At 44.8% G+C, this 60,948-nt stretch overlaps 5 protein-coding genes across 8 annotated transcripts in view; 3 read left to right on the top strand and 2 right to left on the bottom strand.

Moving 5' to 3' along the window:
* Positions 1-140, top strand: part of TP53I3 (tumor protein p53 inducible protein 3) — a 7,272-nt gene extending 7,132 nt beyond the window's left edge. Inside the window, 1 exon segment of the mRNA XM_029231361.1 lies at positions 1-140. This exon segment is cut by the window's left edge and continues 72 nt beyond it. Within this exon segment, the coding sequence (XP_029087194.1) occupies positions 1-111 (111 nt within the window). The 3' untranslated portion in view covers positions 112-140.
* A 540-nt stretch (positions 141-680) lies between these two features.
* Positions 681-8,591, top strand: SF3B6 (splicing factor 3b subunit 6). Its single transcript, XM_029232685.1, has 4 exons — positions 681-979; positions 3,571-3,689; positions 8,007-8,145; positions 8,320-8,591. The coding sequence occupies exons 1-4, from the start codon at positions 950-952 to the stop codon at positions 8,407-8,409; spliced, it is 378 nt and encodes a 125-aa protein (XP_029088518.1). The 5' UTR covers positions 681-949; the 3' UTR covers positions 8,410-8,591.
* Positions 8,592-12,075: 3,484 nt separating this feature from the next.
* On the bottom strand, positions 12,076-22,583 carry FKBP1B (FKBP prolyl isomerase 1B). Of its 2 annotated transcripts, XM_029232686.1 has the most exons (4): positions 22,410-22,583; positions 18,811-18,858; positions 13,745-13,857; positions 12,076-12,729 (listed from the first exon to the last, which is right to left on the bottom strand). In XM_029232686.1, exons 1-4 carry the CDS (start codon positions 22,444-22,446, stop codon positions 12,685-12,687), a joined length of 243 nt encoding a protein of 80 aa, XP_029088519.1. In that variant the 5' UTR covers positions 22,447-22,583; the 3' UTR covers positions 12,076-12,684. The 2 variants fall into 2 exon arrangements, with proteins under 2 accessions (XP_029088519.1, XP_029088520.1); XM_029232687.1 differs by lacking the exon at positions 18,811-18,858 and having other exon boundaries at positions 12,087-12,684; positions 22,410-22,446.
* Positions 22,584-24,181: 1,598 nt separating this feature from the next.
* Positions 24,182-42,080, top strand: WDCP (WD repeat and coiled coil containing). Of its 3 annotated transcripts, XM_029232748.1 has the most exons (5): positions 24,182-24,201; positions 31,518-33,330; positions 38,053-38,170; positions 39,966-40,052; positions 40,563-42,080. In XM_029232748.1, exons 2-5 carry the CDS (start codon positions 31,537-31,539, stop codon positions 40,661-40,663), a joined length of 2,100 nt encoding a protein of 699 aa, XP_029088581.1. In that variant the 5' UTR covers positions 24,182-24,201; positions 31,518-31,536; the 3' UTR covers positions 40,664-42,080. The 3 variants fall into 3 exon arrangements, 2 of the variants coding, with proteins under 2 accessions (XP_029088581.1, XP_029088582.1); XR_003795008.1 differs by lacking the exon at positions 40,563-42,080 and having other exon boundaries at positions 38,069-38,170; positions 39,966-40,072; XM_029232749.1 differs by lacking the exons at positions 39,966-40,052; positions 40,563-42,080 and having other exon boundaries at positions 38,069-38,255.
* A 4,795-nt stretch (positions 42,081-46,875) lies between these two features.
* On the bottom strand, positions 46,876-59,058 carry MFSD2B (major facilitator superfamily domain containing 2B). Its single transcript, XM_029231634.1, has 14 exons — positions 58,996-59,058; positions 57,373-57,498; positions 56,076-56,200; positions 55,388-55,511; positions 54,994-55,072; positions 54,774-54,904; positions 52,827-52,917; positions 52,589-52,710; positions 52,077-52,160; positions 51,692-51,772; positions 51,350-51,459; positions 50,851-50,994; positions 50,293-50,463; positions 46,876-49,472 (listed from the first exon to the last, which is right to left on the bottom strand). The coding sequence occupies exons 1-14, from the start codon at positions 59,056-59,058 to the stop codon at positions 49,448-49,450; spliced, it is 1,476 nt and encodes a 491-aa protein (XP_029087467.1). The 3' UTR covers positions 46,876-49,447.
* Positions 59,059-60,948: the final 1,890 nt, after the last annotated feature.

The following is a 60,948-nucleotide window of genomic DNA, read 5'->3' on the forward strand; positions in this document are numbered from 1 at the left end:
TTACTGCCGGTTCTGGACAGAGTCTACCCCATAACTGAAATCCAAGAAGCCCATGCGTACATGGAGACTAACAAGAATGTGGGCAAAATCGTCCTGGAGCTGCCCCAGTGAAGGAGGAGGGGCAGTACAGGACAAGGCTACCTCAGGTCTTCCAAGAGCAAACTTGGAGAAAATTCACAGTACTTAGGCGACCGGGTGCTACACCAGGCTCGCCTGTAATCCCCTATTCCTCTCCCAGCCTCAAATGATCAGTGCAAAGCCGGTCTAAGGAAATAAAGAGTGGACTTGAAGAGTGGCGCGTGGACTGTGTCCGTCAGGGTGGGGGTGAGGTGGGAGTCGGGACTGGCATCTCCGAGGAGATTACAGAAGAGGCCCGGTCAACTGATGCTGAACTTTGGGGGCTGAGCCAGCGCCAGGGGTTCTGGGTACGGAGTACAGCGTCGGCCACGACCCAATCAGCCAGAACCCTGCAGGCTCGTCTTAGTGCACTGTCAGGGGCCCAGGCACACCCACGCGTCCCCCGCACAGCAGCGCGCACCCCGCAGGCCCGGACCCCACTGTAGTCCCCGCCCTCTCCGGCAACTCACCCAGGCGCAGACCCATCTCTCACAGCTCTCCTCAGCCTCCACCCCCTTCTGCCAGCTTCCGCTGCTCTGGGCCTCCGCGACCGGAACACCGCCCCTTCTTAAGCCCAGGTCCCGCCTTTCAACCTTCCGGCCTCTTAAGTCTCTCAGACCCTTTTTGCCCTGGAGTCTTTTCCTGAGGGGAGACTACGTCAGCACGTTTCGGCGTGAGACGGTGGTATTCCGGTGTGTTAGAACAGCTTCCGGCGGAGTCTGGACGTTGATGTCTTGCGTCTGACGCCGTGTTGCACTCGAAGCTGAGAGAGCTCCTGAGGAGTGTGGAGGAATTCACGTATTTGCTGCGGTAACCTCATCAGCCTGCTAAGATGGCGATGCAAGCGGCCAAGAGAGCGAACGTGAGTGTCTGGGACTTCTGTCGAGGAGGGGGAGCACTTCGCTGCTGGGCTTTCTCATTGGCGTAATCAGAGCATTCTTGGCCTTCCTCCGTCCCCTAGGCGGGGAAGCCCAGAAGTTACTGACCTGTCAGGGGGGATTCCATCCTGGACCGGTCCTTAGGGATGTGCCCCTTGAGCCACACTTCCGCCCCTACCCCTTTTGAGAGTTCCTCTAAGTCTGTTATCCTAGTGTCAGTGATAGTGTTAACAGCCTGTGTTGCTTCACCTGCACCGAGGACCCGGCGTCAGGATCTTCTCCTCGGCCTAAAAGTCGGTAGCACAGATGAGTCCGCAATAAATAACTTATGCTTAACAGGCAGCTGGAACCTGGAAGTCTCCTCAGATCATAGAGCTTTTTGGATCCTTCATTAATGTTTTCAGTGATAATTTTGAGCACCTAGTATGTACCAGACTTGAGAGATAGGATACAATAAATCAGTCATATTTATTGAACACTTACTATGTGCCAGACACTAGTCTAGGTATCGGAGATACCTAGAATAAAACAGAAAGGCCTGCTGCTTACATTGTAATATTAGGGAGTCGCGGTGTTATGGAAACCTAAGAAAAATTATCTTAGGAGAAAGAGTAGTCAAATCTTAAGATGCTGAGAGGTACAGTAAGGTGAAGACAGTTAAATATAGTGAGATGAAGATTTTTGGTAACTTTGATGATAATCATTTCAGTGGATGAAATGTGGGATGCGGTGGGATGAAAAGAAGGTAGAAGTTGAGAAAATGGAGACAGCTCTTTCCACAAATTTTCTCGTAAATAGGGAGAAAAGAAATTGGATGATAGTTAACTTTTTTTAGGATGTGTGGTATAAGCTGTATTTGTATGCCAATGGGAATGATCCAGTAGAGCCGGAGAAACTGATGATGTAGGAGAAAGGTGGGTTAAGTTCAGGAGTAGTTTGGGGCAGGTGAGGGGTTGGCATAGCAATGAGAGGGAAAGTGGCTGGATATGCATGAATGCATATTGAATATAAGGTACTTACCATTTGGTCGCATCTATTTTCTCCAATAAACAAGAGCCAAGGTTATCACCTGGGATGAGCAGGGAAGAGAGGATACAGCTCAACTCGGATGTTAGAGGGAGTGGTGATGGTAAGGTTTGAGGAAAGAAGGGAAAATGTGATATAGTCTCTTGCAGAGTGAGAAAGCAGATTTACTGGAGATGTATATTGTGATTGTCTGACAGTGTTTATCATCTATTTGAACTTAACCTTAAATCTTAAAGTCTAAAACTTTATTGTACTTATTTGTTTACCATTTGTCACCATTTGAGGGCAGGGAATAAGTATCTTATTCTTCCATTTATACAACACTTAGGTTAATGCCTGAAGTAGTTGCCAGTTTAATAGTTATTGAGCAAATTAATGTCTAGTATGTAATTAAGTATGTTAATAAGAAGCACAGGAGTGAAATCTGGACCGGAGATACATATTTGAGAGTCATCGACTCAGTGTGGAAAACGTGTGTGGTTAAGAGAATGTAGAGTTAAGGGGAGTATACAGAGAGTCAAGAAAAGAAGTCTAAAGGTGAAACTCTGTGGAAGAGCCTATTTTAATGACAAAGAAGACTGAGAACAACTGGCCAGAGAGTTAGGAGGAATCCAAGGGAAGAGTGTCAAGAAAGGTCAAAAACGTAATAGTCAACAGTGTCAGAAGCCTCAGAGAAATTAAGTTGATGAGAATTGAATACTGTACTCCAAAAAAAATTTTTTTAATGCAAAAAAAAAAAGAACACTGCAAGTGAAAGGTCTTAGTGCATAAAAGCATTTTTCATCAGCGTGCTGGAGTAGGAGCTAGATTGTGGTAGGCTGATGAGTGTTAGGAACTAAAGAAGCAGTGAGTATAACCTGCCTCTTTTCATATGCTTGACTGAGAGAAAAGAAAAAAGAGCAAGATAGGATAGCAAATAGAGGGCTGATAAATTCAGGAAAGGCAGAAAACTTGTCTTTGTTCCTTCACTCTGTAATCCTAATACCTTGCCTTGCCTGGTGTATTAACGAAGGCACTTATTAAATATTTGAGTGAATGAAGAGGGATCCAAATAAGTGTTTTGTTTTGTGTAACAGTTGGGAGTACATAAGCAGCTGCTCACGTGAGTAATAAAAGAAGCCAATGGTGAGGGAAAGGCTGTAAATTCAAAAGAAAGAGATCATCGATAGAACAAGTTCCTGAGAAGACCCGAGAATGGTCATCAGTGCGAGTTTTATTATCCAGCAAACAGGAACAGTTCCCTTGTTCTGTCCCACACATGTCTGTGGCATTGAGGACTTTTAAATGAGGTTGGAGATCTTTATTTACCTGTAGTGACTGTAAACCTGGGTTTTGTAGTAGCCCCTTATTAGTTCCTACTAATAGTCCTCCCTAAAACCAATGCTTTTCCAAAGAGCGTGCCATTTTCAGTAATATCAGATTATAATTCTTATTCTTGGCTTATAAAAATTATGCATCATCTTTATTAGAATTTATTATGAGAATTTTAAAAAAAATGATAGCACTCCTGCCTCTGATTATAGTGACAACACTATATTTTTCATTTTAGATTCGACTTCCACCTGAAGTAAATCGAATTTTGTATATAAGAAATTTGCCCTACAAAATCACGGCTGAAGAAATGTATGATATATTTGGGAAATATGGACCTATTCGTCAAATCAGAGTGTGAGTCTTACTGAGACATTTGAAATGTCATTTAAAAGAAAATGATTGAAAAAAAAATGATTGTGTAATTTATAATCTCAAAATTATAGCTGACAGAGGGCCTAACCAAGAGCCTAGAGACCAAGGGAAAAGTACCTACAGAGACCCTGATGATCCAGCTCAGTGAGAGCCAGGAATGGTAGTTGTGAAATTATAGAGAGCATGAAGTAGTAATGAGTGGTTTGAGGGGAATGCGTGGGAAGAGAAAGAACCAACATTTATTACATACCTACTATTTGTTAAGAAGTACTCTACTGTGGTTTTTATATGCATTAACTCTAACTCTCTCAACACTCTTCACCATCTCCTTTACTGATTCCAGAATTTCTGAATAAGCTGTGCAAAGGGATATAAAAGTAACAGAAAAAGGCTTTTTTTTTCAACTATAGCTTTCTATTGAAGATTTAAAAGTATAGGGCAAAATAATTATAACATAAATCCATGTTTTAATTTAAAGATTGGGGTTCATACCTTCAAATGATGTTTAACATCTGCTATATGCCATTTGTAATAGGTGCTTTTGTTTGCATCACCAACACTACAGCCCTGTGTGGAGGTGAGAGTGTCTCTTTCACAGGTGAGACTAAGGCTTAGAGAGTAAAGTACCTTTCTAGCTTCACACAGCTATTTAGTGATAAAATCTTCTGATTCTAAATTGAATCTCTACACAGTACCACAGCTGCTGTCATTTTAACTAGTATACATAAGCCAATTACCTGAGTCCATCTAAGAGGATTTCTAAGCTTTTTATTTTTAATTGGAATATCCCTTTCTTAATACATTTTCTTTTATGACTTGAGAGTTCCTCCGTGGCTTTTAGAACTCTGAGATCTTGAGGACTCTCCTTTACAATGATCACTATCCCTCCAAAAAGTAAACCAAGAGCTAGAAATATATCATCATTGGTACTCAAACAGGGATGAAAATGAAGTGTTATAGAGCAGCTGTCCTTTTTAGGAACTCCCTTTGCATATTTGATAAAAGCTTTTGACGCTTTCTACAGAATACACACAACGTTTTGCAAGTGATTTCAGTGGGTACATGGACTCTAGGTTGAGAACTCCTGTTCTAGACATACAAGAATAGTGTACAGAAGAATCCCTGACTTGGGGCTCAGGAGACGAGATTCTACTGCAGGCCCTTTTACTAGCCATGTGACCCTAGACAAGTTGCCCAGCTTTTTCCTCACATGTAGGACAATTGGTCACCTTAATTGGCATGTAGTAGACTCTCAGTGCTTTGATTTTGATTATTAAAGCCATGAGTAAGGTAGGACAGGTGATGGAGCCTGATGTCACTATTTGACACATGAAGCAGCTAAAGCTCAGAGAGGTTAAGTTACATGATTAGGTTTTCTTGTTTTCACTTTAAGCTTTTACCACCAATCAAGAAAATAATGTTGACTCAGTGCTTAACATATAGTAGGTAGCAAGTACATGTTTTTAATTAAAATTACAATGTGGAGATCAAGATATTAGGTTGATAATTAGAGGCTGGGGCGCTTGAGATGGAGAGTCTTTTTTTTTTTTCACATCTTCATTGCAGTATAAATGCTTTACAATGTGCTAGTTTCTGCTGTACAATAAAAGTGAATCAGCTATATGTATACATATATCCCCATATCCCCTCCCTCTTTTTTTTTTTTTTTTTTTTTTGCGGTACGCAGGCCTCTCACTGCTGTGGCCTCTCCCGTTGCAGAGCACAGGCTCCAGACGCACAGGCTCAGCGGCCATGGCTCACGGGCCCAGCCGCTCTGCGGCGTGCGGGATTCCCCCCGGACCGGGGCACAAACCCGTGTCCCGCACATTGGCAGGCAGACTCCCAGCCACTGCGCCACCAGGGAAGCCCTCCCCTCCCTCTTGAACCTCCTTTCCACCCTCCCTATTCCACCCCTCTAGGTCGTCACAGAGCACCGAGCTGATCTCCCTGTGCTATGCAGCAGCTTCCCACTAGCCAGCCATTTTACATTTGGTAGTGTATATATGTCCATGCTACTCTCTCACTTCATCCCAGTTCCCCCCCACCCAGCCCCGTGCCCTCAAGTCTGTCCTCTACGTCTGCATCTCTATTCCTGCCCTGCCACTAGGTTCATCAGTACCGCTTTTTAAAATTGAGATGGAGAGTCTTTAAAATGGAATTAACGCCTCTCCCTATTCTACTTCCTAAGAAGGTGTAAGAGGAAAGAAGAGAGATGCTTTTGTTTTGTTTTGATTTGTTCTGTTAGCTTCCTGGAGAAAAGATGTGTGAGAGCACTAATAGGAGAAAGTAGATCTCCACCCTTCAAATGCTTATTAGCACTTGCTGAATGCATAGCACTGTGGGAGTAAAATCAAGTATAAGGTCATGTTTGCCCTTAAGGAACTTAAATTGTTGTTGAGTTTTTTATGGTTTTATTCTGAAGGAAAAATTAGGTAGACTTTTTGGGAAAATCTTTGGGACAGTGTTTTTTTTCCTTTGGGTAGTCCCAATTTTCATACCTAAAGCATTTTAGAAAATGGTTAAAAGTCAAAAGTCCAAAAGTTGTTAGATTATTTGCAGAAAGTAAAGAATATAAAATTTTTCATCAGGCCCATGTAACCTGACAAAGTGAGAGTGTTTGATGACACTGGCACCCTCCAACCACCCGGCGCCCTATACCTATCCCATCCCCTTTTACAGGAAGCACAAGCTCTGACCAGGGCCCAAGACTGTAGTCTCATCCTAGATCAAATCTAGGCAGGTGCCTCCCCTTCCCATGGGGCCCACTGCCTTTCCTTGAACCTCTGCAGGGACTGTGGCAGTTAATAAACCTTATTCTGCAGTTGCATTGGGTGGATAGAACACAGATGGAGGAAAGGGGATCCATCTTTAGCTTACTGGAGCATAAGCTGAATGGGACCTCTGCCAGCTGTCCCCACTCACAAGCACATGGCCATCTGCCACCTGCAGTTTGTTGCTCCTCACACTTCCCTAGCTCCTCCCCTAACGGAAGCTGGTGAGGTGAGGAGAGGAGGTGGCAAGGAACACCTACACAAGAAGCAGCCCCATATCCATGAGTGAGATCCAGCTTCCGCTTTCCACTTCCAGCCACCTTCCAGCATTCTGCTCTGGCTCACAGGTAACCCCACCAACAAGCACACTTCAAACCCAATCCCTCCAGAGACCCAGCCCTTTTCTCCAGCTACACAGGGCTGTGTAATGCATAAAAGTGCAGATATTATTAAAAATGAATGTGTGAAAGTTGGGAGTTGACTCTTGTTTTAAAAGGGCAATGAATCTTGGGGGAATTCCCTGGTGGTCCAGTGATTAGGACTCCGAGCTTCCGCTGCAGGGGGCACAGGTTCAATTCCTGGTTGGGGAACTAAGATGCCGCATGCCACATGGTGCAGCCAAATAAATAAATAAATACATAAGCAAGCAAGCGATGAATCTTCTAAGAAAAGTGTAAGAAACTACATTGGCTCTTTACATTGGAGGACATCCTTTCCTGGCCATAAAGGATGGTGGTTGCTGTTTTCCTGTGTATCATTTATAATTTTGCTATCTTCCTGGTAGGGGCTTCCTTCCAACCCCAGCTCCTTCTACAGACACAAAATGGTTTTATTTTTATGGATTTGGTAAACTTTAGTAAAATATTACCCAGAAACTTTTGTCCCCTACATTGATGGAGATTTTTTGTGGGTTTTTTTGTTTGTTGGGGGGGTGGTTTTGGCCGCACTGTGTGGTATGTGTCTTAGTTCCCTGACTAGGGATTGAACCCATGCCCTCTGCAGTGGAAGCTTGGAGTTTTAACCACTGGACTGCCAGGGAGATCCCGAGGTTGTCTTATTTTTAAGGACTGGAACTAAAATTAGAGTGAGGGAGAAAATCAGAATCTTTAGAAACAAGGGACTAGTGTGGTAAATAACTAAAGTATTGGTTCTGTTGCATAAATGCATAGTAAGAAAAACCCCATTCTAGACACTGCTGACTAATCACAACTATCACTCCTAAGGTAGCATACTTTCCAGTGTAAAACTGAAAATTGATTCTTAGTATGAGAAGTAGGAAAGACTAGAGCAGTGAACATGAAAACTGAAAGTTTCAAGCTAGTTCTTTGCTGCTATTGCTTTAGTAGCCATATTAGTATTCTTGATATAACAGTAAGTTTAACCTGAGCTATTTTACTTAAAATAAAAACAAAAATTACATGTTTTGAGAAATTATAGGCTTATCCAGCATACCTGTCCATAGTATGTATTTCCTTTAATGGTTTTCAGGTAAATGTGTATTTTAATTAAGTCCGATTCAACTCGGTAGGGGGAACACACCTGAAACTAGAGGAACAGCTTATGTGGTCTATGAAGACATCTTTGATGCCAAGAATGCGTGTGATCACCTGTCAGGATTCAATGTTTGCAACAGATACCTCGTGGTTTTGTACTATAATGCCAACAGGGTAAGTATGGCCATGGTTCTCATCACGTGGGGACCCCATGTAAGAGTTAGTAGAGAGCTGTACCAGCACTAGGGGAGATGTGTACCCTGAGTTCTTTTCTAGCTACTGCTATTGGTGAAATTCATTTGACTGTAGATTGGTAACTGTTAACTTTGGTGCTTACCACATTTTCAGGCATTTCAGAAGATGGACACAAAGAAGAAGGAAGAACAGTTGAAGCTTCTCAAGGAGAAATACGGCATCAACACAGATCCACCAAAGTAAATGTTTTCTGCATTTTCATTTTGGACTGTTTAAAACCCATGAATGACCACCACTACCCTTTTTTTTTTTTAACTAATAGTGAATGTTGTGATTTCTTATTTGAGATTCAAAAAGACCTCCTTGAAACTTTGATATATTTTAGAATATATTATGTTAATAAACTTGTAGCTTTTTGTAAAACATGTCAGTGTTTTATCTTAAAATTTCTCCTGTATTATACCAGAAAAAAAATAATAAAACAGCATTTGAACCATATCAAGAATTGTTCAGTGGTAGGTGGTCCTAGAGACTGAGTTTCTTGAGGATGGGGACCTTTTGATATTCTTAATGCCTCCAGTGACCAGTACAGTGCTTAGCCATCAAAGGAACTTGTTAAGAGTATTGTTATTTATTGAATGTCTATTAATAATGAAATCTCCATAACAACTTAGTGAAGGTGTAGTTATCTCCACTTCGCAGATCCAAAGCTTATCATGTTGAGTGAATGAATAAAATGCTTACATAAAAAGCTGCTTTTTACTTTTTTTTTTAAAATACTTTTTTGGCCGCACCTCATTTGGGATCTTAGTTCCCCAACCAGAGATCGATCCCGAGCCCCTTGCATTGGAAGCACCAAGTCTTAACCAGTGGACTGCCGGGGAAGTCCAAAAGCTGCTTTTTTACATCAGCTAGTTACTAGCCTCATGAGTACACTTGAATACTTGCTTTACAGTTAACAACGTACCTTTGTCAGTATGGGTACCCTTGTCCTTACAGGTTTATTCTAGAAATGGTCATTCAGATGACAGCACATGGTTAGAAATGTGAGAGCAAGCTGCTTGGGTAGTGCTATTTGTTGTTACACGTCTAAGATGTATTTATGTACTTTTCCCTTTAGTTAGTAAGTGTCTGTGTATATTTTGGACCTTAGCTCACAGTTTATCTTTGCCATAAATAAAATACTTAATGTTTATTCTTATAATCACAGACTCCCATGGCGTGGAAATAGTATGGTTATTACCACATTCATCATAGCTCAGCAGCTTGGAGGAGATAGCTATAATTTTCTTTTTACAGTTTAGGCATGGGCCAAATGGAAAAACATGGACTAATTGTTTTGTATATAACTGTAACCCAAAATCAATTTGAAGGGTACAAGCACTGAATCATTTAAATGGACAAAAGCCTATTCTACTTTTAAATGCATTTAGCTTTCAAATCTAACATTACTGTAAGAAAATGGGCTATTTTATATATACTTTTTGTACTGTCTTCTCAAAGCCTACTATTGAAAATGAAGAAATAATTGTCTTATTTATTAATTATGTCTGAGTGCTTTTTGAAAGCACTGTTAAAGAGTAGAAAAAGTCATTTCTATAAGGGCAGGAAGATGACAAAGGAGCCACAGCTGTAATTTTCTTGTGAATGTTTTTATGAGTTTCTTACTAATTTTTGTAATTCACAGTGTGCTTTTAGGTATTTACAAATAGAAAAAGAATTTTCTAAAAGACTTTTGTAAGGGGACGACAAATTAGACTTACAGTGTGACTTGTCTAAATGGCAGACTGACTTGCCCCTAGTATAAGTTGTTTTAAATTAATAAAAGGGGAAATTCCTTCTACTGACAGTTACGGCAGGTCTGTCATTTTGATTAATATATCTGTTAGTTGAATTTCATGACCTGAAGTTAAGAGTTTAAAAAAATGCCCTCTAATTGTTTGGAAATTTTTTAGCCTGTTCCAGTTATGTTACAAGAACTTTAATTCAGTGGACAAATACTGAGCCTCTGCTCTATGCCATGTCTGTGTGTAGTAAAATGCTGAGGACATAGCTACAATCGGTCCTCTGCACCAGACATTGAAGGCGCAGTTTTAAGAGTGTCAGTAAAGCAGGGCCTGTGAAGCCTAGCATCATATCCTCTCCAGGTGCTAGCCAGTAGGTATTTGCTTTTCCCCCCCACCTCTTCTTAGAGCCTCCTGTTACCACATTGGCTATAAATACTCTAGACTGAGATCTTTTATGTGACTCCATAATGGGCACCTGAAATGGTCCTTGGTGCTATTTTTAGTTATCCTATTGGTGTCACAGCAGAAAACGTGACTGTCTTTTATACAGGCTGAGTTCTGAGAAATTATAGACATTTGTATCATTGAGGAAAGCTAGGAACCAAGACATTCTGAAGGAAACCCCCCAGAAAGGAATGAGTGCAGCACCTTTTGACTGGTCTGGTCCCACTGCAGAGGTGAGCACAGGGACTGGTGATTAGAAGCAAAGCAGCCCCTTTCTCATTTCATTTTCTGCATCTTAAAGCACTGCATCTTCATTAACTCCTCAGTCCTCAGCAGGGGAATACAGCCAGGACTTCTTGGAGACAAAAGGGATACATAAAATAATCAAGATGTTGTGTCCCCATATCACATGTGTCGTCATGTGACGTGTTATCAATGAGTCTATGAAGGAAACTAACTACCTGTTACCTGCCCCTCCCTCAGTCTTGAAACAATTCCAAGACATCGCTGACAGAATAACTCTGACTATGGACAAAAGCTTTTCTCACCCATGCCAACTAAAAGAAAAATCTCTTAGCTACATTGCCACAGGCTCCCCTGACGTACACTAACGCATATCAATAAGCAGGCTGGTTGTAAAACCTAACTGGAAAGTCCTGTAAGTTATAATAAATGTAGATTAAAATAAGCAGCATATGTGGAAACAAGTTCAAAATCATACATTCTTCTCAGAAGTAATTCCCCACTGTAAAGTTAGAGCAAATCTACATGAAAATAAGCACACATTTATTTTCAAAAGTAACTTCCTAATGTGAGTTAGTGTGTGGCTCTGAGGCCTAACACACCCTCATTTCTTTACGTGCACAAAATGCACTTTTCCAAGAAGGGAGCTCATCCTTCTAAGTCCAAATGTAGATTTCATGATTGATCACCTAAAGTTTCAAATCCCACATTTGATTGCTAAACTGTGGGTTTTGAGCACAATGTATTCCTTTAGTTACTCAGAGGGGAATTCTGAGCCTGTGAGGTGAGTGGCAGGTCATAACCTACCTTGTGGGGCTGCTTAGAGGATTGGTGGTAATTTTATTTTAAAATTAGAAAAAATTAAAAATAGAACAAGGCCCAGCAAGTACAATAGGTACGTCGGAGCTACAAGTATCCGCTGCTTTTCGAAAGTTTGCTTCACGCTAATTCACTTTTAGGAAAGACCTACAGGAGTACCTGTTTTTGCTGCACGAAAGAAATCCAGAAAGGATTTTTGCTTTTATGAAAAAAGGAGAAAAGCAAAAATAGCGTTCAGAGCCATTATAGAGGCAGTATGAACCCTGAGGAGTGAAAGTGACACCACCAAGCTCCTTCCCCAAGAACTAGGCATCTCGGCATCAAGCTGTCATAGCATTGAACTGTGTCTGTGAGCATCTGTGCTTTTATCTCGATTTACTTCATGCATCCGTAAGCAAGATGTGCCCTCAGGTAATTGCTTCTTCGCTTTATACCATTTCAGCTTACAAAAGGCTTCATAGGAATGCTCTACTTTCTACTTTCAGATAGTGGGGGAAAACTGTTCTGTATTTATTATCACTCTCCTAGCTCCTTCTCCTTTCCACTCTTTTCCCAAGGGCAACTGACTTATGTGGTCCTTAAAGCACTTTCTACCTTCAATAAGGATGGACAGGAATTTGTCAAGCACAGAGCCTTTATTTTTCATATCATTTCCAAAAAGGACATCGTTTAAGTCAGCAGAATTTCTGAGAGAGAAAGTGACAGCAAAGGCAACTGGCTCAAGTCCCTCTGTGTACACCATGTACATTTCATGTCTGAGCACCTTGTGTGTCTGGCTTAAGTAAAGGTAAGGCAGTGTAGATTGTGCGAACAAGAAATCTGTTCTGTGATCAGGAATGGCTACTACATGCATCACGCAAAATGCACAACCTGAAACATTTCAATCTGCAACTGAAGTTTCCTCAAGCAAAGATGCGTGTGAACAATGACGGAACACATACAGAGCAACTTGGGCAGAGAGAATGGATAATGCCTTGGGGCAGTGAGGTTAGCGCACTGATCAAGAGCCCCAAGCAGGAGGAGCCGTCCCAGTGGCAGAGCAGGCTAGGAGGGTGAGCAGCAGCCATCTCCAGCCACCTTCAGTTCCTTCCTGCCTTCACTCTAAGTTGAGCAGCTCCACGTCAAAGATGAGGGTGGCATTGGGAGGGATGACACCGGGGTGGCCCGTGGCTCCATACGCCACATCAGGGGTGCAGGTCAGCTTCGCCCTCTGCCCCAAGCTCATCTAGCAGGGATGGGGGCAGATGGGGAGAGGAGAAAGAGGACCCAGCTTGATTTAAAAGAAAAAGGTAAGATAACTATGGCATTTTCCCAAACCATCCTCATGGTAACTCTGAAGATCTGAGATAAGTTTTATACGTGGCACATTGAAGTGATGCTAAGAGTTGTAACAAATGCAGATTGTGCCTCAGACTAACAGAGACTTGACTGTGGGAAAATAACTTCTACAAAGTGGTCTCAAATTCATTCATCCAACAAACACTGCTGGTTATTCAATTAGTGAATGGCCCAACACTTCTATTTGTTCATAATTTTTCCTTCTTCTTCCAAAGAAGCCTAAAGAGGTGTATAAAGAGCACATGTACATGTACATGCTCAAGTAGGTGATAGAAACAGTTCATTAGAGAGATTTAGAGATTAGAGGCCACAGCAAGGAGCATCACATGACTTCACAGAGCAAAGAAGAAGAGTTTGAACCAGGGCTCATCACAGCAGTCCTCAAGAACTTGTCTGGCATTAGTGGGATAACTGGTGAAATTTGAATAATCGATTTTTAAATTTTGAATAACCAACTCAAAAATTTGAATAGATTGGTTAATAGTATTGTATCAATGTTAATGTCCTGGTTTTCATCACTGTACTATGGTTATGTAAAACATTAACATTTGGGGAAGCTGGGTAAAGAGTATATGGGAACTCTACCTGCAATGTTTTTGCAAGTCTGAAATTGGGGTTTTTTTTTTTAAGTTTTAAAAAAAATCACCTTGGCCTCCCCCACCCCAATTCTTCTGCTGCCTCAGTCCCAAACAGCTGGTAGCTCACAGGCTTGCTCAGAACTAGCTGGGGAGATGTGCTTGGGATGAGAGCCCCCAGTGACAGAAAGGAGTCATGCTGGCAACTAAGGGTGGGGACACAAAGCCACAACTGAAACTAGGTGGCATCACCATGCCCTGACAGTGGAGTCAAAGCAGTAGTGGTCTGTGATAGGGTGAGGGTGGAGGGCAGAGTGCTGAGCCCAGACCCCCAGCTCCTCAAATCCCCCTTAACAAGGATCCTCATCCTACCTGGGCTGCGCCCTCTTCAAAACCCTTGATGACTTCCTGTTTGCCAATTCTGAACTTGAAAGGTTTGTTTCTGTCTCTGGATGAATCGAATTTCTTCCCATTTTGGAGCATTCCTGTGAAAGCAAGGATAGGGTGGAAAATAACTGTGGTCATGAGCTAACTCCCAGTTCAGGTTCAACATGTCTAAAATGGAATTCCTATTCTGTACAAACCTTCTGTCTTTCAGTCCTCCCCATCCATCCTGTTGGCCAAGCAAGAAACCTGGATACTTCCACATACAGCCTATCACCAAGTCCTGCATATCTTTGGAGTCCAGCTATTTTCTCCATTTCTATTACCACCACCCTGTGTCCTCATCAAGCCACCATCATATCTCACCTGTGTACAGGAACCAACTCTAACTGGCCTTTTTGCTCTGTTCTTACTCCTCCATTCCATTCTCCATACTGTACCCAGAATGATTTTTTTTTTTAAACACATACCTGATCCTATTACTCCCTTGCTTAAAATACTTCAGTAACTCCCCAGAGGCAGAATCCAAATGCCTACATTGTATCCAGGCACTTTAAGATCTAGCTACTGTTTGCCTGATAACCTTCTCTCTGCCCTCCCCTTCCTTCCCTTCCCTGCCCTATTCAGGTTATACCTTTCTCAAGTACTTCTGCACATTGCAACTTTTATCATGGAGCTGCCTCAACCTGAAGGTCTGTTTTCCCAGGCATTTCATCCTCAGGTTGAGTCCGCACCTGGTCTGCCCAAGGTTCCCCCAACATGCAAAACCCAAAGGTCATATCATCCTTTACTACAGTGAACTGTAACTGTAAAGTGACCCAGACAGGGACCTCCCTGGTGGTCCAATGGTCAAGAATCCACCTTCCAATGCAGGGGACACGGGTTCGATCCCTGGCTGGGGAACTAAGATCCCACATGCTGCGGGGCAACTAAGCCCATGCACCACAACAAGAGAGCCCGCATGCCGCAACTACAGAGCCCGTGCGCTCTGGAGCCTGCGCGCCACAACTAGAGAGCCCATGAGCTGCAACTACTGAGCCTGCGTGCTCTAGAGCCTGTGCGCACCACAACTAGAGAGAAGCCTGTGCGCCGCAATGAAAGATCCCGCATGCCGCAACTAAGACCCGACACAACCAAAACTAAATAAGTAAATAAAATTTTTTTTTAAAAAGTGACCCAGTCAGTGGTGGCCTCCAGACCTCATACAAAAGAGATATGTGAACCCAGAACACCCCGAGTGTTGTCTTAGCAGTTTGGAGCACCCCTCAGCCTCCAGCTGCAAATACCTTGTCATCCCTGATGTACATGTGTTGTCTCAGTCCAGCTGCCTAAGACCCAAGAGCTGCTTTTCTATTTTCTGTTCTTACTGGTGTCTCTAGTTCAAAGGTCAGACATTCTGTAAATGATGCTATTCCATGACTTCTTGTGGCCCCTGGACCACAACAGAAGGCAGTTTGGGACCAGAGAAAGGCCTAGCCTGTAAGTTCAGAGACTGGATTCTGACTTCACTCGGACACTAACTCATTGTGTGAAGTGAGGCAAATTACTTCCTCTCTCATGGCCTCAGATTTGCCATGTTTAACATGAAAGGTCTGGGCCTGCTCAGTATCTGAGCATCTGTGATTCCACTTCCTAATTTCTACAACATAAATGTATACAAGAGACATTCTTATTTACCTATTTTCTAGGCAGAATAAATTGTGCTCTTGCCCTGGGTACTAAATCAGGCAAAGAAGAAAACCCTATCGCTACACAGAGATGCAAACAGATGGATCCTTCTGTATCAAATATAGGAGATCAAATACAAACTCATGCATACACACACGTTGCTAAGATATTCAGAGATGTGCATGCATGCTCACATGCATATATGCATAGACCCTCAGAAGAAAACCCCGATGGCCAGATGCTAGGAAAATATTTAGATACACAGATATAATACATTCACACAGACACATACTTGTACAATACACATATGGATAGGTGCACACACACATTCACACACTCCATTTAAAGACTGATTTGCTCACTCCCCAATTTCTTCAGGTTTCATATGACTTAATCCACTTCAGACCATATACTGTTATCTACTGCTGCAGGTTCATCCAAAACCATGCAGTCCAGAAGCAGACCCACAGATACATGGTGACCTGATTTGACAAAGGTGCCACTGAATGCAATGGATAAAGGATGATTTTTTTTTTTTAATGTTGCTGGATTGACTGTATATGCATATGGGGGAAAATGAAACATCAAAGTGAACCCCTATTTCACCCACACATAAAAATCAATTCCAGGGGCTTCCCTGGTGGCACAGTGGTTGGGAGTCCGCCTGCCGATGCAGGGGACACGGGTTCGTGCCCCGGTCCGGGAGGATCCCGCATGCCACGGAGCGGCTGGGTCCGTGGGCCATGGCCGCTGGGCCTGTGCGTCCAGAGCCTGTGCTCCGCAATGGGAGAGGCCGCAGCGGTGAGAGGCCCACGTACCGCAAAAAAAAAAAAAGAAAAAAAATCAATTCCAGATGAATCACAGACCTAAATATGAAAGATAAAATAATAAAGCTTCTATAAAATAATAAATAGAAGAACATCTTCATGACCTAGGGATAGACAAAGATTTCTGAACTGTACTAACTATAAAGGAAAGACTGATGATATGTAGGACTTCATTAAAATTAAGAATTCTGTTCAAAAGATGCTAATAAAGGAGTAACAAGGCAAGCCATAGCATGGGAGATGTCTGGAATAGGTGTAACCAACAAGGGACTCATATCCAGGATACAGATGGACTCCTACAAATCAATAAGAAAAAGAGAGACCACCAAATTTATTTTTTAAGTGGACAAAATTTGGGCGAACTAACAAGAATATCCAAATGGTCAGGAAGACGTGAAAAGGTACTCAGCTTCATTAATCATCAGGGCTGTGCAAGTCAAAACCACCAGGACAGGCCAAAACCAAAACAAAAACCTGACAACACCAAGTGTTGATGAGGATGTAGAACTGGAATGCTCAGACATTGCTGGTATCAGTGGAAACTGGCACAACTACTTTGGAAAGCTGTTTGGCAGGATCTGCTACATCTGACCATAGGTATAACCCTGTACCCCGGCAATCCTGCTTCTGCATATATATAGCCAAACAGAATGTCGACACGTGCACCAAAAAACATCACAATTCATAATAGCTAAAAACGAACAACAATCTAAATGTTCATCTACTGTAGAAACGATAAATTGCAATATATTCATACAATGACCTGTACAGGAATAAAAAAGAGCAAACTACTCTGGATAAATCTCACAGACATAAAAAGTGAAAAAAGTGACATAATGAGTGAAATAAGCTAAACACAAAAGAGTACATACTCTACAATTCCATTTATATGAAGTTCAAAAACAGGTGAAATCAATCCACAGGGACAAAAAGTTAGAATGCTGTTTACCTTTAGGGAGGTGTAATGACTGTGAAGAGGCAAGAGGGAGAGTCCTGGGGGTGCTGGAAATGTCTGTTGATCTGGGGGGTGGTTACATAAGTGTGATCACTTTAGAAAAATTTCATCGAGCTGTACATCTTAGAGTTATATTCTCTACTGTATTTATATATAATAAAAAAGTTTACCAAAAAGTCCCATACAGTCTCCTGCTGGGTTTGATGAGACAATCCCCCCCCAGACCAGAGCCACTCATGGCTGATGTTAGTATTTAATGCACATTGCCTCCTGTCTGTATGTATTGTGAAAGGTCTTTGCAAAAGGATGTTGTGGTTTGAGTAACTTGACAAGGACTGGTCTGTCTGCAACATGTAGAACAGATAAATCAATTACACAGGTCAGAGGCCCCAGAAGACTCATGGTAATTAGGCCACATCACCAGGAGATAAAACACAGCTCCAGCCCACTGACGTCAGCGACCGACAACACAGCTGTTGAGAAATACCCACACTGTCTGCCTAGAATCAACCTGGCACTTCACACTGGCCCAGAGAACTGCTAAAAATGGCCCCATCTGACTATGTCCTAGGAATTAAACTGGCCTTGCTGTCTGCTAAGTGGCTGTCACCAAGTTTGCCACGTTGGGAAGCAGGTCACAAGGCAGAGCACTCAACCCCCAGAACAAACATCTGCTTGTAACCTTCCCGCCAGTGGTCCTCAGGATCTCAGCCCACCTGGCCTTCCAGTGCAGATCATCCAAGAGGGCTCAGCAGAGGCGGGGCCTGCTCTGGCCGCACATCACCCTGACACAGCCACTGCCACCCGTGCCTCACACTGCGTCAGAGCCTCCAGTTGACTTCCTGTCCTCCCCCACCCCCACCCCCCAGCCCAATGAAGGTAGGGATCCTCTTGTTTCATTTTTGTGCCCCTACTGCTCAGCACAGCATCTCACACGCAGTAGGTGATCAATAACAGTAGGCTGAATTGAATAGTCTGTTTCTGAAAAAAGAAAGGGAATTCTCAGGAAGCTGACCTCCTCTGCTCTAATAACACTGTAGGATGAAAAGGGAGTCTGCAGGGAGGGTCAGGGCTCTCAGAGCTGTAAGAGGAATTTCCAAGTATCAGACAGCAGCAGGAGGGCCAGGACTCCACCCTGCCTGCAACAGACAGAAGGGGAATGGAGGTGGTATAAGAGGGCAGGGGTGGGCTTCCCTGGTGGTGCAGTGGTTGAGAGTCTGCCTGCCGATGCAGGGGACACGGGTTCGTGCCCCGGTCCGGGAAGATCCCACGTGCCGCAGAGCGGCTGGGCCCATGAGCCATGGCCGCTGAGCCTGCGCGTCCGGAGCCTGTGCTCCGCAACGGGAGAGGCCACAACAGTGAGAGGCCCGCGTACCGCAAAAAAAAAAAAAAAAAAGAGAGCAGGGGTTAACCTTGCAAGCCCCCTTTCTCATTCCCTCAAGGCTGGCTGGGAGGAGTTGGGGATAGCTGGTCAGAGGGAGACTTGGCTGCCTTGGGCTCTGGGCCTGGTCTGGGGGAGCTGATACCTCTGGAGAGGAGTATCAGAGGAGAGACCTGCCTGGGGAGGGGCAGGTCTGGATGAGGGCTCAGGGAGTGAAGCCTACCTGTGTAGTGCACCACACACGTCTGGCCCTTCTTGGGGAATGTCCTTCCTGCAAGGAGACATGAGAATAGATGAATGAACAGCACATTGGAGAAAGCCGCCTGGGACATTTCAGGTGTGATTGTGACCAAGAGCTCTGGCCCACATTCCCCTCCATACCATGGAGATGCCCATGGTTCCAGTTCTGGCTCTGTGCTTTGTACGAACCAGATTAGTCACTTTACTTCTCTGGCCTTGATTTGAACTTTATTTCCTTGGGTTCCACAACTCCACTCTCTCCTGGTCCTTTTCCTTTCTTTGATTGCTCTTTTTACTTTCCTTTGTCCATTCCACGAACCTTTCTGACAGCCTACTCTCTGCCAGGCCTGGACTAGATTCCAGAGACACAGAGCAATCTATGAACTCACAATGAGGTTAGGGAAACAGACACATAAATAATAGATTATAATGCAGGGTGATGACTGTACACAAGGATGAATAAACACAATCATTCACAACTATTTACTGAATACCTGCTGTGTGCAAGGCCTGGGCCTGATCTCGGGATACACCAGTGAATTATACAGACAAGATTCCTACTCTTTTGGAGTTTACATTCTAATGGAGGGAGACAAACAATACTCAGATAGACAAGACAATATAGATTGTGATAAGTTCTCTAAATAAACACAATGATAAATTACAGAGAGATACAGTGGGACAGGCCATTTTAGAATAGGTGGTCCAGGACAGCCTTTCAGAGAAGATGACATTTCAGCTGAGACTTGAAGGATGAGCAATACGCTGGGAAAAGCACTGCAGGAAGAGGGAGCAGCAAGTGCACAAACTGTGAGGCAGAAAAGGATCAGTGCATTTACGAAACAGTAAGGAGCCTAGACGACTGCAAAGAAGGGAAGGAGGTGGAGACAAGTGGGAAAGAGCCAGATCACACAGGGCCTTGCAGAGCCGGATTTAATTCTAAGTGCAGCAGGAAGGCACTGGAGGTTTTAAGCAAGAGAATGACATAATCTGAATTAAGATTTTATAAGATCATTCTGGCTGCTGTGTGTAGGATGGACAGTTAGGCGCCTGTTGCAATAATCCAGACAGAAAATCAATGATGGCTTGAATTAAAGTGGTTGGCAGCAGAGAAGAGAGTAAAATAGATTGGAAATATACTTTGGAATTGGAGCTGACAGGGCATGCTAATGGCATGGAGATGGGGTCCAGGATGAGAGAGAAGGAGAAAACAACCACGATGCTTGGGTTTTAGGTTTGGAGGAGATGATTTAGGATGGAGGAGCTGATTCCTGAGATGGGGAAGGCTGATGAGGAACAGATTTGTGCAGGTGGCAATCTTAAGATGCCTCTTAGACATGTGAATTTGTACTACAAGTAGACAGATGGAGAGTCTGCACTGGAGGTATAAATTTGAGTGGGATTTAAAGCCTTGTGAGGGCTAACAGCTGAGCCAACATTTAGATGGGGGCCCTTGGGAGGGAGCACCTGACTCACTGAGCAGCAGGGAAAGTATCAGAGAGGAGATAATGGTTAAACTGGGTCTTAAAAGATGAGTAGTTTACCAAGGAAGTAAGGGAGATAATTTGGGAAGAGTGAACCACATGTTCAAAGGCTTCAAATTGAGCAGTAGTGGGAGCCCGTCTGGTTCCCTGCTGTGTAATCCTAGGGTCTAGCAACAGTATATGCTCAATAAATATTTGCAGAATGACTGGTATATTTAACAACTGGCAGACAGCTCGATAAAGCCGGAGGAAAAGTTGGTGGTGGGGGTAGGTACTGGTAGTAAGAGATGAGGCTCTAGCATGGAAGGTAACAGGAGGCTCTATCACTGTCTGCCTGGAGAAAAAGTAAGATTAATTAAAACGTTTTATGCCCAGGGAGGGGCATGGTCAAATATGCATTTTAAAGAGTGCTCAGGCTGTGGTGGGGAAAATGGTGGGTGGGGTGGGAGGCCAGATGGAAGGCCAGGAGGTGAGAATGGAGGTGGGGAGACCAGTTTAGAGACTGTGCATAAATCCAGGTGAGAGATGATGTTGGCCTGAACTAGGGCAGGGGCTGAGGAGATGGAGCCTTAGAGATATTCAGCAGAAGAACTTGGCAGGATTTGGTGTGGGCTCCACCAAGGCAGGCATCCCCAGCACTGCAGCGTAGTCATTGAAATATTAATTGGTACATTGCCCCCTCTGGGTTATAGCATGGTAGCTGGCCCTTTTGTGCTTTCTTGACTCAGGGGTTTAGATTGAGCTAAAAGCAGAAGGCCAAAGTTCCTCCAGGCTTTCCCTAAAAATCTGATCCCCCTTCAAGAGAAAATGCCCCTTGTCTAGCCAGGGAGGGAGGATAAGGAGAGAAAACTCTAAAGGCTTCTTTGAACCAGGGAAAGGAGAAGAGGCCTGGAGGCCACTGGCAGAACTCTATGGCAGTGCCCCGGGGGATAAAAAGGCCTCAGGGAGATGCTTCCTGGGGCACAGCACCATGGTTCCCAGCATGGAAAAAGAAGCCTGCAGCCCATGGGTGATCCAAGGTTGTGGCTGGGACTTCTAGGGACCACTGCTTTTCAATAAGGAGGGTGGCCAAGAACCAAGAGTCCCTCCAATTTCCCGGGGGTGGGGGAGTGTCAATAATGTCTGACATGCAGTTTGCCTGTCAAATCCTGCAGAAATGAGGGCTCCAGTCTGAATTAAGGTTGGTTTAAGAAATAAAGAAATAGCTACTCCTGGCACATCCAAACTCAATTACAGAAGGGTGATGCCTGTAATGTCTGGCTTGGGAAAGTGACTGGTGCCAATCCTGAGGCAGGAAACAAGGGAACACGGAGGAGTGCTAGGGAGTGGGGGAGACCAGGAGCATGAGTCCTGTTTTGGACTTGCTGACTTTGAGGGATCCGTGGGATGTGCAGATAGAGGCTGAGCAGCAGCTGGATAAATGGACCACCTGGAACTCAGATTGGAGGCCTGGGCTGGAGGCTTAAGTTTGGAGACCATCGGTTTGCAGCCCATAATGAAAGCCATGGGAGTGGACAGGATGGCCGGAGAGACTGAGTGGGACAGGGAGGATAAAGCAAGATGCAGAAGCAGTGGAAGAAGCGCTCCATCATTCCCAGACTGGGTCGGTCCCTACAGCGTCTCAACGCCCAGATCGCAGGGGGCCGCCCAACCAGAGGCCGGGAGGCGGGCGCGTTAGAAGGGGGCTGCCCCGAGCAGAAGAGACCCCAAAGCATGTCCTTTCCCGTGTTTCCAGAGCTCAACCAGCAGGGCAGGGAAAGTGGAGCTAAAAAACGGCCCTAGGAAATCAGGAGTAGCGGATAATCGAGCGGTTCCAGTCGCGGGCAGCGGCAGCCCGAGGCCCCCGGGGCGGTGGCGGGCCGCAGACCCCAGCCTCCCAGCCGCCGCCTTCGTTCCTCTAGGTGAGCAGGCGCGTAAGGGGATGGCGAAGGATGTGTGCTAGACATCCAACAGTCCCATCTAGGGTCTTCTCCCGCCTCCCCCATCCTAGGCCAGCTCTCCCTGTTCAGCACCCTCCGCGCCACCTTGGAATCGGACCCCCGCCCGCCGGGCTCCGCCCCGAGACCCCTCCTCCTCCCCCGGCTCCGCCACCCGGTACCGTCTCCCGGGGAGATGGTCTCGATCTCCACGCCCATCGCGGTCCCACTGGCCCCGCCTCCGAGGGTCCCCGCTGTTTCCCCGACCCCGGCTCCGGCCCTGGCCCGCTGGCGCTCCGGCTCGCCACCCCGCCGCCACTGCAGAGTCGGAGGAGGTGCGGCTGGAGTCGGGACCTGCGCGGGGAGGGGCCACCGGGAAGGGGGCGGCGGGGCGGAGCGGCGCGGAAAGGTGGGGTCGACCGGGGCGGGGCTCGGGGGAAGGGACCCTGACGCGGCTGCTCGGGAGCTTGACCAGGCTGTTGCGGGAGGCATGCAGACACTCGTGCGCATCCACCCACCCATCTATCCATCCATTCATCCATCCATCCGTTCAACACATATTTATCTTGCACCTACTCTGTGTTAAGCTGGGGTGAGGAGGGCCGGTCAACTCGGTCTCACAGACTTGGGGGAGAAGGCCGGCAACTAAACCAACACTTTCATTAACTGCGTTCACTGCCATAGCGTTCAGAGCGTCATGGAAGCACCAGAGAGGTACCCACCCCAGCTAGGCTGTCCGAATCTGCAGGGGCAAGCTGAGGGGCGGGGGCGGGGGGTGGAGGAGAAGCCAGTAATTACTGACTCTACCCCAACCCCCCTTAACCACTGTTCTCCATCCTGCGTAGTTCTGACATACGCACAGGTGGACTCCCACCTTTCAAGGCAGAGAACTGTGCCCTGGGGATACCGGCTGAATTAAGACAGAATTGCTGTCCTAGAGGAACTGAATCTGTGATGGGCAGGGACACAAACAGTTACGGCATGGAGTGATTTAAGTTGTGGGATAAATGAATGAATGAATGAGTTCTACCAGACCCTTCACCTCCACCCAAAGGAGACATAAGAATCTGGAAAGGTATTTTTTGGAGAAGGTAACATTTGTTTGAAAAATGAATGGGACTTTCTCTCTCTTTTTCTCATTCTTCATGCATTGTTGCAAAAATTGATATGAAGGTATGATTCTTCCAGCTATGGTGCTGGAAGATAGGCATGGGGAGAAAAGCCTGAGCAAAGAAGAGTGGGCCCTAGAGGTGTTCTCCTTGTCTCCCAGATGGTCGGGGCAGAAACTTCAGGTTATCAGCATCGCTGAAGGAGGGTTGGCTGTGTGTTCAAGAAACATGATGCTCAACTGTACTGTGAGGGTCAGGATCTGAAATTCCCCATGGGCGGCCCCAAGGCGTGGCCCAGAGTCTCCCAGGGGTATAGCCGGTCTTAAGCCTAGTGAAGCACTAGCTTCTTGAACTGTGGCCATGGTCAGGCACTTTGGGGGTAAGTGTAGAATAACGGTTTGTAATTAGCACAGGTCCATGGAACGGCTTCAGTATTTTGTGTACGGAAAAGAACATTTTTCTGAGGAGATTTTATCTTATTTTAGAGGTCCTCGACTCCTTCCCCCAACAACCCCCGCACCCCTAAAAAGGTTAAGAAGCCGTGTTGACTTTAGGGCTCCCGGACTCCTTCTTAGACTAAGAGAACCGATGAGAAATGGGGGAAGGCGCTATACCTTTCAAGGGAGAAATTGTAGCAGGCTTACCTTCGGTGGCGTTTCACGGGGAATACAACTCCCAGAGGTCCGTGCGGCAAAGCCCGAGCTTATTGGCCAATGGGAAAGACCGTCTCATAACGGGACACAAGCAATAGCCAATAGGCAAGGGTCATTGCCGGGCTTGCCCAGCCACCGCTCACCTATCAGGGGCCTGGGAGCCGATGCTTCCGGTCCCCGCTCAGGGCTTCGGATCCGCGGTCTGTGAGCAGGTACGGCCCAGGGGAGACTGATTTTCGGTGGGGCAGTGAGACCAAAGGTATTTTTGTCTCCACTGCTTCCCGGCCTGGCTGTTGTGGGGAGGCTGTAGGTGGGCGGGGAGAGAGGTGGAAGGACAGGCACTTTGGGGGAGGGGGGAGAAGAGGAAGTGTCACATGTGCGGAGAGGATGGAGAGAATGGTGGGGGGCCGCGTGCGAGGGCTGGCGGATGCGGACGAGCAGCGGGTGGGTTTAAACCAGAGAGTATATTCCCTGTAACTCACGAGTGAAACTTCTGGGAATATATCCTAAGGAAGCCATTCAAAATGAAAAACATGCTTTATGCATAAACACCTTTATCCCAGCGTTATTTATAAAAGGATAAAGTTGGCTCTAACCAGGTATCTCACCAGTAAGGAAAAATTACGGAACTTCCCCAACAGTAAGGAAAAGTGAATATTAAGTGGCTTCTAAAAATAATTTATAAAGTCTTTAAATAACATGGGGAAATCCTAATATATAATGTAAAGTGAAAAGATCGTGATTTGTAATTGTACAGTATGATTGAAAAAGTTCAACCCAAACTGCATAGAAAAATATCTGGAGGGATGTATCATAATTTTCTTTGGATGAATGTTTTTTTGTGTGTGAATTTACCTTTTGACCTTTTTAAAAAATTTTTATTGGAGTGTACTTGATTTAAAATGTTGTGTTAGTTTCTGCTGTACAGCAAGATGCATGTTATACACATAACATGTATCCGCTCTTTTTTTAGATTCTTTTCCCATATAGGTCATTACAGAGTACTGAGCAGAGTTCCCTGTGCTATACAGTAAATCCTTATTAGTTATCTATTTTATACATGGTAGTGTGTATATGTCAATCCCAATCTCCCAATTTATCCCTTCCCCTCCCCCCTTTCCTCCCTGGTAACCATGTTTGTTTTCTACATCTGTGACTCTATTTCTGTTTTGTAAATAAGTTCATTTGTACCATTTTTTAAGATCCAACATATAAGCAATATCATATGGGGATTTGTCTTTCTCTGTCTGACTTACTTCACTCAGTATGACAGTCTCTAGGTCCTTTTGACCTTTCTTGTATGTTAATTTAAAACAATAATAAGGGCTTCCCTGATGGCGCAGTGGTTAAGAATCCACCTGCCAACGCAGGGGACACAGGTTCGATCCCTGGTCCGGGAAGATCCCACATGCTGCGGAGCAACTAAGCCCGTGCACCACAACTACTGAGCCTGCGGTTTAGAGACTGCAAGCCACAACTACTGAAGCCTGCGCGCCTAGAGCCCGTGCTCCGCAACAAGAGAAGCTACCACAATGAGAAGCCCGCACATCACAACAAAGAGTAGCCCCTGCTAGCCGCAACTAAAGAAAGCCTGTGTACAGCAACGAATACACAATGCAGCCAAATAAATAAATAAAACAAAAAAAATAAGTGTAAAGAACTTGGAATTATTTTATAGTGAAAACACAATAAATTTAGAAAAACAAGTTGGGGAGTATGTAACTGTTTAAACCTACTGGAAGTGCTCCATTTCACCTGAGCCCCTTGATTCTCACTATAAGTTGTCTTTAAAGAAGATTAAAAACAGAAGAATTAAATGGCCATAGACTGAGCACCAGATCCTCGTTCTGACCACCTCTCCCCTGAATTAATATAGTCAGATTTTCTCTTCCTAAAACAACCAGGGCTCCTGATTTGAGAAATCTTATAGTCTGAGGGTTGAGAGACCAACAGGTATACAGTTAGCTTCAGGCAAATTGTAAATATTTTAAAGCATACAAAATAATTGGGGAGCACCAGAAGGTCATTTCACCCTTTGTCCTCTTGGCTCTCTGATCTTTTAACTACCAACTCTATAACAGTGACTCCCAAATCCTTACCTCTGACTGCCTGAGGTGCAGTGCTACCCTATAAACATCTTAAATGAAGCACATCTAATACTAAGCTTATCACACACTACACACTGTTCTTACCTTTAAAGCATTCTCTGTCTTCTTTATCTCTGATTAATGGTTCAGCAATTTCCCAAGCTAAAAATTTGCATGTTATCTTTAATTCTCCTTTCTTCCTCACCACTTACCCTACTTGATATCAATTTTATCTGCCTTAGAAATATCGCTTGAATCTGGCCCTCTTTCTCTACTGAGGTAGCTACAAACTTGGCTCACTTTCTCATCCTGACATTCAAACTATTCCATGGCCCATTATTAACCTTGTCAGCTTCCTAGTTTCTCAGGTCCATTCTGCACATTGTTGCATGAATGTGTGCTGGTTCCTCTAAATTCCAAATTATTCAGCAGGGCCTTTATGATCAGGGAGATAAGGTTGGAAAGGTATAGCAATATAAGATAATTAAAGGCCTTCAATGCTTTGCTTAAACATTTTGGAAGAACTTTTATATACACAGACTGTGGAGACTCATCAAAGGTACTTGAGCACAAATGCAAAATTACCAGAGCTGTGACTTTTCTCAAGATAATTCTACCCAACACACAGAGTCCAGGCTCTGTGGGAAAGAAGAGACTGAAATGAAGAGGACTTCTTGTCCTACCCTACTACAAAGGAAGAGGTGGTCAGGACCCTGACTAATAATGGGAGTAGAAGGGATTGGAAGAGATTTTTGTAATTATCATTGGGTTTTTGAGGAAATTTTTCATAATTTTTATTTTTTAATTTAATTTTATTGAAGTATATTTGATTTACAATGTTGTGTTAGTTTCAGGTGTACAGCACAGTGATTCAGTGTATATATATATATATATTATATATATATATATATTTTTTTTCAGATTCTTTTCCTTTATAGGTTATTACAGAATATATAGTTCCCTGTGCTACACAGTAGGTCCTTGTTGGTTATCTATTTTATTGGGTTGGCCAAAACGTTCGGGTTTTTCCATAACATCTTTTTTTTTTCTTGGCTGTGTAGGTTCTTTGTTGCTGCGCGTGGGCTTTCTCTAGTTGTGGCGAGTGGGGGCTACTCTTCGTTGCGGTGCGCGGGTTTCTCATTGTGGTGGCTTCTCTTGTTGCGGAGCACGGGCTCTAGGCGTGCGGGGCTTAAGTAGTTGTGGCACGTGTTCTCAGGAGTTTTGGCTCGCGGGCTTTAGAGCGCAGGCTTAGTAGTTGTGGCGCACGGGCACAGTTGCTCCGCGGCATGTGGGACCTTCCCGGACCAGGGGTTGAACCCGTGTCCCCTACATGGGCAGGTGGATTCTTAACCACTGCGCCACCAGGGAATCCCTTCCATAACATCTTACATCAATATATATAGTATATATAGTAGTATATATATGTTAATCCCAACCTCCTAATTTAAACCCCACCCCACACTCCACACCCCATCCTTTCCCCTTTGGTAACCATAAGTTTCTGTATCTGTGGGTCTATTTCTGTTTTGTAGATAAATTCATTTCTATCTTTTTTTTTTTAGATTCCACATATAAGTGATATCATATATTTGTCATTTTCTGTCTCGCTTACCTTACTTAGTATGATAATCTCTAGGTCCATCCATATTGTTGCAGAGGCATTATTTCATTCTTTTTTATGGCTAATACTCCATTGTATATATGTACCACATCTTTATCCATTCATCTGTCGGGCATTTACGTTGCTTCCACATCTTGGCTATTGTAAATAGTGCTGCAGTGAACATTGAGTTGCATGTATCCTTTTGAACTAGAGTTTTCTTTGGATATATGCCCAGGAGTGGGATTGCAGGATCATATGGTAACTCTATTTTTAGTTTTTTACCAAATTTCTTCTTGTTAGTAAAGATGAAAATATTAAAATTAATTCTTCTAAAACATCTCAGTAACTTTATTGTCAAGTTTGTTTTTCCTTTATTTACAAGTCCTTATGCTGTGCTAACCCTAGCCATACACATCCTCAATGACATTAGACTGACTTGGGTGGCCTAAAACATATCATATAAATTGCTTTTGATGTAACTGGCCCGTTAGGAATTTTCTCTTCCAGGAAAATGTATCATGCATTATTTATCAATGAAAGTCTTTTTTTTTTTAAGTGCATAAGTAGGTATTAGGGAAAAACATATATTATACAAGACCAATGGGTTTGAGATGGCAGTTTTCTTCATTAGTAATGTCAGAAGACATATTTTTCCATTTAGCAAGCCACTGTAGAACCACTTAACCTGACCTCATATGTAAGAAGTATAACAGAAAAAAAAAAAAAAAAGTATAACAGACCATTCCCTCTTAGTAAAAGATTCTAAGAGTAGGGATGAAGCTAGCAAAGAGGAATGAGAAAAAATTTGCAGATAAGTTAAAAGCAAATCCTCCAGTTTGGTGAAGAATACATTTCTTTGGATTTAGGGTCTGAAGGCAGCTTCTCAAGTTCTGTCTTTGACATTTACTAAGTACAATAAAACAAGGTTGAAAAATGTCCATCGGATTCAGTGACGTGGATAGCAGTGGTGGGTTGGTGAGAGTTGTTTTGGAGAAGAGTTGGGAATGGAGTCAATTTGGGGTGGGTTAAGAAGAGAATGAGTGGTGAAGAAATGGACACTGCAAGTTTAGACAATTCTTTGATAACTAATAAGATTAAACATCATTTAGAATATGTTTATTGATCATCATAATTGTTTTGTAAATTGCCTGTTGATATTCTTTGGCCACTTAAAATTTTGTCGTTTTAACTGGCTTAAAAGAACTTTTTACTTATTTATTTATTTATTTATTTTTGGCTGCATTGGGTCTTCATTGCTGTGCAGGGGCTTTCCCTAATTGCAGCGAGCAAGGGCTACTCTTTGTTGCTGTGCGTGGGCATCTCATTGTGGTGACTTCTCTTGTTGCAGAGCACAGGCTCTAGGCACGCAAGCTTCAGTAGTTGTGGCACGTGGTCTCAGTAGTTGTGGCTCGCGGGCTGTAGAGCACAGGCTTAGTAGTTGTGAGGCACGGGCTTAGTTGCTCCCCAGCGTGTGGGATCTTCCCGGACCAGGGCTCGAACCCACGGCCCCTGTACTGGCAGGCAGATTCTTAACCACTTTGCCACCAGGGAAGTCCCAAGAACTTTTTGTAAATTAAGTATTTTGTACATTTGAATCTTTAGTTTGTTTTTTCAATTAGAAAAGGGCTATTTGAATATATACTTATTATAAAAACAGTCTTTCCAAAAAATACAGAAATAAGTAAAGAGGGTCCCACCTTCTCTCTTCTGCCACCTCACTCCATCTCAGTATGTACTGTGAACAGTTTGGTATGTGTTATTTCTGATCTTTTCCTGCATCTTTATGTAAATATATACAAACACATGTATATGGACATATAGAGGTGGATTTTTTTTTCATAAATAGTAGCTTACTAAACATGTTATCTTGTGAATTTCACTGCTTTTTTGGGGGAGGGATTTTTCCATATCACTACTCATGGAGCTTCCTTATTTTATGTATTTCCATGTTGATGTACATTTAGGTTTTTCTGTTACAAAAAATGATATAGTAAATCCTTATACACATACATATACATGTTTGAGTATTTCTATAGTAGTGTAAAAAGTCTTTCTTTTAAATCTCTTAATTTTTGTTTTGCACATTTGGATCTTTAATCTATCTGGAAGGTGTTTTGTTATAAGATATGAAGGGCAAGTTTCTTAACTTTTTAGAGCTTCAGATCTGTTGTCTCTCACCTAAGAATAACAGTGCTACCCTCACAGGACTGTTACAAGGGTTGTATCGGATTCTAGGTGACCAGCACCATGTGTGGCACATACTGGACATGTTTATTCCCTTCCTTTCCTTCTAATTTGCCCAGCAAATTCAGGTAGTATCTGGGTGTGTTTATAGAATATGGTCTGTTTTTTCATATTCAGTAACAATGTCATCCTGATTTCCTCAGTTTTGACATGTCTCACATTTCACAGAAAGGCTAACCCCAAAATTTTACCATCGAAATTGATGGAAGTTAGTAAGGCTCTACCATATTTTAAACTGGTGACAAACGGGAGTTTAAGTGTTGCCTTTTGCTTTCCCTTCAGTGTTAGGAAGGAAATGAAATAAAGCATACTGACAAGAGTCAGATGTAAGCAATCTAAAAGAAAAATATACATGAAATAAAGTTATTTGAAAGCCTTAAAAATGAGGGTCTTTTAAAATATCTTGGATCCTTAATTGCAATAAAAATTATTACTCTTTCAAATAATATGATGCATTTTGTAATTAGGTTTTGACATTTAACTTTACAAGATTTTAATCTTTATGCACACTTATGATCTTATTATATATGTAATTGTTACATACTCTGTTTACAGAAGGACTAGAGGCAGCCATCTATAGTATTGATCCACTCCGTGATGAGTTGACTCATTTCTGGCCTTATGTGCATCTTGCATATTTTATTGGCTCTTTCTAATTCATCATAGTATCATAGTGAGGCTACAGTAAAAAACTGTGATTACAGTAACTTAAAGAGACACAGGGTTAGTAAGCATTTTTTGTTTACCTGATTTCCTATGAGTGGCTCAGAATTTTGAACCAAAAACTGCTACCATAAGCGTTACTATTTTGCCTGTATTGCTGATTTTTAGTATCCCAGTTCTGTGATCAAGGAAGTTTGAACTAGAGGTGCCCCAAATATACGTTTGGCTGCATAAATCACCAACTGTTAAAAACCAGTATGGCTTCCCTTGTGGCACAGTGGTTGAGAATCCACCTGCTGATGCAGGGGACACAGGTTCGATCCCTCATCCGGGAAGATCCCACATGCCACGGAGCAGCTAAGCGCATGTGCCACAACTACTGAACCTGTGCTCTAGAGCCCGCAAGCCACAACTACTGAGCCCACATGCCACAACTACTGAAGCCCATGCACCTAGAGCCCGTGCTCCACAGCAAGAAAAGCCACCACAATGAGAAGAAGCCTGTGCACTGCAATGAGGGGCGGCCCCCGCTCGCCACAGCTAGAGAGGGCCCACGCGCAGCAACAAAGACCCAATGCAGCCTAAATAAATAAAATGAATTTTAAAAAATTAAAAAAACAAACCAGTATTCTACAGAGGCAGTCATAGAATGAACCTGTGGAACAATAACAAAATCTGAAATTTCATCCCCATTATTAAAATTTTACTAAAACATTTTATTCATTAGGTTTCAAAAGTTTGACCTTATTTTGCAGGAAAAATAATTTCTCAGCACTGCCAGGCAGTCTTTTAATCTGTCAAATTCCTCCCATCCTTTTATCCTCTCACAATAATGACCTGTGAAAGGGCTAAGCCAGTTGTCTTGTAGAATGTACTACATCCTGAATTTGTCTGACTGTATTCTTATGGTATAACTTCCTAATTATTTCAGATAACCTTTATCAGAAAGGATGGAGTTGGGAAGAGGAAAACTTCTCAGGACTGGACTGAATGCGTTGTATCAAGCAATACACCCAATTCACGGCCTTGCCTGGACTGATGGGAATCAGGTAGTCCTGACCGATTTACACCTTCACGGTGGAGAGGCCAAGTTTGGGGACTCAGCGGTCATTGGACAATTTGAACATGTGTATGGGGTGTCCTGGGCCCCACCTGGTACAGCTGACACACCTGCTCTGCTCGCTGTGCAGCACAAGAAGCATGTCATTGTGTGGCAGCTGTGTCCTAGCACTACGGAGACAAGCAAATGGCTGATGTCTCAGACCTGTGAGATTAGACAGTCACTCCCTGTCCTTCCCCAGGGCTGTGTGTGGCACCCAAAAAGTGCTGTCCTGACTGTGTTGACTGCACAGGATGTCTCCGTTTTCCATAATGTTCACTGGGACAGTTCCCAGGTCAAAGTGGACATCAGCACCCAAGGCCTCATTCACTGTGCATGTTGGACCCAGGATGGCCAGAGGCTGGTGGTGGCAGTAGGCAGCAGCGTGCATTCTTATATTTGGGACAGTGCTCAGAAGACTCTTCACAGGTGCTCCTTCTGCCCAGTGTTTGATGTGGCCAGCTACGTGCGCTCAATCGGAGCCACTGTGGACTCACAGGTCGCTATAGCCACTGAGCTTCCACTAGATAAGATTTGTGGCTTAAATGCATCTGGAACCTTTGATGTTCCCCCTAGTAGTGAAGGCACTTGTCTATATACTTTACCAGTTATTGACGAAGTTTCCTCTGAAACAAATTCTGAAACACCAGTTTCTCCCTTTTCTTCATCCTTTTCTGATCCTCTGGATCTAACTCATATACACTTTGATAGATCTAAATCTGAGGCTAGTTCTCTTATTTGTCTAAGAAAAAAGGACTACTTGACAGGAACTGGCCTGGATTCTTCACACTTGGTCCTCTTGACCTTTGAGAAGGAGGTTACCCAGAACAGAAAAGTCACCATCCCGGGCATTCTGGTTCCTGATCTAATGGCGTTTAATCTTAAAGCACAGGTAGTCGCAGTGGCTTCCAATACGTGTAATATAATTTTTATCTATTCTGTCATTCCATCATTTATGCCAAACATCCAGCAAATTCAGTTAGAGAGTAATGAAAGACCAAAAGGCATATGTTTCTTGACAGATAAATTATTGTTAATTTTGATAGGAAAACAGAAATCCACTGATTCGGCATTTCTTCTTTCTTCAAAGTCTGATCAGTATATGATTCGTTTGATTGTTAGAGAAGTTATGTTGGAAGAAGACTCTCCAGTGACACTGAGTGAAAACCAGAGTGGTCACTCTGCTTTCAGTACTCTGTTAAATAAAGCAAATAGAAAAAAGCTAATTGAAAGTCTTTCCCCAGATTTTTGTCACCAAAACGGAGGGCTCTTGTTAACAGCTAATAGCAGCAGTCAAAGTGGAAGGCCTGGAAGAACCCTTATTCAAGAAATCAGAAGTCCTCCATCCAGTATCTGTGATGGCTCCACAGCCCTAGAAACTCTAGATGCCGGGCCTGTTAACCAGTCGGTAACACTGCCCGGACCCAGCGGCACACCAGACCACAGCAGTACCGCAGGATCTCCTAACTTACAAGTGGAAAAGGAAAATTATCAGCTATCTAAGATACTGGAAATTTTATCTAGGAACCTGATTGAAGTGCAGCAGCGTCTTTCTGAACTCACAGACTTTCTACATAATGGAAAGAAATCCTCTCCAGTGTACCCACTCTCTCAGGATGTGCCTTATGTTCACATCACTTGCCAGGTAACTTCTCCTTTGAGGAGCTACCACTGGCTCCTGCAGCCAGTAGGTACTGCAAGAGAAATTTATTAATGAGGAAGTAGTATTCTAGTTGAACTTCACTGATCTGGACATGTTATATTCAGGCAAGTTGTTATACCTTTCCAGGTTGGTTGGATGGGCACACATACCAGTATACACCGTGATTTTATCATGTGCGTGGTGTGAAAACATGAATGATTGCGCTCATTCTGGCACGCTATGTTTAGAAAAAAATTTTTTTAATTCATGCTGTTTCATTGCGAAAACCTTTTCCTTATGCAATTGCAGACACTCTTCTATTTATAAGAGAGCTTATAATAGCATAACAGCATAAGATTATAACAGCATCTTATAATATGCTGTTAAAAGAGAGGTTATAGTCATTAAAAATTTTTAATGCATCTGTTTATGCCTGTATACGCCAACATAAAATATTATATAGTGGGATCATACCATATCCGTTATTATCATGAACACTTTCCTTTCCCGTCACACTTGGCCCTGCTCCTCCTCCCTGTAACCCACTTTAACTAGCAGCTTAATGTGGATCCTTTCATATTTTACTTCACGCTCATATAATCTTACACAGGTCTTTGTATACGTAGGTATATAGGTGCGGGGGGTGTTGGTGGTGACTTTGTCATTGTTTTACAAAAATGGGGTCGTATGGTGCATTCTTTACTTCATGCTGGGAGTATGCTGTTTATTCAGCCTTTCCCTTGCTGATGGACATTCACTTTGTTTTCAGTTCTTAGGCACTCCAAATGGTGCTGCAATAGTATTCTCATATGTATCTATTTGTATTCATACTTTTATTTCTGTTGGCTTGGTTCCCAGAAGTGGAAGTGCAAGTTTGAAGAGTATATATATACACACATATATATATGCTTCTACTTTTAATAGAGTTGACAGATTGCCTTTCAAAGATTTTTTACTAAACAGTGCATCATCACATGTCCATCAGCGACCAATGAGACTGTCCTTTTCCTCACTTCCTTACCAATCTGATGAGTGCAAAGTGGTATTTCACTTTTATTAATTTGTATTTCCTTTACTATTAGTGAATTTGAGTATGTTGTCATGTTTTTTGGCCAACTGAATGTGAATTGCATTTTGCTCATTTTTTCCTATTGAGTTATCAGTTTAAAAGAGTTTTTTTTATATTATAGAAATTGATATATATGTAATAGTCTAGATTTTCTTGAATTATTTTACTATATTGTTTTTACATTATTTTTTTATTTTTTATTTTTTTGCGGTACATGGGCCTCTCACTGCTGTGGCCTCTCCCGTTGCAGAGCACAGCCTCCGGACGCACAGGCTCAGTGGCCATGGCTCACGGGCCTAGCCGCTCCGCGGCATGTGGGATCTTCCCGGACCGGGGCACAAACCCGTGTCCCCTGCATCGGCAGGCGGACTCTCAACCACTGCGCCACCAGGGGAGCCCTAAAATTTTTTTAGTATAAAAAATTTCAAACACATAAAATATATTTTTAATTATGAAAAAATTGTAAACATATAGAAAGAATACCTAATGAAACCCTATCTATATCTATCACCTGGTTTAATGGTTGTTAACATTTTACCATAATTGCTTCCTTTTTTTGTTTCCTAAAATATTTTTCTAAGTAGAGGCATCATGGTGTTTCACCTATAAGTATTTTGGGATGTTGTTCTAAAGTGTAAGCACATTTTCTTTAATTATCACTGTACCATTACCATACTTGATAACATTAACATTACTTAATATCATCTAATACCTACTTCTTATTCAAATTCCTAAATTGTCCCCCAAACCGGTTAAATCTCAAATAAATCAGTTAAAAATCAGTTAAGTCACTGATATAAAAAAATTTTTTAAATTAATTTCACAAGCACATTAGTGATCTTAGTTATATTATGTACCAAAGCTAATTGAAACAAATATTTATAAACATTTAACATCCCAATCCTAGATTTTTGAAGAGGATTTTTCCCACATTGTCTTCAGCCAAAATATTTAAATGGCTTTATTAACTACATGAAGTTTTCAGTGTATTTTCAATAAACAGATTTTTTATTTTTAAAAATTATAGTACTTTATAAGTGTGAAATCTAGTTTGGATTTTTTTTTCCTTCCATGACTTTTCAAATATTTTTTCTTTTTTCCCTTTTTATTTCTCTTTTTGAATAGGCAGTTCATTTACTTGCTTTAAAAAACAAAACATTCTTGCAATAGAAAGGTATATACTGAGAAGTCTTAGTTTCACCCCATCCTTGTTCAGCTTGTTCCCTTCACCTCATATAGGTAACCATTTTTATTTTTATTACTTTATTCAGATATTAGCAGATCTTACTATTTATTTTTATTTTTCCTTTTGTTACACAAAAGGTAAGGTACTATATACAATGTTCTGCATCTTTTTCCATTTAGTTACATAGTTTCAAGAACTCTGTCAGCACACAGCTTTTTAAATTTTTTTAACAGATGCACAGTATTTTTTTTCCTAATTACAAAAGTAATGTATGCTCATTGAAGAAAAAATTTAACCAATATAAGCATATTTAAGTATATTTAATGTTTATTGGTTTTTTAATATAAGCATATTTAATGTTTGTTTATTGGGTTTTTTGGCCACCCTGTGTGGCTTGTGGGATCTTAGTTCCCCAACCAGGGATCGAACCTGGGCTTTCAGCAGTGAAAGCGCAGAGTCCTAATCACTGGACCACAGGGAATTCCCAAGAATATTTAATGTTGAAAGTAAAAATTCTTCATAACCAAACCCGTAGAGAAAACCACAGGTATAGTTAGTAATGGAAGTATTTATTCCATTTTTTTCTATGCATTTACTAAAACCTTTGTCGATCTAAAAGATATAATGTCTAATTGTTTGATTTTATTTTTCTTTAAATAGATTATTTATTTATTTTTGGCTGCGTTGGGTCTTCATTACTGCACACAGGCTTTCTCTTGTTGCGGCGAGCAGGGGCTACTCTTTGTTGCGGTGCTCGGGCTTCTCATTGTGGCGGCTTCTCGTTGCAGAACACGGGCTCTAGGTGCACAGGCTTCAGTAGTTGTGGCATGCGAGCTCAGTAGTTGTGGCGCACGGGCTTAGTTGCTCCGCGGCATGTGGGATCTTCTCGGACCAGGGCTTAAGCCCGTGTCGCCTGCATTGGCAGGTGGATTCTTAACTACTGCACCACCAGGGAAGTCCCTAAATAGATTATTTTATCAAACAATATATACTTTTTTACAAATATTTATATTTGTAAATGCATTTTTTTAAGTAAAAAGAAATGTGTTTTTTGCCTTTCAATTCTTCCTTTTCTCCGTTTATAATGAGCTAGTTCAGCCAAGCTGTTATCAGTAAGTACTTCTGGAGGTAGAATTTTGGGGACTTGACTTTCTGCATTACAAATTTCTGTTTTCTTTATGTTGAGCATATATTTCTTTTTTAATGAGAAAAGAAAAACAAAAGCAATGAAGAGTTTTTCCCCCTATAATATCAGAAGCGACATTTCATAAGAGTTAAGATGAATGATTAGTTGCTTATGGCCCTTACAGTTTATTCATGTGCTATCTTTTAAAATGTTATTACATAGTAGACATACATCTTTTGAGCTGTTCATCGTATCAAAAATGGAGTACAGTTTACCTTTTATTGTTGAAATTATTTTTCTTAGTAGTCAGAAATGAGTAGTGATAACTTTAACAAGAAAATAAGTTAGACACATAACTTATAAAACTTTAAGAAATGCTTACATGAAGATATTGTCTCATAATATAGAATTAGAAGTTACATTTTTTATTCTATGTGCTATGAATATACCTTTGGACTTGATGTGTCTTAAAATAGAGCTATAATTGTTCTATATTTTCTTTCTGTATGGATATTTGCAAACATTTTCAAAGATGCATTAATTTTTAATATAACTTTTTAAAATTTAAAAATCACTGTTATTTATACTTTTTCTAAGCTAAGTGAATTTTTACCACAGTTTGTTTATTTTACTTATGCAAATCCTCTGCTACTCCACGACTTAGGGCAGTCTTTCTTGGCATTTTTTCCCCAATAAAGAAAACGTAAAACTTCTTAGTTATACAGGCATACCTAGTCTTATTGCACTTCAGAGAGATTGTGTTTTTTACAGATTGAAGGTTTGTGGCAACCCTACATTGTCAGATGATAGCATTTTTTAGCAATAAAGCATTTTTAAGTTAAGGTATGTACATTATTTTATTAGACATATGCATCTGCACACTTAAATGGACTATAGAATATGCATTAGGAAACCAAAAACTTTCATGTGGCTCACTTTATTGTGATACTAGCTTTATTGCAGTGGTCTGGAACCACACCTGCGGTATCTCCAAGGTACACCTGTTTCTACAACAGCCAAGCAGTTGTTCCTCACCATCAGATTTTATCTCTCAGGCTGCCATCCATCATCCTATAGTGTTACTAGTCACGTCCTAGGAAAGCCAGTTCCTAGCAATAAGGACATAACGCTGGGGAAGAACAGAGCAAAAGGAAATTAGGGGTTGTGTTTTGTCTGATTCTTTAGTTGTGTTAAATGATGCAGCAAAAAGCTCCTTATTTTTAAAGCTGAAGTTTAGTTGATAGCGGTAATAGGAATTTTTAAAACTACACATTCTATTCTTAGGAAATGTTAACTCCGTTGCTTCTGTAATCAGTTTAACAACTTTTATTTTTATATTTGAAGAAATCTTATTTTTTAGGTCCTGTTGTAGAAAAAAGAGCTGTGCTTCTCTGCAACGGCAAGCTAAGACTCAGTACAGTCCAGCAGACTTTTGGCCTCTCTCTTATTGAAATGCTACATGGTAGGTAAAATTCAGAAATTGACTCTACCTGACACCCCCTCCCTCTATTATGTAACTTTCACTGGTGAGGAAAATGAAGTGTACCAACCATTCAGTGATTCACTAGATAGTTAAAAAGTATTATTAATTGCCTATTGTATGCCCAGGCCTATTATAGGTGCCAAAATACATGGAAAATATGGGTTCTACCCTTAAGGAACTTACAACCTAGCTGGAAAACCTAAATGTACACATGAAAAAACCAAATAGAGTTATGAAGCAATATATAACAGCTGCAAGGAAATAACATAAAAACCTCATATATACTTGTTGCACTAAAACATAAAGATCATAGCGTTGCAGAATATTTCTTTTGTGTGTGTGGGTGGGTGTTTTATATATACATTTTTTTTTTAATATTCTTTTCCACTATGGTTTATCACAGGACACTGAATATAGTTCTCTGTGCTATACAGTAGACCTTGTTGTTTTCTTTTTTCTTTTTGGCCATGCAGCTTGTAGGATCTCAGTTCCCCGACCAGGGACTGAACCCTGGCCATGGCAGTGAAAGCCCAGAATTCTAGCCACTAGGCCACCAGGGAACTCCCACGGAATCTTTCTTAAAGGAATTGTCATTTTAATATGCAGCAGACTTGTGGACATGAAGGGTACTCCTAGGTGGCAAGGGACTGAGTCATGCCTGTGTTCCATCCAATGGAGAGCATGGCAGTTTTCTTATGCCTGAGTCTTCAGGACACCCACTACACTGAACATAGAATTTTGTTTCATCTTTTCCCCCTTAACATTGTAGCATCAGCATTTTTCTATTTTGACACATGCATTTATGATACGACTTCATAACTGTTATTTTTACCGGGTTAATAGTCTATCCTGGGCGTACCATATATTTTTTTCCTTCCAGTTTTATTGAGATATAATTGACATACAGCACTGTATAAATTTAAAGTGTATAACATAATGATTTGACTTAAATGCATCATGAAATGATTATCACCGTAAGTTATTGAACATCCATCATCTCATATAGATAGAAAAAACTTTTTTTCCTTGTGATGAGGATTTACTCTTTTAATACCATATTTTACTTGGCCATGTTTTCTTTGACACTTAGGTGGTTTCCAATTTTTCATTATCATAAATAACCATAATAAAAACCTCTCTGCATATTTTACATGTTTTTGGAAAGTGTAGATTTTTAAAATTACAGGGTCAACAGGTGAGACACAGTAGACTCGAAAGAACCAGAGAAAGTCCAGGTATGTATTATGCTAGTGGCCCTAGGTTACCCCAGAACAAACTATTTAGGATTATCTGGGCCATTCTAGTCTACCTCTAGTCAGCTCAGCCTCCTTGGGTGTCTAGAGGCTGGTACGGATCTCAAGAATATAGAAGTTTCCTCCAAAGAGTAGCTGTTCCCAACTTCACATAGTGTCTGGAGAAGCTGCTTAACAGCATGTATTGGTATACAAGTTAGGAACACCATACGCCCCTAACACCTGTGTGCACACATGCACACACAAGCTCAACTGCATAGCACTGAGTGATTAATGCCTAACCTGGGTGAAAATACATGTCCCTTAGCTATGCCTGTCATCAACATCCCCTTGCTGCCATGTAACCTGACCTTAAGTGTACACCGGATCCCTCCATCTCCCCATTCTCTGTAATGTCTTGTGATGGTCAGGTTCATCAACTACTACATTCTTTTCCTCAGGAAAGTCATATTTGTCATATTTTTCTTTATAGAATAAGACAGGATATTCTAAATTGCCTATGTGTTTATTTTACTTTGCAGACTCCCACTGGATCCTTCTCTGTGCTGATAGCGAAGGCTTCATCCCCTTAACTTTCACAGCCACACAGGAAATAGTCATAAGAGATGGTAGGTCAAATGACTTTAGGGGCCCTGTCTCTTGAAGTCTTTTAGAGACATACTGCCCAAAGCGTAGATGCCACCGGCTGTTCTAACCATTTTGGCAGTGTAGTCTGATACTTGTTTGTAGAATATTTGCTGCACAGCCTTTCAGATGAGGTTTTTACAAGCAAGATCTGTTTTCCGACGCTCCCCAGCTAGGATTTGTACTGTCGCTGGGAGGTGAAGAACTTGCCATGGCTAGCTCGGCCACCTCTCCCCGCAGGCTGACATTGCCTACTCTCAGCAGAGCCCAGTCTTTGGTAGATGGCTCAGAAAGTGGTTATTTATGTATTCATTACTGTGTGGTTTTGTCTAAGGGCAGAATTCCCGGTGCAAAGCGATTTTATGGTGCCATGTGGATTGTGTTTTATGGTTTCTCTGAGGTTTTTTTGTCCCTTACCCAAAACAGTGTTAAAGCCCTTAGAAGCACTTAAAAGGTACCTCAGCATTGTTATAAATCTTTTTCTTGGCTTAAAGTTGAGGGTGAGGAGTGCTGGAGAACATCTGCTGCAGCCTATCTTTTTACGCCAAACGAGCAGGAATCGGCAGAGCTCAAAGGAAGACAAAAAATCGATTGACTTCTGCTCCCAGGGCTACCTAGAACAGAAAGTAGTTCTCATGTTGGCTGGACCTCCCAGGATATAAACCTAGCCCTCTCGCTTCCCTAGAAAATTCTGGCTGACATAGTTCCAGGTACTCCTAAAAACTGTCCCTGGGCAAATTTCAAATGAAATTTCAAGTGCTTTGACTCCCTCTGGACCCCACTTGAGCGTGTCCTGATGTTACTAGTATAATGCTAAACATAGGTGAGGCCTACAGCATGATTTGTGCTGTTGCCACTCATGATTTCCTCCCTGATAGGTTACCCACCCCCCATTGTTGGGATCATAAAAATGTCCTATTTTTTTCCCAGTAATCAACTCCCTTAAATTGTCACTTTAATTTTGATATTTTTCTTCCCCTCACCCCCCGGATTCAAGTCTTAGAGACCAGCATAGAATCTGCGAGAGAAAGTATTTCAAAAAGCTGGAGGTTTCACTGAATCTGAGATAGTTTATTATAATTATGGGCTAAAGCACCAGCTTAGCATAGTGGAAAGAGCCCTGATTCCAGCTTCAGATAGATTCACCTTTTCTCACTGCCTTCAGACAGTCATAAGCTTCAGTCACTGCAGCATAACGAACAGATCAGTGTGTAGCTGGTCAGAGCACATCTGCAGATAAATTGTTTCAGCCATAGGAGCTCAGATGCATAAGAGCTCAAGTGCATCTTTTTCACCCTTTCTTTTAAAATCATCTGGAAAGAAATATTTTGTACCCTTGAGGACTCCTGTTGGTCTGTTACAGTTTATGAAGGTGGAGCTGGGATAGGGAAGAAGCGAGGGCCCACTTTGTGATTGAAATGCATTAGAGGAGCTGCTGGGATAATGGAAGTGGAGCCCCTGGAATCAGTTGCCTGAGAGCATTGGCTGAGGACAGTCTGAGGCCTGCTTCCATTTTTAAAGAAAGTGTCCAGGTGGGGTGAAAGCACAGAACTGTGAAGCCTCAAGAGGGCGTCTGGGGTACCCCATAGTAAGATCAGTGTAGGTCCCGCACTCAAGGTGTATGTTATACTCACTTCGCTGGTCAGAATCCTGTGAATGAGTCTTCAATAAAATCACTAATGGTTGTTGTGGCTTTTGTGAATGTTTTGATGGTGTTTGCTTTGTGATTGTTGCTGGTATAAAGGAATGTTCTTGATTTTACATATGTGTATGTTGTCTTTGTATTTCTTCTGGTGGACAGTCGAGAACATAAATTTTTTCTTTCCGGCAAATCTGATTCCATGACAACTCTCAAACATAAGATGTTTCCTTGGCCTTTACTATTTATAATCATTGGAATCATAGAAGATAATCCAGTATTTGTTGGTTTTGGGAGAGAGGGAAACAGGGAGAGAAGAGCTAAATTCTTTAAATTATTGTTTAATGTTACATTGAGAATATTTTGCATAAAGACATTGTTTATAAGTCCTATTTTGGGCCCACATTTTAAAAAATCTTGTACGGTATTATTTGATAAATGCAATAGATGTAAGGTGTAGGAAGGCTTAATAATAAAGTGAACCACCTACCACCTAATTTAAGAACCAGAACGTTACTAGGAACCATTCAAACTCCCTGTGTATCCCTCCTGGATCCTTCTCCATAGAGGTGACTCCACCCGAGAGGTGACTGATCTCTAGTTGTTGTAAATTATCATTTCTTCATTTCTTTTCTTTTTATTCTTAATTTTATTTTATTTTATTTTGGCCCCGCCGTGCAGCTTGCGGGGTCTTAGTTCCCTGACCACGGATTGAACCCAGGCCACCTCAGTGAAAGCGCCAAGTCCTAACCATTAAACCACCAGGGAATTCCCTCTTTCCTTTTAAAAAGGAGTTTCACCGTGATCACGTATACACGTTGGCCTAGATAATGTAATGTTTTTGAGCTTTATACAATGGTATTTTATTGTATGTACTCTTCTGCAACCTGCTTTTTTTTCACTCAGTATTGTTTCTAAGGTTCATACTTGTTATGTGTATGTTCTATTGCTTTCACTGTTTTAAGTTACCATAATTTATCCATTTTCTTGCTGTGCACATTTGGATTGTTCCCTGGTTCTATTTTTGCGATTATAAACAATATTGCTTTGAATATTCTTATTAAATGTCTCCTGATGCAGGTGTTTGAAAAGTCCCTCTAGGGCCTTTTATCTAGACGTGGAATTGCTGGAGCACAGGGTGTATGTAAATTCAAGTTATTTTCCAAGGTGATTATATCAGTCTTCATTCCCAACAGCTCCTATTGCTCTAAGGCTCAAGGGTTCTTAATTTATGACCCTCCAATAGTTATAAATGGTTTCTCCTTTAACCTGATTTTTACTTCTGGACCAACAGTGAAATTGAGCATCTTTCATGTGTTTATTGGCCATTCCAGTTTTCTCTTTTGCAAAATGCCTGTTCTTGTCTTTTGCCCAAATTTCTATTGGGTTGTCTTTTTCTTGTCGAGTTGTAAGGATTCTCTTCTTTTTTTAAATTGAAGTGTGGTTGATTTACAATATTATGTTACCAAGTTGTAGGGATTCTTTATATATTCTAGATGTTGTTTAGTATGTGGCTAATATCTTCACCCAGTTTGTGACTTGTCTTTTCTCTTCCTTGATGGTGCGTTTTATTGAACAAACATGCAATAGATGTTTTAACGAAGTCACTTTTTTTATTGAAGTAAACTTGATTTACAATGTAATGAAGTCACATTTATCTTTCCTTTTATGAAAGTTTTGTCTTTCACATTTATTTCTTTAATCAACATTCTGTTGGGTACTTGAGTGGGACCCTCTGTAGATCTCCCGAGTTTTCTCTTGAGGAGTAGCTCACTCCTCCACTATTCTGTCCTGCAAACTCTAGCCACTTTGGTCTCTTCCAGCCCGTCTTCTCAACTCAGGGAGCCCTCTGGACTCTAAATTGGTTCTCTTCACTGTCATCTGGAAATTCTCAAGGCAGTAAACTGGGGCAGTTGTAAATTTCACCTCATTTGTTTCCCTTCTCTTAGAGATTCCTCCTTTGTTGCCTGATGCCACTGCCTTGAAAACTCTTGTTTCATATATTCTGTCCAGTTCTTTTTGTTGTTTGTTTGTTTTTTAACAAACCAGCCAAGATGTGAGATCTGGTCTCTACCGCTCCATCATGGCCAGAAGCAGAAGTTTTTCCACATTTTATTCATTTATTCTTAGGTACTTGATATTTTTTGTTGCTACTGTGAATGATATTTTTAAAAAATTATATAAGTGTTGCATATAAAGTGCAATTCTTTTTTGTTAATTTTATATCCAACTACCTTGCTATACTGTCTTATTAATTCTAATAATTTATCTGTAGATTCTTTGGGTTTTCTATGTAGGCAGTCATATCATTCACAAATAATGAAAATTTTGTGGATAGTGGGCATCCTTTCCTTATTCCTGATTTTAAAGGAACTGTTTCATCTTTAAAAGTGATGTTAGCCCTAGGTTTTTGGTAGATACCCTTTTTTTTTTTTTTTTTTTTTTTTTGTGGTACGTGGGCCTCTCACTGTTGTGGCCTCTCCTGTTGCGGAGCACAGGCTCCGGACGCGCAGGCTCAGCGGCCATGGCTCACGGGCCCAGCCACTCCGCGGCATGGGGGATCTTCCCAGACCGGGGCATGAACCCGTGTCCCCTGCATCGGCAGGCAGACTCTCAACCACTGCGCCACCAGGGAAGCCGTACACTTTCTTATGTTTAAAAATTTCCTTTTCTTCTTGGTTTTTAAGTACTTTTTTCATAAATGGGTGTTAGATTTTTATCAAATGGTTCTTTCTGTATCTATTGAGAGTGTAATTTTTACCTCCCTTAATCTGTTAATGTGGTGAATATCACTTGATGGATTTTTCTAACATTAAACAAACTTTGCATTGTTGGAATACACCCAGTATGTTCATGATGTATTTATTTTTTAGACATTGTCAGACCCAGTTTGCTAATATTTTGTTTTGGATTCTTGCTTCTATGTTCATAAGTAAGATTAACTTGCAGATTTCCTTTCTGTTTGCTTTTGCTTGTCTAGTTTTGGTTTCGAGCTTATTCTGGCCTGGTATAATGAGTTGCTGAGTATGCCTTTTTCTGTTCCCTGGAAAAGTTTTCATAAGATAGGAATGATCCTTGATTGAATGTTTGATAGACTTTGGATCTGGTCTTTTCTTTGTGGGAATGTTTTAAAATACTTATTTTATTCCTTTAATATTTATGGGACCATTTAGGATTTCTGTATATTTACACCCAGACACATATACACTCAATTCTGTTACAATGTTTGTTTTGAAAACAAATTTGTTCCAACACAATTGTTATATTAGGGAACTATTAGAGCGTAACTTGAATTTCCTGTTGCTTGTGTACCAGTTTTGTCCTTAAGAAACACTAGGTGAACACAGAAAACTGTACCCAGCTGAACTGAGTCCCATAGGGATACACATATATACACATCTCAAACACCTAACGATCAGCTACATCAGTTTGCTCTGTGTGTTATGAGCTACACCCATCCATATCTGGTGTTACAGCTTTCTGTTAAATTTCAAATAACTTCTACCATTTGATAATGGTAGAACCCACAAATTGCAACACTTTCCCTTGCTTTAATCCGTATTCGGTGTATATGGGGAATGGGGTGGTGGAGTGAATGGGAGAGAAAGGAAACTAAGAAGAGACCAAGTTTTGGGTTTTGGTGACTGGATAGATGCTGACGTAAATTCACCGAAAATGCAGGAGACAGAACATGGGTGGGGAGAAGGTGAGGAGTCCATTTTGGACATGTGATGTTTTAACTGCCTGGAGGACACTGAGATGGGCATCTGATCTTTGATTCTGGGGACCTGAAGGTCAGCAGAGAGCTCAAGGTTGGAAATAGAGTGGGGTAGAGGTGGTGGTAGTGAATGAAATCACTGGCCCTGGGAAGCCCAAGATGACCACAGAGCATCAAAGGAAGAAGCAATGGAAAAGTCAGAAAATGCATGGTCAGAGATGGTGGAGGAGAACTGGGAGGGAGGTAAGGGAGCCAAGGAGGACAGGGTTTTGAAGCAGCATGGACAGCATTATGGCTACCTGTGATTGAGGTTTCCTTGGTCAGTGTTACCCCACCTAATCATCAGACCTGTCCCAACACATAGGTAACAGTGTACACATTTCTTTCATGAAGTAAATGGAGGGACTTCCCTGGTGGTCCAGTGGTAAGACTCCGTGCTCCCAACGCAGGGGGCCCGGGTTCGATCCCTGGTCAGGGAACTAGATCCCACATGCTGCAACTAAGAGTTCACATGCCTCAACTAAAGATCCCACCTGAGGCCCGTGAGCCATGGCCGCTGAGCCTGCGCGTCCGGAGCCTGTGCTCCGCAACGGGAGAGGCCACAACAGTGAGAGGCCCGCGTACCACAAAAAAAAAAAAAAAAAGAATCCGCCTGCCATTGCAGGGGACACGGGTTCAAGCCCTGGTCCAGGAAGATCCCACATGCCGCAGAGCAACTAAGGCCGTGCACCACAACTACTGAGCCTGTGCTCTAGAGCCCGTGAGCCCAACTACTGAGCCTGAATGCCTAAAGCCCGTGCTCCACAACAAGAGAAGCCACCGCAATGAGAAGCCCGCGCACCGCAACCAGAGAAAGCTTTGCAGCAACGAAGACCCAACACAGCCAAAAATAAAGATTAAAAAAAAAATTATTTTAAAAAATCACACGCAAAAAAATGAGGGAATGGCAGGTGAGGGTCAGGAGACAGGAGACAATGCTGTGGAGCGGGGTGGCGGGAGGAGAGTAAACCGATTATTTGAAGGGGAGGAGAAAGTGAAGGGAACAGGAAAGGCTGCTTTTGTTTGTTTGAGGATGAGGGCACCATGGACATTCACTTGTTCAGTTAGCAAACATTTATTCCTGTTGAACGTTCACTTCTGGGCACTGAGGATGTAGCAGTCAAAGTCCCTGCCCTCATGACATTTCTGTTTTAACAGGGGTGTCAAGCAATAAACAAGAAAGCCGTTGAGAACTATATAGTTGTATGTGGAGGTGGGTTCTACTGAGCACAAGCAAAGTGGGTGGAGCGTAGAGACGGGGTGGAGCAGGCGATTGTGGGGAAGCAGGAAAGGCCTCCCTGAGGAAGTGATACTTCAGGAGGGACCTGATCTTGTGAGACCTTGAGGGACTGTTGATGGGATGCAGGGGTGGGGCTGAGAGGGTCTTGAGCAAGTGGATGGCATGCTCTCCTGGATTTAAGTGGGGATGGAAAAGGTCGTGGAGAGGGAAGGGGCAAGGGGAGATGTCTGCCTTTGCCGGCCATAGGCCCAGGGCTGGCCGTGGTGGTAAGGAGAGGTCTTCTTCCTCTGAAACAGGGCTCTGAGGAGGGTGGGTGTCAGGAGAGGGACGTGGATATGGGGTGAGCTCAGTGGGCAAATGTGAGCCGAAGGTCGAAGAGTAGGATTAATGGAATTACAGTGGAATCGAAGCATAGAGTCAGAGGCAGGGATGCTGGCGTTTGGTTTCAGAGGAGGAGTGGTCCTGTGATACCGAAGTCCTGGGTCAGCCATACCTCCAAAAACTATTTTAAGTCCTGGATAGCTCCACAAGCTTTGGAATCAGGCCAACTTGGGTACAAGACCGTTTCTACCACCAACTGATCGTAGGCAAGTTGCTTAATCTCTTTAAGCCTGTTTCCTCATCTGAAAATGAGAATCATAGTACCTGCTTCATAGGGCTGCTATGAAGAAGAAATGGAATACCTTTTGGCCAGCCCATGATTACCTCCTGTCTCTGAGATCTAACCCCTAACCTCCAGAGGTGGCCCCCTGCAGCTGTCTTTGTACAGTGAAGCTCTGATCCTTGAGACTGCACTCCCGGGAAATAGTATAGGTAACATAAAATGTGGCACAAGCTCTGATCCCACCTGTGTTGCCCAGGTTTCCAAAGCACAGCATAACATAACATGGTAGAAACTACCTGGCCTTCGGTCATAACAGGTACTGTCTCCACAGGGCAAGTGATTTTCCAGTGTTAAGAAACTGTTCTGTATGTGTGCATGTGTGTGAGTGTGCAGTGTGTGAGGTATGTGTGTGGTGTGTGCACCTGTGCACGGCGGGGGGTGAGCAGAGCTTCCTGTCAGCCCCTTCCTGAACCAGTCAGGTGGACAAGGAAGAGAGACCGAGCCCAGCTTTCTCTGGGGCCCTGTGACCTCAAGGATCAGATGCCCATGTCAGTGTCACGGGGCCAGAAAGTTCAGGTATCAGACAGACTGGGTCACACTCTGTACTCTATCTCTGAGGTCAGGTTCCTTCTTGTGCTATAGCATTTGTAGAGGAAGCTGAACACTTTAAGCTCTGAGGGGCACATCCTACCTGACTGTGTCTGAGCTCTGGCCGTCTTAGACCTCGCACCTAATCTCACACCTAAGAGGCAGCCAGAGGTCTAAAGAGGAAGTGGAAGGGGGCCTAGCCCTGGGCAGTGGGCTCAGGAGGGGACTGAGCTGGGGGCTGGGAGAAATGTGGGGGGCAGGTCTGCACCTCCTGGTCTCCCTTGAGGTATCTGAGCTTCTCTAGGAGTTGCTGGGGCATCAGGGTCCCCACAGGTTCCTCAACTCTTCCCCAGGCCCCAAACCCACATGAGCCACCTGGCCACTATCGAGTCTCAACTTTTCTTCTCTTCCAAAGGAAGGAGGGAACCCACCTCCCACATGGCATCTCTGGTCTGAGGAAATGCAGACTCTGGGACATATCGCTGATGGGCCATAGCCAGTTTCAGTGACATCAGGCACCCTCCCCTTCCCTCCTCGGGACCGGGCTTTCCCAGGAGGTGGGATGAGAAGGCTGGCCACAGGCAAATTTAACAGACTCAATAGAAGATAAACCCTTTAATTTGTTTCTGAAAAAATAAATCTCAGTGGATCTTTCTTTCCCAAAGACATGACCTCTAGAAAATGGTGGTTCCTGTGCTTTTATAAGATAAACTTTCAGGGGACTTCCCTGGCCGCCCAGTGGTTAAGACTCCGCACTTCCACTGCAGGGGGCATGGGTTCCATCCCTGGTCGGGAAACTAAGATCCCGCATGTGGTGAGGCACAGCCAGAAAAAAAAAGATAAACTTTCAGAAAAATATTTCCTCAAAAATAACTTTTGTTTATAAAAATGATGGGTCTTCAGTGGCTCAACATCAGTCAATGTCCACTTCTAGAAACAGTGTCATCAACTTAGCTGTACAAAGGGAAGGAAACACCTCATGTCCTGCTCAGTCTATCCCCACCACTGGCCCCATTCGCTCCCTCTGGGGTCTGTTGGCCTCGCTGCATCTGTCTCTCTCCTAATTGGACATCCCAGCATCCATCTGTCCCCACTCTGCCCACTCACGTGCTGTCAGCCTCTCTCAGACATCCAGTGGAACATCAGGGGAAACGAGTTCTGTGTGTCTGTCCTGTCATGTAGCTTTACCATCCAAGCAGGTTGGTGGGCCTGGTGCTCCCAAAGGAAGTCTGCAGACCAAGCTGGTAGGGGCTTCCTTTTTCCAGGAATAGTTGCTACTGGTATGCTTTCCAGGTCACAGGTTGCCTGGAGCTGGGTAGTCAGGGGCACAGGCCTATCTGAGATGTCCTGCAGTCAACAGGCAAGACGTGACAGGCGGGGGTCCTGGAGCCCAGGCCACTCCCTTCAGGAGAGTCACCAAAGATGCCATATCCCAGGGGAAAAGATGGGTCGTGTGTAAACTGTGAAGCAGGGGTGCCGAAGGGCTGAGAAGGGGGACTTGGAGCCCAGAAGACACTGCTCCGGCCGTTCCAGCTCACAGGAGTCTCAAATTCAAGCGAGGCTGTAGCTGGTCCTCCTGTTGGAAAGGGAAGAAGCCAAAGGGAAGGATGAGGTGGGTGGGGTCCCATGGAAGTGTCAGTGGCTGCTCCTTGTCTCTTTAGCAGCTCCTCCCCTTCTCAACCCTGTGAATGAAGCTAAAACCCTGTTCTTCCGAGTCCCACCAAGCAGTTCCCCATCCACCTGTTATTCCCCGAGTGTAGCGCATGATCTCAGTAAGATGGGCTGGAGTCCCAGGCCATCCACAGCAAGCAGTGAGAGACCCATGACAAAGCCACTTCCTGCCTATCGTGCGTGGTCCTCTGTATCTACATGGACTCGTGTTTGTAAAGGCGTGAGCGTCGGCAAAAACGTGGACAAGGCTCGTGAACGTCTGCTGGACCAGACATGTTGATACTGCAGCGCCTGCTTGGCCTCAGGCTCTGCGCTGAGCTCTTGGGACGCAAAAGTGAAGAGAACAGACCCAGCTTTCAAGGTCTCCACAGTCTACTGCGAAAGCCAGACAGTGAGCAGATCACCCTTGGGCAGTGGGATCGGCGGTTCGCAGGGGGAAGAACAAGGTCAGAGAGAGCTGCTCGGTGCAGCCTGCGTGGGGGAGAGTGGAAGATGGCTCCCAGGTTTCGGCTCCCAAGCTGGAGGGTGGTGCCATTCACCGGGACCGGGGCACAGCAGGAGCAGCAATTGGGGAAGAAGATAAATTCGGTTTGGGACCCATTAAGACTGACTGCCATGCTTGTGGGACATCAGGTGGAGGTGACCAAATGAGAGCCGTGCACATCTGCATGCCTCCCGGGTGTTGGCAGCCCTCCTGTGTATACCCGTGTGCGAGAGGTGCCTACCTCCCAAGGGAGCGGGAGCTGTTCCGACTTGGCACCTTTGGAGTGGGGCCGACCATGAGGATGCACAGACCGATGAGGATCATGCAGGTGGGCATGGCACCGATGAGGACTTTGAGGGTCACCACTACCTGTTCCGCCTGCTTGCAGGCTCCTGACTTATACCCCGCAAAGCTGGGGAAACACCATCCCATGCATCCAGCTCAGAGCCTGGCTTCCTGACGGAGGGGTCCCAAATGCCCAACCACCACGCTATCCTGAAACTTGGATAGTTTCCTGGCCACATCAGCCTAACTATGGGGGACAGAGTGTGAGGGAACGAACAGACCAGGGAGGAGTTCAGAGAAAGCTGAGGATGTGGGAAGCAGAGGCTTCAGGAGGGGTACAGCCACCAAGAAGGGCCCCTCCCAGTCATGTGCACAGAGAAAGTAGGGTGGAGGTTCCCACACACCCTCCGGACCCACGGGTGACCCCTGGCTGGCTAAGGTGGGGGACTCTGCCCTCTGCTTCCCACGCCGCTAGTCTTTTGTGCCTCTGGTACAGCCCAGCTCTGTGACTCACTCCAGGCTGAGAGTGGAGATGCCCAGGGCGCCTGCACCTGAAAGCTTGGTGAAGAAGACATAGGATGAGTAGAAGATGGTCTCCAGCCCTGGGCCGTGCTGGTGCTGCAGCTGGAATTCATCCACCACATCTGGAAGCATGGACCTGGGGGAGGGGGCTGCAGAATTATCCCTTTTATCCCCTCGACAGCCACCAGCCTGGGAGCTCTCTGGGGACAGACAGTGAGTCAGATTCACCCCTGGGTCCCCGCTGCCCAGGACCGACCCACAGAGTCAGGCAATATTTCCCCAACACACAGCTGTCCACCGTTCCTGCCGCCTGGTGCTCTTTCTGGAGGGCTCCACAGATGGCGCTAGCAGCCTCCATCTCCTGCAAGGGGGAGAGCCCCTCCCCAGCGCAGCCTGTGCACAAGGCCTGGGATAGCAGGTTGATGTGAAGGAGGGATACCCAGTAGGAAGGACGTGAGGCTCCCACTCCCATTTCCCTTCACCCAGCCTACCAGGGTAGCAGCAAGGACACGGCAATGCTCACTCCAGATACAAAGGCCACGACGTATGCCACGGGTGCTGTGGGCATAGCAGCCAGCAGGATTGCAAATGGCACCATCCCCTAGGGAGACAGGCACACTAGCTGCTCCCTCCGCCTGCAGCCCCGGCTCAACTGCTCTTTGATTCACACACTCACCGCTCTACTGATGACCCCCTGCGCCTGGTCCCCTGCTAGGCACTGAGCACGCGGTGAATATAGACGCGGCCCTGCCCGCCCCAGGAGGCTTAGGCTCCAAGGTCACCGCCTCCCGCCCCCCCAAATCCCTCCAGGCCTTGCTTCCTGCCTCACTCACAAAGATCCCGAAGGCCGACATCCTCTTCCCAAATCGCTGCAGAACCCACTCCCACATCGGGGTGCTCAGCACTGCCGAGACCTGTGAGCGGACAGAATCATCACAGCCCAGGACACGCCGCCTGCGCCTCTGCCAGGCCCTCAAAGCCCTGACTTTTAGGAGGGACGCTCCATGTTGACCTTGCCACCTGTTTGGAAACAGTGGCTGTGAACTTTATGACCCTGGCCCCAATTCCACCCTCTGCTGAAATGCAGGTGACCAAGACCACAGCAGAGTCCAGAACCCTGACCATCGGAAGTCCGGTCACATGTGTCACGTCAAGGGTCACACATCCCCAACTCAGGCCCCCGAGCGCCCTTGCCTCTACCGCCCCAGGTCCCCTCACCAGGATGGTTAGCACCAGGCTCTGCACATGGTCATGTAGCCGGGAGGCGTGTGCACAGAACAGGACCAGGTAGCTCTGCTCCACCTGAAGAGGTCGACAGGAAGTGGGCGTGTATGGGAAATGGCAGAAACGTGGAAGTCAAGGGCAAGGCCAAGGTCTCAAGTCTGGCCTCCCTTTGGGACCTCAAGTGTCCGGTTCCTACCGCCATCACGCAGTCCCCTCCCCAATGAAGGACGCTTATCGCTGACACGGGTATAAACGCCATTCCTTGTCCCGCCCCCCAGCAGGGCTGAGAACCACCCCAGACAGCATCAGCTTCCTGGTGTCTGGGCCCTGACCCTCCCCAGCCCCACAGGCTCTAGGCAGGTTCCTCTCCTCCCAGCACCAGCCTCGCCCGGCGCTTGCCAGCCACTGGTTTCTCTCTGGTGCGGTGGGGACGAGAGACACCTGAACCTACGCAGGGTCAGTATGGCCAGAGCCAAGCCAGTGGGGATCAGCCTGGCCAGAGGTACCTGAACGGCTGCCGAGATGAACAGGAAGGAGATGACCAGCTTCAGGTAGGGCGGGTGCCGTACTGTGAGCCGCAGCCCAGCCAGGAAGCTCAGGCCCTGGCCGGCGGCTCGGGCAGAAGCACCTGCAACACAGGAAGGGGACATCTTGGCTTGGTGGAGCTCAAAACCAAAACCCACGCCCAAGAGGAGCCCTGCCGCAGCTTCTGCTTCCCACACTCTGCCTGCACCCCGCACCTACCTGGTCGCTCCTTCACCCCCAGGCAGAGCAAACTACTGCACACGGGGTAAGTCACAGCAACCACAGTGGCTGCAACGGAGTAGAGACGAGTCTGTGGGACAGGACAGAACTTCAGTGGGGGTGATGTCTCCAACCCACGGAGGTGGGGATACCCAGGGGCCGGGCAGGAGTACCTCCCAATGGGAGCACAGGGACCCTCAGCCCAAGCCCAAGGATGCTGGGTGCCCCTCCTCCCAACCAGCCCAGCAGGAGAGGGAGATCTAAGGGCCCAGAGTGGTCCTTCTGCTGACCCTCTGCCTCCTGCAAGCATCCATGCCACCATGGGTCTAAGCCCCCTTCGCCTCTCTCTCTTTTTTAAGCAAACGTTCATTGGGGCTGATTTCTGCGTGCTAGACCCTGCGGTTACGGTGATGAATAAGTGATCCTGTGCATCCACGATAAGGGGCTTGGAGTGGGTGGGGAGACAGAGCCATGAGCAGACAGTGTGACGCATGATGACACAGATAAACGTCAAAACCAGAACGGTGCTACCTAGCATTCAGAGGAAGACACATATGTAATAAAATACATTTAAGGCATGCATGGGAGTACCAGTCACCCAATTCAGGATAGGGGTTGCCTTTGGTGGGGGAAGAAAGAGGGAGATGGGCAGGGCTTCACCAGTGTGGATCCAGCACAGTTACACAGGGTCCCACATTCAGAAGGCACTGCACTTGGGAGTTAATGCTCTGCTGTCTTGAAATTCGTGATGATTTTATCTATGAATTTGTGTTTTGTAAGTGAAGTCGATGGAACAACAGAGCTGGAACTACCAAGAGGCACCTGAATGCTACTCGCCTTGGCTCACAGGAGGCTTCGGCTCCCGGGGTGGGGATGGTTCTCAGTCTCCTGCTCCCTACTTCTTGGCATCCCAGGCCCCGCCCGGCCTCCTGCTCTCCAACCCAAGGCCACTGCCACCCTCTGTTCCACCCTCACCCAGACAGTGACCCAGTAGCTTTGGGGAGGGCACTTGTAGAGGCCTCAGTGGGGCCTAGGCGTGGAAGCGGGGAGGGTGAATCTGCAGGTTGCAATCCCTCTGATCCCAGGCTCTTAGCACCACGATGGGGTTTGAGGGCAACTGGGCAGAGTCTCTCCCCGACCCTGATTCAGGCAATCCCTAGATTGGGGCAGTAGACCATGGGAAGGGGAAACTGACTTCCCCGCTCTCTCTGGGGCTCTACAGCTTCACTTTGCACTGTACTCAGGCAAATTCTGTAGCTGGGCTACAGATGGGTCTGGGGATGGATGGGCACACAAGGACTTCATTGTAATGTTTTCTTACGGGTGGTGAACCATGGGTGTTGGTGGTATTATTCTCATACCATTAATTCCCAAATGTTGGTGGAGGTGAGTGATGTCATTTGCTTAAGGAGAAACGGCGGGGGGGCGGATAGAAGATGAACTTGATGGATAAATAGATGCACGTCCCCTAATTGCTGAAAAGGGACCTGCTTTGAGGAGACAGGAAGGGGTACTAACCCTTTCACACTGGGGGTGGGGTTGGCTTTGGCAGTCACCCGTTCAGGGATGGGTAGGACTGGTCATAGGTCAGGTTTTGCCCAGAGCTCTGCCAGGACACCAAACCGTTCTGCTGTCTCTCTGCCCTGTCCCTGCCTGTGGCCTTTCCCCACCCCTGTCCCTTCTCTGGGGTCTGTCTCCTCCCCTCCAGATGGCCTGCTGATCTGTTGTTTGACTCCATGTTTAGAAGGCACCCAGCAGAAGCAGATTTAGCAGGGAGGACGGAGGGCATGGGCTCAGCTACAGGAGCAGGGAAGGAATGAGAGGGCATGGTGTGCAGAGCTGAGCCCCCAAACAACCATGAAGAGACCTGGGGGAGAAACAGCCCTGGAAGAAAGAAGTGACCCCAAAGCGGGGGTCCCAGTGGCTCTGGGTAGCCTGGGCACTCACCGCGTTGGGGGAGACAGCCACTTGTCCTGGGAGCGCAGTCTCCTTGCACCTGTGGGACCCGTGGGCACCAGACACGATGAGTCCATGGACAGTGGCTCCCATCAGCGTCCCTGCCATCTCCAAGGTCATTCCTGGGACACAGCGTGGAGCAAGGTGACAGCTCGTGGGGCCAGGGGCAGAGCCATCCCACCCCACGCACCCCACGCCTGCCCGCACTCACGGTACACAGTGGCCGAGTCCCGCTCCCTGGGGCTGGGGGTCAAGAGCATGGTCAGTGCCGTGTAGGGCACCTGGAAGAACTGGGGCACCGGGCAGAGATTAGGATGGCGCCTGCCACCAGACTGCCAACCCAGGCCAGCAGCTTCCCGAGGGCAGGCCTGCGCCAGGCTGGCACATCCCCACTGATTCCCTCAACCCGGAGTTAGGGGCTGAGGGACAGGAGGGGCACCCAGCCTAGAGCCCACGAGAAAAGCTAATGGTCGGTGGCCACCTGGTAAGCAGGTGGGCAGCAGGGACCTGGACCCCTACCCCCAGCACACACACACTTCAGAGGGGCCTCCAGCCAGCACTGGGGTTCCAGGAGTCCAGGCCGAGGAAGGGGGCCACCTGCTTACCGTTGCCAGGGCCTGGAACAGGGAGTAGAGGGCTGTGTACCAGAGGCCACGCAGGCTGGTGAAGGGGGGCAGGAACCACAGGAAGAAGGAGGCCAAGGCAATGAACGGCGTGCAGCCCAGCACCCTGTGGAAGCACAGCCCAGGTGGAGCGCCCCGTGGCACCAGGACAGAGGACGCAAAGGCTGGGCCTGGAGCAACCTCACCCCTCTGGGTTCAAGCTCTCGGCCCCTGGAGAAGCCCTGGGCTGGGGCTTTCAGGGTGGGAGCCATGGAGGGCGCGAGGTGGCCGAGGGCGAGGAGGTAGCCAGGAGTAGAGGCTGGGGCACTTAGTGGCTGGGTTGTGCCATTCCCTGTTCCGGGGGCCCGGGGGCACAGGCAAGTCACATCTCTGTGAGACCTTCCAATACACCCAGCTCAGCCTGGCCGCATTCCTAGACCCCCAGGGCCAGGGCAGCGACTCTTGGAGGGTTTGTCCAGCTCTGTGCCACCAGGTGAGGGAGAGGTCTATGAACACCTGCATGACTCAGTCAGACCCAATCCATTCCTGTCACCTACTGTCCAGACTTGTCTTCTAACCATCCACTAAGAAGCAGATGTGACAAACACAGTGACCTCAAGCCAGGGGTGGGTGCCAGGATCCTAAGGACCATGGGGCTGCTCACCAGGGCATGAGTCATGGGGCTGCTCACCAGGGCATGAGTCGTCCAGACCCTGTCCTTCTGCTTCTGTTGATGAAGAACCCAGCCAAAGGGTCGGCAGCTGCCCCAGACACCTTCCCTCCAAACAGGACAAGTGACACCTGGGCAGCAGGGATCTGAAAGGGACAGGGGAGGGGATAGCCAAGGCCCGGCAGAGTCAGAGAGGGTATCTAGGCCTGCCCGCCCATCAGGAGGAAGATCTGGGAAACTGGCAGGGGCCAGAGCCACGGTGCAAAGGTTTTTTGGTCTCTTCCCCAGGACAGGAATCCAGAGAGCTCCGAGGGCATATGTGCACCAGTAGAGAAGCGGGAGGGAGTGATAGCTGTTCCCTAGCACATTCCTGTTATACTTATGCCCGGCCACTTTCAGAGAAGACTTGAGAGATCTTCCCCTGAAGGGCTCAGTGCAAGAAGGGTGCACTGAAGCTGACAGTCAAAGGCAGACCTTGTGTTTCACAATGAAAACGTTTTATTGATTTTTCTGATTACATAAATGATACACTCATTATAAACACATTCAAACAGTACAGAAAAATACTGAGCAAAGCTCATCTGAAATCCCACCATCCTGAGACAACTGCCAGGAACATTTTGATCATCCTGTCCTGCGTTTCCTTATGTGCATTTGCAATTTATAATTTTACACAAATGGGACCGTATCAGCGTCATTTTAAAAAATCACAGAAAGATAAATAAATAAATCATGGATACCTTATTAAAAAGTTCTTTTTTGTTTACCCTCTATCCTCCACCATTCCCTCCTATAGCCAACATTAACACTCTGGCGGATATCCTTCCGGAATTTACTTTCCCCATGCTCATCCTTTAATCATGTACAGATGTATATACATCCATATACCCATGCACCCACATAGATGGGGCATGTTTTTGTTTTGCTAAAATAGGATCATTTAATATACCTTTCTCTAAAACTAACTTTTCCCACTTGACAGTGCATCATGGAAATTCTTCTGAGTCAACTGGTATAGATCTAACTCATTCTTTTGAGTGACTACACAGTAGTCCATTATGTGGATATAGCCCAACTTATTTTCCAACTACTTCTATATTTGGGGGCATTCATGTTGTTTCCCACTTTTCCACTACAAACAGCCTGCAGTAAACATCCTTGAGGAGGTTGCCCTCAATAGCATTTGTTTTTTTCTCAGGCTTGGGTCAGAAGTACCATCTACCAAGGATGATGGGGGTGGAAGTAAAGGTGGGGTGAAAGGACCAGACACCAAGGAAGATGGAAGCAGGGGGCCCCCAAGGCTGCTGCCCACACTCACCTGGGCCACATCGAGCAGGAAAAGTTGCAGGTAAAAGGCTATGGCGCTGGAGGCCACCTGGTTGGGGACCCCTCCAATGCCGTAGCACACCTTCGTACAGAATGAGAGGCGACCAGCTCCGCTGTCCTGGGGGAGACACAGGAGCTAAGCCCCCACAGACACACAACAGCTCCCTCCAGCCCCCTGACTTCCAAAAGCATCCTGAGGTCCCTATGTCTTGAAGGCTTTTCCAGCAACCTCTCAGTCCTAATTTGTCCCAAATCATCTTAAAAGGAAGTGAGACAGAAAAAGGAAAAAAAAAAGTCCTAAACCATGACCTCTAAGCATTTCCAGGGAGAAGTTCTTCCTTATATTTTCCCACAGTGCTTCCTGCTGCAGTCTGTTTTATTCTCCAAGTCAGCAAGCCAGAGTGAACTGGGGGTCAGGAGGCCCCTAAATTTGCCACCAGCTTCCTGTGTGGACTTTGAATAAATCACTTTATCTCTCTAAGCCTCATCTGTCAAATGGATATTCCTGCCAACTTCAAGGGATTTTTTTTTTTTTACATCTTTATTGGAGTATAATTGCTTTACAATGGTGTGTTAGTTTCTACTTTATAACAAAGTGAATCAGTTATACATATACATATGTTCCCACATCTCTTCCCTCTTGCATCTCCTTCCCTCCCACCCTCCCTATCCCACCCCTCTAGGTGGTCACAAAGCACCGAGCTGATCTCCCTGTGCTATGCGGCTGCTTCCCACTAGCTATCAATTTTACATTTGGTAGTGTATATATGTCCATGCCACTCTCTCACTTTGTCACAGCTTACCCTTCCCCCTCCCCATATCCTCCAGTCCATTCTCTAGTAGGTCTGTGTCTTTATTCCTGTCTTACCCCTAGGTTCTTCATGACATTTTTTTTTCTTAGATTCCATATATATGTGTTAGCATACGGTATTTGTCTTTCTCTTTCTGACTTACTTCACTCTGTATGACAGACTCTAGGTCCATCCACCTCACTACAAATAACTCAATTTTGTTTCTTTTTATGGCTGAGTAATATTCCATTGTATATATGTGCCGGATGTTTTGATGAGCAAATGAGGTAATGGCTCCAGGAGCTGATTGTTAAATATTCAGGACTTTTGCAAGCCAGTGGTTACTGGCAGCCTGAAATCGGCCATGGTGAGAGTATTTACACCACAGAAATCAGTAAACAGCAAAAATCAGAGTTTTGTTTTTCTGGAGAGACTGTTTACCAACCCACCACTAAAATGAAGTAATGCTTATGACCCCAAATATATGTGTGTGTATGTATATATATATATATATATATATATATATATCCCTAAGCTACCCAGTGAACTCCAGACTCAAATTAAACGGTCTACTCACAGCCCCACATGGTTGCCAAACAGGCATTTCAGCTTAGCATGGTCAAAACACAGCTCCTGATTTCCATCCCATTGTCTTAACCCCTTAACCCTGTCGTCCCCATTGCATTAAATAGCCCCAATGTCCACTCAGCAGCTCAGACCACAAACCTAGGAGTCATCCTTGATTACTCTTTCCCAATTCCCCTGTCTAATCTATCAGTGAGAGCCTCCTAAGTGGCTTCTCTGCTTCTACTCTCGTTCCCTACTATCCACTCTCCGTCCAGCAGCCCAACTGATCTTTTCATAACATAAATCAGATTGTGCCTCATCTCTGCTTAAAACCCTCTAACAGCTTGCCATTACAGTTTGAATAAAACTCCAAGTCCTTCCCATATTGCCTACAGGCGCTCACCCAATCAGCTCCCACTCCCTTTCCCACCTCACTTCAGATAGCTCTACCATGGTAGCCTCCTCCTTCTTGTTACTCAAAATGACCTCTTCTGTTGCCGCCTCAGGGCCTTTGCACTTCCTGTCCCTTCTGTCTGGAAGGCTCTTCCTTCCGGTCTTTGCAAGAGCTGACTCCTTGCCATTCAGGCTGAAGCCTAAATGTCATCTCTTTAGAGAGGGCTTCCCTGACCACCCAAATCTCTCTCTCAATTGTACTAACTACAGGATATATTCTTATTCATTTCCTGCCTCTCCCCACCAGCATATAAACTCTCTGAGAGCATGAACTATATAACTTTGATTCACCACCATGTCCCCAGTACCTAGAACAATGCTGGGCATATAGACAATATATATATTTGTTAAAAGAATAAATGCCATGAAGACACTGTGGAAAGTGCTATTTCTTCCACAGACACTGGGAATCCTTCTTTTTCATCTTTTGCCCGGAGATGGGAGGGGGAGTGGAGAGGACCATGGCTTCACCCATTTTTGTATCTTGCCAGACACCCCAAATGAAAGGAAGGTCTTCCCAGATAAGGGTTTATCAAGTCCTCTGGGCTCTTCCTACCCACACATGAGGCAGGATGTGGTCTCCTTTTCTGATATTTTTGTGAATGCTATTTCAACTTCCAGAAAGCTTAACAACAGGCAGAATCCAACATGATAACTCTCCCCCCACCCTGCCCCCTCCATAATGGGACTCTGGTTTCCCACTAAACATACCTATCAAGTTTCTGATTCATAGAAGGCACTTGAAACAGACATTCCAGCTGAAACTAGGTATATGATACAATCTTGGAATCTTGAGGAAGGCAGTTTTACCTACTTAAATCATAAACTCTTCACAGTCAACTGAGATCAAGTTTCAGAGTTAGACAAATTCGACAAATTTGAATGCAAATTCTGTCTGCCATTTCTAGCTGTGTGACCCAGGACAAGGTACTCAGTGTGCCGAGCTTCATTTCCTCACATTTAAAATGGGGATAATACACCTCATAGGGTTGTTATGAGAATTAAATGCTAGCATTTCATGGACCATGTTTCCCCTCTAGCTATTCCTCTCACCCTGAGTTTCTAAATTTCCCTGGGAAGTGAGAGTCCCCAGAGGGCCTCTTAATCTTGCTTGCTTGCTTTCTTGGAGGCCACAATCTTTTGCTCCGAGGTGCTGGAGAGGAAGCACTGAGTCAGCATAGGGAATTGAAGCCACAGACAGAATGAACGCGTTGAGCACAGGGCGGGCAGTGGATTTTTGCACTCATCAGGAAAGTTCAGACGTCCTAACTCCTCTCCAACACAGCCACCCTGAATGACATGCGCCCCAGCCCCATCCAGGGGGTAGGGGGAGGGGGAATGCGAGGGGCTGAGGGCGCCCCTAGGTTCCCGCCTGCCCGCTACCCTCACTTGGGAGCCTGGTTGCCAGGAAGGACATCTCTAGAGGCAGTCTCCTCAAGGAGAGCCCGGCGCCTGGAGGAAGCCAGGTTTGAGAGGGTCGCTGTGGCTGCCCGCAGCACCTGCCCGGAGACTGGGGAAGGGAGGCAGCCTCCTCACGCCACTCAGCGTCCTGCCTGCCCAGGGTGCAGGGGGCCTGGGGAAGACCTGGAGTGCGGTGGACAAGAGCCCTAGACTGGCCCTGGCCCTGCCTGACTAGGTGAAGGAATCAGCAGCTTACTTCGCTTGTCTAGGACTCGGTTTCCCATCCTGTTCTCTTTGGGGCTCCCGAACACCCTCAAGCGTCTCGGCTCTCAACTGTCAAACTCCACCAGGGGCAG

The sequence above is a fragment of the Monodon monoceros genome, unplaced genomic scaffold (genome assembly GCF_005190385.1).
Source record: "Monodon monoceros isolate NGI ecotype Baffin Bay Population unplaced genomic scaffold, NGI_Narwhal_1 Super_Scaffold_19, whole genome shotgun sequence".
Taxonomy (NCBI): domain Eukaryota; kingdom Metazoa; phylum Chordata; class Mammalia; order Artiodactyla; family Monodontidae; genus Monodon; species Monodon monoceros.

Coding starts and splice junctions, on each gene's coding strand:
- FKBP1B (XM_029232687.1), bottom strand. CDS start 22,446: ATGGGCGTGGAGATCGAGACCATCTCCCCGGGAGACG. Junction 13,858..22,409: donor GACCATCTCCCCGGGAGACG/GTACCGGGTGGC, acceptor TTGCTTTCACAG/GAATGCTCCAAAATGGGAAG. Junction 12,685..13,744: donor TTGAAGAGGGCGCAGCCCAG/GTAGGATGAGGA, acceptor CATCCCTGCTAG/ATGAGCTTGGGGCAGAGGGC.
- MFSD2B (XM_029231634.1), bottom strand. CDS start 59,058: ATGAGGCACAATCTGATTTATGTTATGAAAAGATCAGTTGGGCTGCTG. Junction 54,905..54,993: donor GGACTCGGCCACTGTGTACC/GTGAGTGCGGGC, acceptor GCTGTGTCCCAG/GAATGACCTTGGAGATGGCA. Junction 50,995..51,349: donor GTGTCCTTGCTGCTACCCTG/GTAGGCTGGGTG, acceptor CCCCTCCCCCAG/GTCCATGCTTCCAGATGTGG.
- SF3B6 (XM_029232685.1), top strand. CDS start 950: ATGGCGATGCAAGCGGCCAAGAGAGCGAAC. Junction 980..3,570: donor AAGCGGCCAAGAGAGCGAAC/GTGAGTGTCTGG, acceptor TTTTCATTTTAG/ATTCGACTTCCACCTGAAGT. Junction 3,690..8,006: donor CCTATTCGTCAAATCAGAGT/GTGAGTCTTACT, acceptor TCAACTCGGTAG/GGGGAACACACCTGAAACTA.
- WDCP (XM_029232748.1), top strand. CDS start 31,537: ATGGAGTTGGGAAGAGGAAAACTTCTCAGGACTGGACTGAATGCGTTG. Junction 33,331..38,052: donor ATGTTCACATCACTTGCCAG/GTAACTTCTCCT, acceptor TTATATTTGAAG/AAATCTTATTTTTTAGGTCC. Junction 38,171..39,965: donor TCTTATTGAAATGCTACATG/GTAGGTAAAATT, acceptor TTTACTTTGCAG/ACTCCCACTGGATCCTTCTC.